Here is a 62,254-nt window from a genome sequence, read left to right as displayed (position 1 = left end):
CTCCTATCCCCCTCTTCCAATCACACCGAACCCAATCAATCCCCAAGTCTGGGATACTTCTAAGCCCATAATAGCAACACACCATTCCCCCGTCCTCATCCGCCTAAAGGACCTCTCCAAATTTCCAACAAGGCCCCAGTTTCCCATCTCTGAGAATCACCTTAGGGGCCTACAACCTATTATCACCAGACTCCTAAACCAGGGACTCCTTATCCCCACTGGCTCTCCCTGCAACACCCCCATCCTGCCTGTCCACAAGGCCTCTGGGGATTATCGCCTGGTCCAGGACCTCCGACTAATCAATGAGGCCATAATTCTTCTCCACCCAGTAGTACCAAACCCATACACCTAGCTCTCCCATATCCCCCCATCCACAGACCACTTTACGGTTCTGGATCTCAAAGATGCCTTTTTCACTATCCCCCTACATCCCGACTCCTATTTCCTCTTTGCCTTTACCTGGACGGATCCGGATACTCATACTTCCAGTCAGCTCACCTGGACAGTTCTTCCCCAGGGCTTCCGCGACAGTCCTCACCTCTTCGGTCAGGCGCTGGCACGGGACCTCACTTCCTGCTCCCTTACCCCCAGCACACTCCTTCAATATGTAGATGACCTCCTCCTTTGTAGCCCGTCTCTCATCCTCTCAAGACAACATACTGCAGATCTCCTCAATTACCTTGGCTCTTGTGGTTATCGGGTCTCCCCAGCCAAGGCTCAGTTATCTGTATCTTATGTAACCTACCTGGGGCTCCACCTTACCCCTACTACAAAAGGTCTAACAGCCGATCGCACCCGGATTATCCGTGAACTCCGGCCTCCGGAAACAGCGGAACAAATTCTCTCCTTTTTGGGCCTTATAGAATTTTTCCGACACTGTATCCCTAACTTTGCTCTCCTCGCTAAACCCTTACATCTAGCCGCTAAAGAAACCCCTCAAGGACCCCTCACCTCTCCTTCCGCCGTTCGACAGGCCTTTCTCACCCTCCATAATGCTCTGATATCTTCTTCCCTTTCTCTGCCCAACCCAAACCGACCTTTTCACCTTTTTGTGGATGAACGGGCCGGAACAGCCACTGGACTCCTTGCCCAGCCTGTAGGGCCTTCCTACCGCCCCGTGGCTTACCTCTTCAAACAGCTAGACCCAACCATTCGGGGATGGCAACCATGCCTTTGGGCCCTAGCAGCAGCAGCCGAACTGACCAAACAAACACTCAAACTGACTCTGGCCCACCCACTAAGCGTGTTTTCCTCCCACCGGCTGGTCGACCTCCTAGGCCACAAGTCTCTCTCCCTCCTGGGCCCCTCCCGCATCCAGGAGTTCCACCTCCTATTCATTGAAAACCCAGCTATCTCCCTTGTCCTCTCCCCCCTCTCTCCCTCCTGGGCCCCTCCCGCATCCAGGAGTTCCACCTCCTGTTCATTGAAAACCCAGCTATCTCCCTTGTCCTCTCCCCTGCAAACCCGGCCTCCCTCTTGCCTATCTCTGATACTGGGACCTCCCCTTCCCACTCCTGCCCCCAAGTCGTAGAGGCCCTCAGCCGGCCTAGGGAGGGACTCTTTGATACTCCACTGTTAAACCCGGACCACACCCTCTTCGTAGACGGCAGCTCAATACTCGGCCCCGACGGACGCCGCCGGGCGGCCTACGCGGTAGTAACCATCTCAACCATTATCGAGGCCAACTGCCTCCCAGAAGGGACAACCTCTCTCAAAGGGCTGAACTGATAGCACTCACACAGGCCCTCGACCTCTCTTAGGGCCAAAGGGCCATCTTTCTCCCTATGGTCGCAGGCATTTCCGTCTCCTCTCTGGTTGCTGCGGGCATCGGGGGAGGAGCTCTAACACACGGTGTCTAAACATCCCGTGACCTAGAATAGAAACTCCAGCTAGCCATCGAGGCTTCTGCCGCCTCCATCACCTCCCTCCAGCGCCAGATCACCTCAGTAGCCCGAGTTGCCCTCCAAAATCGACGCGCCCTGGACCTTCTGACAGCCAACAAAGGAGGTACCTGTCTCTTCCTACAGGAAGAATGCTGCTACTACATCAACGAGACAGGGGTCGTTGAGGACAATGTAGATGCTCTCTGGTTACTACATCAACGAGACAGGGGTCGTTGAGGACAATGTAGATGCTCTCCGGCGCTTAAAAGAACTCCAACGCAGGCAGCGACAATCCACCTCCCCCAATTCCCGATTGGTGGCGATCCACCCTCTATACCTAACACCAGTCTTAGGCCCCTTAATTCTCATCTGTATCTTGTTCATGCTTGCTCCCTGTTTTCTTAGGTTCCTTCGCAGGCGCATGGAGGAAGTCTCTCGGGTGGCCACAAACCAAATGCTCCTCGGCCCTTACACCTTGCTTCCTACAGAATCATCCACTGGTCTCCCCTAAGCCTCGGACCTCTTGTCGCCCGACTCCCCTTTCAACGCCTCCATTCAGCAATAAGTAGCCAGAGATCAGAACGCCGCCCCATTACACCAAAGATGTAGGGATGTAAGGCCAACCGGCCCGAGGCAGGGGAACGCAATCAGATTCACAGGTTCCATCAGACCAAAACTCTCCGGACCACCCAGTTCCAGGAACTGACCTGGGGACTTTCCACCTTGGCCCCTTTCTCTCGGACCAGTGAACCTCGCCCGGGAGCACTCCCTAATAAAGCTCACTTGAAGCTTTCCTCTGTTTCGCGGTGCCGTTTGTTAAGATCCGACCTTACAGGTGCCAGAAAGGAACATAGCCTTACCTTGATTTCAGCCTTGTGGGAACTGTAGCAGACTTCTAACCTACGGAAATACAAGATGATAAATTTGTGTTGTTTTAATGCCACTGAATTTTTGGTAATTTGTTACATCAACGAGAGAATACTAATACAAATATATACTGCAAATATTTCTGCAAGATGTTTCCAAGGGTCTGTGAAGCTATTTACATAGAATGACTGTGAGCTTGGAAGGAGTAGCAATCAGACTTTAGGGACACTGGCTCTGAATTAATGCAAATGTGGAGGAATAAAATAGTACTGTGGTCCATGTGGAAGTTAGGTCAATAATAAATGGACCTTCAGCCTGAGTCCATCTTGTGTTCGTCCTAGTTAATCAAGTAAAACATCCTGTGGTGTTCCCACATGTTAATTTTATATTTGCAGTTGAAACAGCTATACTCAGCAAATGGAAAAAAATCCATAAGCTGGTTTTCTGACTCATGGAATAAGGGCTAATATGGTAGAAAGACCAAGTGGACATCCCTAAATTTACTCCTCCTTACCAAAATACTACACCAAGTGCAATACCACATTTCTGAGTGAATTATAGAGATTACTTTAACCATCAACAACTTGAAAGATGCAGGGGTGATGATTCATAGCCTATCCTCGTTTAAATTGCCTGTTTGGCCAATGGAAAAGCTGGATGGATCTATGACTGGGGGTTATTGTTAATGTCATCACAGAGTGATTCTCATTGCAGCTGTCCTCCAGATGTGTATCTTTACTGGAGCAAATCAACACAGCCAGTAACATGTGGCATGCAGCTATTAATATGGCAAATAAACTTTTCTCCATTGGCAAGGCATATCTGAAGTAATTGGATTTTACCTGGCAGGGACATCAGTACACCTTTATTGTCTTACCTCAGGGCCTGTCCACAGGGACTTGAACTGTCTAATATCCCGGAGAATATCATGTTGGTCCACAACACTGATGACATTATGACTGCACCTGTGAAGAGGAAGTACCAGACACTAGCTGTCAAGATGTCTTACGTCAAGTATGTCAGAGGGTGGAAGATAAACTCCCTGAAAATTTAGTCTCTAGTATATCAGTGAAATTTCTCGAGATTCAGTGGTCCATGTTATCTATGGGTATCTAAAGAAAAAGCAGGTTGCCGCACCCTGTAATTTCTACCAGTTGTTGAAAAGTGCAACCTATGATGGACCTCTATACTTAGAGAGCAGCGTAAACCACATGTGGGTGTGGTGCTCTTACATTTTACCTAACACATAAATCAGCTAGTTGTGAGTGGGACCCAGAGCACGACACTCCTCTGCGGCAGATTCAGGCTGTGGTGCAATTATTTTTGCACTTAAGCCTTGTAACACAGTAGAAGCAACAGTAGTCAAAGTACCTCTGGCAAGTTAAGATGCTCTAACGGAGGCCCTAGTTGACCCCAAGAGGAGAATCAGTATAAACATCAAAATGTTCAGATAAAAACTACTTTCTTGTGTGGATAACTATTCTCGTTGGAGAAGCAACTACTTTATTTCTATCTACTAAACTCTGGTAGAGACTGAAAGCCTGACTAAAGGAAACAAAGTGACTATTATAAATTGGCTCTTTTGGGCTTCCCTGGTGACGCAGTGGTCAAGAGTCCGCCTGCCAATGCAAGGGACACGGGTTCGTCCCCCGGTCCAGGAAGATCCCACGTGCCGCAGAGTGGCTGGGCCCGTGAGCCATGGCCACTGAGCCTGCGCATCCGGAGCCTGTGCTCCGCAACGGGAGAGGCCACAACAGTGAGAGGCACACGTACCACAAACACACACACTATATATATATATATATATTTGCTTTTTTATAACAAAGTAGGTACAGTATTAGCTGACGCAACAAGCCATGAGTTTAAGAAGATGCAGTATCAGTATCTTTAAGTGGAAAGGACATATACAATATCATGTCTTAACAGATCAGAAAACACAAGTATGTTGCTTGAGCAGATAGATAAGTTTCTCCTGATCCCTACTTCTGTGTGTTGCCCACCCTTCCTCAGGCCCCAGTTATGGAATCATGTGAGGTTCCCTATAATCAGGTGACAGAGAAAGAAAAAATCAGCCTTGTTTACAGGTGGATTTGCATAATATGTGGGCAGTGGAACTAATGAGATATTACTGCATTACAGCCCATCTCAGGGGTGACTCTGAAGAAGAGTGAAGAAAAATCCTTTCGCTTTTTCATCTGCCTGTTGGTCATCTGTAAGTCTTCTTTGGAGAAGTGCCTATTTAGATCTTCTACCCATTTTCTGATCGGGTTGGGGTGTTTTTTGATACGGAGCAGTATGGACCGTTTGTATGTTCTGGAGATTAATCCCTTGTTGGTTGAGTCATTTGTAAATATTTTCTCCCATTCTGTACATTGTCTTTTCATTTTGTTTTTGGTTTCCTTTGCTGTGCAAAAGATTTTAAGTTTAATTAGGTCCCCTTTGTTTATCTTTGTTCTTATTTCCATTATTCTAGAAGACGGATCCAAAAAGATATTGCTGTAATTTATGTCAAAGGGTATTCTGCCTATGTTTTCCTCTAGGAGTTTTATAGTATCTGGTCTTACATTTAGGTCTTTAGTACATTTTGAGTTTGCTTTTGTGCATGGTGTTAGAGTTGTTCTAATTTCATTCTTTTACTTGTAGCTGTCCAGTTTTCCCAGCACCACTCATTGAAGAGACTGTCTTTCATCCATTGTATATTCTCTTACCTCCTTTGTTGTAGATTAATTGACCATAGATGTGTGGGTTTATTTCTGGGCTTTCTATCCTGTTCCATCGATCTATATTTCTGTTACAGTACCATACTGTTTTGATGACTGTAGCTTCATAGTATAGTCTGAAGTCCAGGATCCTGATTCCTCAGCTCTGCTTTTCTTTCTCAAGATTGCTTTGGCTATTTAGGGTCTTCCATTGTTCCATAAAATATTTTAAATTATGTGTTCTAGTTCTGTGGAAAATGCCATTCATAATTTGATAGGGATTGCACTGAATCTGTAGATTACCTTGGGCAGTATAGTCATTTTAGGGAAATGCAAATCAAAACTACAATGAGGTATCACTTCACACCAGTCAGAATGGCCATCATCAAAAAGTCTACAAATAATAAGTGCTGGAGAGGATGTGAAGAAAAAGGAAACCTCCTACACTGTTGGTGGGAATGTAAATTGATACAGCCACTATAGCAAACAGTATGGAGGTTCCTTGAAAACCTGAAAATAGAGCTACCATATGATCCTGCAATCTCACTCCTAGACATATATCTGGGGAAAACCATAATTCAAAAAGATACACGTAAGCCAATGTTCACTGAAATGCTATTTACAATAGCGAAGACATGGAAGCAACCTAAATGTCCATCAACAGATGAATGGATAAAGAAGATGTGAGATATATTTACAATGGAATATTATTCAGCCATAAAAAAGAATGAAATAATGCCATTTGCAGCAACATGGTTGGACCTGGAGATTATCATACTAAGTGAAGTAAGCCAAACATAGAAAGACAAACATCATATGATATCACTTATGTGTGGAACCTTAAAAAATGATACAAATGAACTTATTTACAAAAGAGAAAGCGATTCAGAGCTCTTTACTGAGCTCTGCCCACCAGAGCAACACCCAGCTCTACCCAACACCAGTCCCTCCCATCAGGAAACTTGCACAAGCCTCTAAGATAGCCTCATCCACCAGAGGGCAGACAGCAGAAGCAAGAAGAACAACAATCCTGCAGCCTGTGGAACAAAAACCACATTCACAGAAAGATAGACAAGATGAAAACGCAGAGGGCTATGTACCAGATTAAGGAACAAGATAAAACCCCAGAAAACCAACTGAATGAAGTGGAGATAGGCAACCTTCCAGAAAAAGAATTCAGAATAATGATAGTGAAGATGATCCAGGACCTTGGAAAAAGAATGGAGGCAAAGATTGAGAAGATGCAAGAAATGTTTAACAAAGACTTAGAAGAATTAAAGGACAAATAAACAGAGATGAACAATACAATAACTGAAATGAAAACTACACTAGAAGGAAGCAATAGCAGAAGAACTGAGGCAGAAGAACGGATAACTGAGCTGGAAGACAGAATGGTGGAATGCACTGCTGTGGAACAGAATAAAGAGAAAAGAATAAAAAGAAATGAAGACAGCCTAAGAGACCTCTGTGACAACATTAAACACAACACATTCTCATTATAGGGGTCCCAGAAGGAGAAGAGAGAGAGAAAGGACCAGAGAAAATATTTGAAGACATTATAATCGAAAATTTCCATAACATGGGAAAGGAAATAGCCACCGAAGTCCAGGAAGTGCAGAGAGTCCCATACAGAACAAACCCAAGGAGAAACACGCCGAGATACATAGTAATCAAACTGGCAAAAAATAAGACAAAGAAAACTTATTGAAAGCAGCAAGGGAAAAATGACAACATACAAGGGAACTTCCATAAGGTTAACAGCTGATTACTCAGCAGAAACTCTACAAGCCAGAAGGGAGTGGCATGATATACTTAAAGTGATGAAAGGGAAGAAACTACAACCAAGATTACTCTACCCAGCAAGGATCTCATTCACATTTGATGGAGAAATCAAAAGCTTTACAGACAAGCAAAAGCTAAGAGAATTCAGCACCACCTAAACTACAACAAATGCTAAAGGAAATTCTCTAAGTGAGAAACACAAGAGAAGAAAAGGACCTACAAAAACAAATCCAAAACAATTAAGAGAATGGTCATAGGACCATACATACCAATAATTACCTTAAACGTGAATGGATTAAATGCTCCAACCAAAAGACACAGGCTCGCAGAATGGACACAAAAACAAGACTCATATATACGATGTCTACAAGAGACCCACTTCAGACCTAGGGACACATAGAGACTGAAAGTGAGGGGATGAGAAATTTATTCCATGCAAATGGAAATCAAAAGAAAGCCACAGTAGCAATACTCATATCAGATAAAATAGACTTTAAAATAAAGAATGTTACAAGAGACAAGGAAGGACACTACATAATGATCAAGGGATCAATCCAAGAAGAAGATATAAAAATTATAAATATATATGCATCTAACATAGGAAAAAATACATAAGGCAACTGCTAACAGCTATAAAAGAGGAAACAGTAACACAGCAATAGTGGGGGACTTTAATCCTTACTTACACCAATTGACAGATTATCCAAACAGAAAATTGATTAGGAAACACAAGCTTTAAATGAAACAATAGACCAGATAGATTTAATTGATATTTATAGCACATTCCATCAAAAAACAGAAGATTAGACTTTCTTCTCAAGTGCACATGGAACATTCTCCAGAATAGATCACATCTTGGGTCACAAATCAAGCCTCAGTAAATTTAAGAAAATTGAAATCATATCAAGCATCCTTTCTGATCACAATGCTATGAGATTAGAAATGAATTACAGGGGAAAAAACGTAAAAAACACAAACACATATTTTACTAAATAACCAAGAGATCACTGAAGAAATTAAAGAGGAAATCAAAAAATACCTAGAGACAAATGACAATGAAAACATGACAGTCCAAAACCTATGGGATGCAGCAAAAGCAGTTCTAAGAGGGAAGTTTATAGCTATACAAGCCTACCTCAGGAAGCAAGAAAAACCTCAAATAAACAATCTAACCTTACACCTAAAGGAACTAGAGAAGAAAGAACAAACAAAACCCAAAGTTAGCTGAAGGAAAGAAATCATAAAGATCAGAGCAGAAATAAATACAAACAAAGAAAACAATAGCAAAGAATAATAAAACTAAAAGCTGGTTATTTGAGAAGACAAACAAATCTGATAACCCATTACCCAGACTCACCAAGAAAAAGAGGGAGAGGACTCAAATCAATAAATTTAGAAGTGAAAAAGAAGTTGCAACAGACACCGCAGAAATACAAAGCATACTAACAGATTTCTACAAGCAACTCTATGCCAATAAAATGGACAACCTGGAAGAAATGGACAAATTCTTAGAAAGGTATAATCTTCCAAGACTGACCCAGGAAGAAATAGAATATATGAACAGACCAATCACAAGTAATGTAATTGAAACTGTGATTGAAAATCTTCCAACAAACAAAAGTCCAGGACCAGATGGCTTCACAGATGAATTCCATCAAACATTTAGAGAAGAGCTAACACCCATCCTTCTCAAACTCTTCCAAAAAATTGCAGAGGAAGGAACACTCCAAAACCCATTCTATGAGGCCACCATCTCCCTGATACCAAAACCAGACAAAGATACTACAAAGAAGAAAATTACACACCAATATCACTGAGGAATATAGATGCAAAAATCCTCAACAAAATACTAGCAAACAGAATCCAACAACATATTAAAAGGATCATACACCACGATTAAGTGGGATTTATCCCAGAGATTCATGGATTCTTCAATAAATGCAAATCAATTAATGTGATACACCATATTAACAAATTGAAGAATAAAAATCATATGATCATCTCAATAGATACAGAAAAGGATTTTGACAAAATTCAACATTGATTTATGATAAAAACTCTCCAGAAAGTGGGCATAGAGGGAACCTACCTCACCATAATAAAGGCCGTATACGACAAACCCACAGCAAACATCATTCTCAATGGTGAAAAACTGAAAGCATTTCCTCTAAGATCAGGAACAAGACAAGGATGTCCGCTCTCAACTCTATTATTCAACATAGTTTTGGAAGTCCTAGCCACAGCAATCACAGAAGAAATACAAGGAATACAAATTGGAAAAGAAGATGTAAAACTGTCACTTTGCAGATGACATGATACTATACATAGAGAATCCTAAAGATGCTACTGGAAAACTACTAGAGTTAATCAATGAATTTGGTAAAGTTGCAAGATAAAAAATTAATGCACAGAATTCTCTTGCATTCCTATATACTAATGATAAAAAATCTGAAAGAGAAATTAAGGAAACACTTCCATTTACCATTGCAACAAAAAGAATAAAATACCTAGGAATAAACCTACCTAGGGAGACAAAAGACCTGTAAGCAGAAAACTATGACACTGATGAAACTAATTAAAGATGATACCAACAGACAGAGAGATATACAATGTTCTTAGGTTGGAAGAATCAATATTGTGAAAATGACTATACTACCCAAACAATCTACAGATTCAATACAATCCCTATCAAATTACCTATGGCATTTTTTACAGAACTAGAACAAAAAATCTTAAAATTTCTACGGAGACACAGAAGACCCTGAATAGTCAAAGAAGTCTTGAGGGAAAAGAGTGGAGCTGGAGGAATCAGACTCCCTGACTTCAGACTATACTACAAAGCTACAGTCATCAAGACAATATGGTACTGGCACAAAAACAGAAATATAGATCACTGGAACAAGATAGAAAGCCCAGAGACAAACCCATGCGCCTATAGTCAACTAATCTAAGACAAAGGAGGCAAGGATATACAATGGAGAAAAGACAGTCTCTTCAATAAGTGGTGCTGGGAAAACTGGACAGCTCCATGTAAAAGAATGAAATTAGAACACTCCCTAACACCATACACAAAAATAAACTCAAAATGGATTAGAGACCTAAATGTGAGACCAGACACTATAAAACTCCTAGAGGAAAACATAGGAAAAACACTCTTTGACATAAATCACAGCAAGATCTCTTTTGATCCACCTTCTAGAGTAATGGAAATAAAAACAAAAATAAACAAATGGGACCTAATGAAACTTAGAAGCTTTTGCACAGCAAAGGAAACCATAAAAAAAAAACAAAAGAGAACCCTCAGAATGGGAGAAAATATTTGCAAACAAATCAATGGACAAAGGATTGATCTTCAAAATATATTAACAGTTCATGCAGCTCAATATTAAAAAAACAAACAACCCAATCCAAAAATGGGCAGAGGACCTAAATAGACATTTCTCCAAAGAAGACATACAAATGGCCAAGAAGCACATGAAAAGCTGCTCAACATCACTAATTACTAGAGAAATGCAAGTCAAAACTACAATGAGGTATCACCTCATACCAGGTAGAATGGGCATCATCAGGAAATCTACAAACAACAAATGCTGGAGAGGGTGTGGAGAAAACGGAGCCTTCTTGCACTGTTGGTGGGAATGTAAGTTGATACAGCCACTATGGAGAACAGTGTGGAGGTTCCTTAAAAAACTAAAAATAGAACTACCATACGATTTAGCAATCCCACTACTGGGCATATACCCAGGGAAAACCATAATTCAAAAAGGCACATGCACCCCAGTGTTCATTGCAGCACTATTTACAATAGCCAGGTCATGGAAGCAACCTAAATGCCCATCGACAGACAACTCGATAAAGATGTGGTACATATATACAGTGGCATATTACTCAGCCATAAAAAGGAACGAAATTGGGTCATTTGTAGAGATGCGAATGGACCTAGAGACTGTCATACAGAGTGACGTAATTCAGAAAGAGATAAACAAATATCGTATATTAACGCATATATGTGAACCTAGAAAATTGGTACAGATGAACTGGTTTGCAGGGCAGAAATTGAGACACAGAGGCAGAGAACAAACGTATGGACACCAAGGGGGGAAAGCGGCAGGGGGATGGGGGTGGTGTGATCAATTGGGCAATTGTGATTGACATGTATACACTGATGTGTATAAAACTGCTGACTAATAAGAACCTGCTGTATGAAACGATAAATAAAATTCATAAATTTTAAAAATTAAAAAAAAAATACAAAGTCCTACCAGGAAAAAAACAAAAACACTTGTGATTCAATAATGACCACACTGGGGCATCAAGCCTTCCTGTTAAATTTTTTAGGAAAATCAAGTCATCTTAATTCGGGTTTCTCATGATGGTGTTCATTTTTACCTGATAGTTATTTTAAACACTTTTTCTAATAATTTATTAGAATAAGATGTTTAACATACATTGGTAGATTTGTGCTTTGCTTGAGGTTTTCTATTTCCAAATGTATTTTAAATATCAAATATTTTATTTCACTGATATGTTTTTAATTTTGTGAATTCTACTTTTTTAAAAACAAAATATACTCATATTGGTATTTCAGTATTAGGCAAAATAATGACCAAAAAACTGGCATTGGTCTTCCCTGGTGGCTCAGTGGTTAAGAATTTGCCTGCCAATGCAGGGGACACGGGTTTGAGCCCTGGTCTGGGAAGATCCCACATGCCGCGGAGCAACTAAGCCCGTGTGCCACAACTACTGAAGCCCTTGTGCCTAGAACCCATGATCCGCAACAAGAGAAGCCACCACAATGAGATGCCTGCGCCCAGCAACGAAGAGTAACCCCCGCTCACCGCAACTAGAGAAAGGCCACACACAGCAACATGGACCCAACACAGACAAAAATAAATAAATAAATGTTTTTTTAAAAAAAGCATTATAAAGAAATGAATATGATCATAAATTTTGAAAACCCAGGTTAACTATTTTAAAATCTGCATATTGTCTACATTTGTTTCTTGGAACTCTCACCAGAAGTATTGCAAATTCATTATTTATTTTCAAAGCAACATCAAACTAGACCACACATGTAATGGATGAGCTTGGATGGGAGAATTTATATATTGGCTATATGGACTTGAAAATCAAATCAGTGTGCGATGTCAGACACAATCAAAAGTGGGCAACTTGACATATATTCCATGTGGTATGAAACAGAGCAGCGATTTGAAGATGAAGGAGAACGATTCAACTAAGAAACAAACAGTGATGAAATGACCAGCTGAGCAACAAAGGGAAGTTCTTAAGTTCTAGCAACTATTCAAGATCTTAAAGCCTTGTGAAACCAGAAAAACAAGCTTCCTTATAAGACATACAATGTAATGCATTAATGACTACTACTACTTATTATTTCTTATTCTGAAAAGAATAATTTTAGTTTTGTGGGTGAAAAAATGATGAATAAGGATGAAATATAAGAAGAAGACAGGACTAGAACATAACTTTTTGCAATCTGCAGCCTAATGTGCTAATATAATTTGAAAAATACAAAGGGTTTCAAGTCAGAGTGAGAACATATCTAGCTTGGTGTCAGGAGAGGCTTCTTACTGAAAGTAGCATTATTGGTCAGCATATGTCTGGTTGATGTTATTAAACCAAAGTGTAACCTGACACCAATGAAAATTTGAATTCAGAATTATCAGTGAAATCAATAGACAATAAATAAGTGTTGCAATCCTCAATTTTTAAAGCTATGAGTTATTTTAAGAAAAATATAACTATCACGTACTCTCAGGTTAGTTGAAATTTCAAAATTAGTCGAATACTATGTCAACAAAAGAAACCAAAGCAAATATGCATTTGCAAATCCCCCTTCCAAGGATTCCAATACACCCCTTCCAATTTCTGTTTCCTAGTTTCATTCTTTCTCATTTAGAATCACAATATGGTATACGAGTTCACGATGAATAGTCTGTGACTATTATCTACCCACCAAGTATTTATTGAGCAGTTACTATTTGTAAGGCAATATGAAATTAAGGAAGGAGTCATACTCAATACATATATATACTCACATCTATGAAAAAGAGAGATATGTGTATAATGAGTAGAAGTTAGTATAGAATAGTGAATGAAGATAGTATATTCAAATGGAGTGTTACGAAGAACTTTGAGGATGTAGTGATATTTGAACTGAACCTTGAAGTGTGGATATGATTTGGTGTACAGAATTGGGGAGATGTAGCTGGAAAGACATCTCTGAAAACTTTCTGAGAAAGAACAGAAATGTCAATCACATCCACGTACCTCAATAGGGAACTCCATGGAGGCAGTTGCTGGAACATAAACTGTGGGAAGACTAAGGAGAATTATTTTTGGAAAATAATATTTGAGCTAAATGATAAGGCAAGGGAAGGAAGAGCACAGGATGACAGAGATTGCAAGACAAGGCATGAAGGAATGCCCTGTTCATCCCATTTCTTAGAGCCCAGTTGCAAAAAGGACCTTGTTTTCACCCCCAACTCTGCTTTTATCACCAAATGAAGGCCTCCAAACCTTGTGAGCCTCTAGGTTTTGATGGGAAATCATTGCTGTTTCCTTGCCATTTTCTAGTAGAACCGCTGAATTTCAGAGCTGAAAGATGTCTCATCTGTCAATTAGGTGAGTCTCCCATTTCTATATGCGAACACTGAGGCTCAGAGAAATTGAGTACCTCATCCAGAATTACACAGGTAACTACTGTCAACTCTCTAATGAAAATCCGGGTCTCTACCTTGCCAGTTGAGTGTGCTTATGAATCTACGTGTGCCTTGCCTGTAGCCTGCCCCATTCTGCATCCAGAGTTATCAAGGGACCTATGAAGAGGCAAACAGAAACAGTGTTTGGAAGGGTGACGCCAATGGAGAAAGTCATTTTAGATACAACACTAAGGATGCAGCTGACACAGATATTAATTTTAAGGCTGATAGCTTCTACCCACCTGATGGTGTTGATATAAACCTTGATAAACCATCTCCATTGATAAGCTCATATTTTTGGAAGAGGAGTTATGGAGGCATATACATTAAGCTTATGAGGCAGCTATGCTTCAACAATCCCTTTGCCTTCACCAATCGTTCCTTAACAAAACCAGGGACACAGCAGCCGTCCGTATCAAGCCTGCACCACTCAGAATCAGACACTCTCTCTGCAAAGGATCCACAGACTGGCCAGCTCTAATGACATGAGTTATAGGTAAGAAAAGAACACTATAAGCTTCACTTATATCCAATAAAGAAAAAGTCTATTTATAGAGACTCAAACAGTGGTTGGATCTAATGCAAACTTAATGGTCTCTGTATTTGCCAGGATTATTTGGCTTTTTGTATTCTGCCAGTTCCAGGCTAAACATAGTGTAGTACATGGGTAACTCCCTCTGTATCTGAACAGAGAGGCAGACAGGCTGCCAGAGCACCACATGTAAAAGACCTAATTGAGGGGGAGGGGATGGGTTGGTCATCTGCTCCTAGAGGCTTCTGTACTTAATGAGAGTGCAAACCTACTACATTACTACACAGCTGACTCAGTAAGACTTGTGGTCGACATCGTCTACAGAAGCTACTCAGAATTCACAAAGGTGGAGTGTTAACTGAAAGAGGACTCTATGTAGAGAACCCCGAATTAGCTACTACCAGCCAATGAATGACCTCTTTTGACTCTGTCTCCCTTATCCCAAACTGAGCGTACTTTTTGCCAGACTATGAAAGACCCAGGACATACCAAAGTACTTCAGAATCTGACTGCTTTAATTCTGGTTTTCTGCCATTTCTGAGCTTTTTTCTGTGTGATGCAGGGGAAATTACTCAGCTTAATTTGCTCTTCTGTAAAAAGGAGCTGCAAGGAAGCATCTTGGTATAAACATTACATGTAAAACATCTAGCAAAACGCCTCATACATGGTAGACACTCAGGAAATTGTAGTACATTGTAGCTCCTTTATCATTCGGGATTTTATTGCAGCATGGATCCTAGGCTCTTAAATATTATTTGGTCTTCCTTTCACATAATCTATATATATAATTAATTAGAATAAATCATAAATCCAGAAATGATGATAAAACATCATCTTAGTTTATTTCCTTCTCTCTAGGAGGTAGATATTATTCAATTACTGGAATTAGATCTACCTTCCCAGTTATTACAATTTGTTACTTTATAGTTCAAGAGAAAGTGAATGAGTCCAGATATTGAGAAAGAAAAATAAAGCCACATGTGGAACTGTGACACTAAATTATTCAAGTTCATAGATTCATTTAATCCACTCTTTTAAATTGAGAGAATTGGAATTAAGTAATTAAGAGGCCACAGCTCCTGTCTTTAGAAAGTTAAAATTTAGCAGGGGAGGCAGAAAGCTAAACAAACTCTGTGTGTGTGTGTGTGTGAGTGTGAGAGACAGAGAGAGAGAGAGAGAGAGAGAGAGAGAGAGAGAAAGAGTGAACAGAATGGTGTATACAGTTTTATGAAAACACTCAAGATGGAGCAAGTTCCTGTTCAGACACCACTTCTTCAAACCACCCTTGTTAGTATACTATTTTTTAAAGGACTTTCCCTGATAGAATGTTCCTATAGCACCTTCAAATAATCAACTGTTCTCACCCAAATTCAACTATTTCTGTTTTATAAAATCTCAAGTTATTCTTATCCGGGGAACAGTGAACAATGAAAGAACATAGTTGCGAGTACATCAAAAATATACTGGGTTAACTGCATACAGATTACTAAGCAATTAACATAGGAATATTAACAGTTTCGTAGCTTTGTCTTATACAACAAAGGCATTCTTTTAAGTCTTTTCAGGGTCCCTGATAGATTTCATGTCATTTCATCTAATTGAATTGATCAGTGCTTCTTCGATTCTCTGAGCCACTAGGAGGCCTCACAATGACTGAAAGATTTGGCTGGCTCACCTTTCTGGAATCACGTTGATGATTACAGAGGCTGCTGGTCAGAAGTGGCCACACCCTCCACCTCACTCCAAAGTTATTTAAGGGTTTCTAGGGCTCCTGTAAGCCCTCGAAGTGGTCTATTTGTCTATTCCCTGAAGGAAGGATTCTTTTTCCAGTAAAACCTAAGAAAGTCTTTTAGAAAACTGTCCTCCCAGGAAGCTCAGTTAACTGTTTGTCATTGGTCCTATTTACCACTTCAAAACTTCCTAAACTCTGCCCAGAAACTGGTAGCCTTAAATTGTGTTTCACAACCGTATACTGATGGTTGGAATTAGAAATCTTCAAATGTTTACTTGCCCACTAAGGATGGACTACAGACTCTGAAATACAGAAAGTCCTTATTACCTGAGGGTCATTTGCAGTGGGAAAAACTATATAAATTATTTAACACAGGGATAAATTAATAAATTTTTTAAAAAATCAAGTGACGTTATCTTAAAAATGAAACTAAATTAAGATGCTGTTTGATTTTTTATTCATTAACTTCAAAATGTAATTGAAATTCTACTTAATTCTTACAAATGGAGGAAAAAAAATTTTAAATCAATCACATGTCATATGAAAGCTCTGAATGACAGCTTTCTTCAGGTTATATTTCGTCTTTACAACAGATATTTTAGACCTTCATCAGCTTCCCTAAGGGCTTCTGTTAATCATTTGAAAATCACATCATGCTCTTCAGAAGCATCAATCTTATCATTACCCTTGTTATTTTTTCTTAATCAGTATGAAGCAGTCTAAACATGCTAATTCTAATGTCGGTGATTTGCCTGTGGTTTGATCAAGTCTCCAATACAGTATTGGAAAATCAGCATTTTCATCTTAACTGATGTTCATTCTATGTGCATTGTATTATTTAGTATTAACGATATCCAAAAATCAGTGAGATGAGAAGTCGAGCAGAGTGTTACTTAGTTATCAGTTGGGGACTTAATTTTATAAAGGGTTGATTCGTTTGTAAGTATGTTCTTATTATGATACCCTCTACCTCATTAATTGTAACTTTTCTAAATCAAAGGACACAGATCATGAATATTTAGATAATGTGGACCCTTATATTTTCTTTTCATTGTTCTTAGTAACTGTCAGCCCAACTTGTCAAACATGATTAATTTAGGGGATTGTCTACATGTCCCCATGCCAAAACAAAAGTTACTTGACTGCTCAAATTCTTTTTAAGGGAGTAGGCCAGCAGTGAGAAGCTGTCACGCCATGTAGTGAGCCTCCCAATTCCAATCCAAGACACGATAATGTTGCAATTGTTTCGGTAGTGGAGGCGTCCAGTTCAAATCTCATGACTCCGAGGGGAAACTCTGAAGAATTGTTACCAAATGCCTGGTTCATCCTGGTAGAAATGTAATCAGAGTGGAAGTGGAAGTGCCTGCTTGGCACAGTCCTAGTCCAAGGACCAGCAGTTGCATCAGAGAGAAGTCTGACGATCTAAGAATCCAGAGCTCTGGATCCTGACCCTAGCTCTTCCTCTAACTACGAGTAGAACTTCATAAAAGCCTCTGTGACCCCCATTACTTCAGTTTCTGTATCTGCCAAATCGGATAATAATTTGTTCCCTCCTAATCCTTGTAATAGGCTGAATAATGAGCCCCTGACGATGTCCATGTCCTAAATTTCCTAGAACCTGTGAATATGTCACCTTACATGTTCAAAGGGATGTTTCCGATGTGACTAAGGATTGGGGGATGGGAATATTATCCTAGATTATCTAACTGGGTCCAATGTAATCTCAAGGGTCCTTACAAGAAGGAGGCAGGGGGATCGGAGTGAGTAGCAGAAAAGGTCACCATGGAAGCAAGAGGTTGGAGTGATGTGAAGAAGGGGTCATGAGGCAAGGGGAGCAGGCAGCCTCTAGAAACTGAAAAAGGTAAGGGAATGGATTCTCCCCTGAAGCTTCCCAATGGAACACACCCCCACTGACATCTTGATTCTATACTTCTGACTCCCAGAACTGTGAAAAAATAGATTTATGTTGTTTTAAGCCCTCAACTTTTGGGGGATTTTCACAGCAGCAACAGGAAATTAATCCAATGTGTAAATGACTAGGAAAATCAACAGAGCAGTAAGTTTGAGATCCCTCAGGAAAGTCAAAAGAAGCATTTCAAAGCAAGATGACATGGTAGGTCATACTCTGTCCATAGATAATTAGTAAAAATTCCATGAATTATAAACGCGTATGAACCAGGATTGGGTTGTTCCTTGGTTTTTACATGCTTTAAAACAAGTGGGAAAAGTACAATTAGACGTGGCATGAAGGTCTCAGCTTTCTTGATTACATCACAATGGTCTCCAGGTGTAGTCTACCTTATCACTCCCATGACCTTCAGTCATCCACTATGCTGTCCATTTAACCTCATACCTTTCCCCCTTTTTGCTCTTCTCCTCCCACACCTCTTCTTGCTTTCTGAAAATGTGACCACTGCAGTTTGTCAGAAAACAAAACACTGAAAAGCACCTGAAACTGTAACATCTTCAGGGCAATTTTCTCAGCATTTAAGCAGCTAGTCCCTTGTTTAGGAAGAAAGAATGGGGTGAGAGCAAGGGATAGCTTGAAACACACCATAATATTCAGACTCCAACTTGGAAGTCCACAAAGGAAATGCATCTCTCACGTTATTAATAGTCTGGTCATCACTTTCTGGCTCCAAATAAACTTGTTCTAAAGCCAATCAGTCCAATGTTCGAAACTTCAAATGTGACATTGAAATATTTACAAGGACGGGAGTTATTACTTCGAGTATTATGTATAGTCCCTAGATTTATTAAGTGTGATATTGTGATTTATAATGAGAAATATATACTTGGTCTTCTTCCCCTTCCTGGCACAGACGTCCTAAAACCATTGGAATTTCCTAAGTGTTGAGAGCAACCAAGGTGTCTTTTGTTATGTTAATGAGGTGACTTTTGGAAAGCTTTCCAAGGTAACCTAAGGAGGGAGTTGTTTGCCAGTAAAGCCAACCTTGTGATTAGAGGATTGAAACTTTCAATCTCACTCCTCACCTTCGACCTCCAGGGAGTGGAGTGAGGATGAAGATTGAGTTCAATCATCAAAGACTAATGTCCCGTGTCCCCTGCATCGGCAGGCGGACTCTCAACCACTGCGCCACCAGGGAAGCCCAAAGACCAATGATTTAATCAATCATGCCTATGTAATGAAGCCTCCATAAAACCCCAAAAGGACAGGGATCAGAGAGCTTCCAGGTTCAAAAAAGCATGCCCAGAGAGGACATGGACTTCCCAAGTCCCTCCCCACATACCTCGCCCCATGTATCTCTTCATCTGGCTATTCATCTGTATACTTTATAATATCTTTAATAAAGTGGTAAATGTGTTTCCCTGAGTTCTGTGAGCAATTCCAGCAAATAATCAAATCCAAGAGGGAGGAGGTTATAGGAACCTCCAATTTGTAGTCAAGTTAGACAGAATTTGTGGGTAACCCGGCGACCAATTACTTGTGATTGGCATCTGTAGTATAGTCTCCTGGGACTGAGCACTTAACTGGAGGGATCCGATGCTATCTCCAAGTAGACAGTGTCAGAATTGAGTTAAATTGCAGGACACCCAGCTGGTGTCCCAGATTTGCTTGGTGTGGGGGAAAAAAAACACCCATCTGGTGTCACAAGTGTTGTTAGTTCTATTTCTCTAGAGAACACTGACAAATACAATGGCTAAGTTGGAGTCCTTTAACAGGAAAAGAAGCAAATCATAACATGATATTCTAATATTCCCAGGTTCTTCACCACTTTCAGAGCAATCTCAGATGTCTTTAAGATATCACCAATGATATTAGGAAAGAAAAGTTCACAAAACTAAAAAGTTCGATCTGCTGCTTCACCTCTGTACCCCATCCCAATGTGGTATTTTGAGATCCAATCTGTAAAATCCAACTCTGGAAGATTGCAAAACTTAGAATGATTCTAAATTATTTCCTGTAGTAGCATTCTTTGATATTACGAGTATCAACATAGGATGACCCTACAACAATATTCATATACCTCACCCCTCTCAATGGGCAGCACTAAACTGCTTGATTGTAGCAAGTAAATCGAGATAGTAAAAAGAATTTAAGACTCCAACAGCCTCATTTTTCTTAGAAAATCTTTGCCCATGGTTTCTAATATATATCATTAATATTTACTTTATGAACATCTAAAAAGCATGAAACTGAAAGTATCTTGATAGTCCCTAGACTTACTTAACTTTCTCATTAGTATAACAAGAAAAAGTAAACTATGTGTTTTCTCATTACAAAAATAACTACCATTTTCATACTGAAGTCTGTTCCCTCTTCTGGTTGTTACCTGGGTTAGGTTACCTGATATGTATGGGTTCCAAAGAAACCTTTCTGCTTTCTCCTGGAATATTGGCCCCTGTGCTACCTTTGGGATGTTTTGTTCTTTTGTTTTTCATTCCTGAGGCAAGGAATGATGTTTACTCCTTCATGTCTCAGTTTGATTCTTGCCATGTAAGTGCTCTAATCCAACATCAAGGCATTAGAAACTTCCAGCAGTTACTTAGCAAAACAAACCCTGCTTTTTCATTAAAATCCATTAACATCACAGCTATAAAAAGTGATTCAGGGCGACTCTGATATGCTTACCTCAAAACATGACTGTTTCAGTTAATATACTGACTAAAATTTGAATGTATGAACAATACAGTTTCCAGGAAATCATCTGTGAAATGTACATGCTGCTTATGTAGTTTATATAGTTTAAACAACCAAAAAGAATAAGGTAATTTTGTTCCAAATGTCAAAGGACTGTCCCAAAAGTTCTTATCTGTAAATATTGTTGTTTTCTTGCTTACCCATTTACTAAAATTTATGGGTATGAACAATAGAATTTTCTGGAGAACTTTATGATAAAGCAAAAGCTGCTGTGTAATTTAAACCAACAAACAGTACACAATGACTTTGCTCCAAATCCAAGTCAATATTCTTGAATAGGAAAAATTAAGAAAGTAAAAACAAAAGAGGTGTAAGAACTCGGGTCTTCCCTCCTTTCATCAAGTATGAAGATTGGGCATTAGGAAGTGGAAAATTTTGAGCATGTTAATAGGTAAAAATGTATGATAGTGTTTAAAAAGATGATTTAATTGTAAGGTTTTTTTCCTCACTTAATATAAGCATAACCAAAAGAATTATGTACAGTGATTACTCCCTTTTTATGGATGATGCAGCTGAGGTGGTGAAGGTCTCAAGGATACAGAGCTAGTGAGTATCAAGGCCAGGATCTGACTTAGTCGTTCTGGCTCAGAGCCTTGCTCTAGACAGGGTTTACACAGTTCAATAATGTACAAATATAGGAAAAGGTGAAAACAAGGTTTTTTTTTTACTCAAATTCAGATGCCTAATAGGTTTCTTATTTTCTTAAAACAAAATGAGACAAAAGAAATTAACTTCTAGGCTTCCAAGTCATAAACGTTACCATATCACCTATTAGACTACAAATACTTAACAACACCCCCTGGTCAATGGCTCAACAAATTGGACTATTCCTGCAATCCACCTGCTTAGCAGGTGGCATAACTTTCACTGTTAAGGGACCTTTGTGGTTCAAGGCAGGTACAGCAGGGTGGGAATAGCAACAAGGTGGATGTCATCTTTAAGTAAAATGGACAACTTCTTAAAAGAGATGCATGGGTAGTTAATGGCAGGAGTTTTCCAGAACCAGAACGTTCTCTAAAAGTATCATGTAATATTAACTTTTCTCAGCCGTCTGACCTCTCCACGGTCCCCTGTAAGACATGTGGATATTCCTATTGTTGAGCCCTCTCTCTTTATTGCTGATTAATTTATTTCCAGAATCTACAGCAGTCTTTATTTCATAATGAAATGATGTTTTGTTGTTACCTCAGTAAATAAACTACTCTGGCTAGAGTGGAAAATAAGAATCCCATGTTAAATGTAAAATATGGAATTCCATGCTAAAGTAAACCATGTTAGAATAAAAACTTCTGTTCATTGGAAAAGAATTCCATATGGAATAAATATGAATTAGCCTGAGTTATATTCTTCATATCTTAATTATTTTATTACACCCTTGCTTAACTATGCTGAAAACACTCATTGTATCTCATCCTTGCATAAGACTTAGAAATAATAAATTTTTTAGAAATACCATGGCAGCAACTGTCATTTCTTACAATTTTTAAAGTCTTTTCTCTTAAAAGGGCTGAACCCCAAACTCAATTCCTTAAGATGAGAAACACCTTCACTCCAAATAATGAAATATGGTGACAGTGATGAGAAAGAGATGACAAAGAATATTTAAAGTGGAAATGAGTTGTACACCTGAAACTAACACAACCATTGTTAATCCACTCTACTCCAATATAAAATAAAATTGTTTCTAAATAATAAAAATAAAGTCACTGAAAAAATAAATAAAGTGAAAATGAAATGCTTACCTCTTTATCTATGGCCTGCAATGTTTTGGGGTTTTTTGTAGTTTGAATGTTTAATAACAATCTAGATACTCACTAGAGAGTAATCCATCTGAGAGCCTGACCATTCATTCTTCTATGACTTCAGCACAGAGCACCAAGTCTGAAACACAAAAGTTTCTCGGTAAATATTTATTAAATTAAAAGAAAGACAACTGTTTTTCTCTCAAACATAGGGTATCACTCAAATTCACTGATAAAGTATGTAAATTGTACCCAAATGGAAAGTGAGATCATAGGATCATAGAATTTTAGAAATGCAAGGAAGTTCATGAGGTTTCTTTCTTGGTGCCTAAGAAAATTCTAGGCTGTAGGAGAAAAGTACACACTAAGAGAATAATCCAGTTCTCAAGCTGCTGTGTTTTTTCTCCTAGTTATGTGCATTTTTCTGATATTTTAAAATTCAGTTTCCTTTTCATTCACATTGGAATGACCATCCAGTCTGCTTACTAGATGCCTCTTAGGCGAGCTCTTATCAAAGCTCAGCACAGAAGTATCATCTATTGGGATCAGGCCCCTTTCTGTTCCTCCTTTACACTTAAATTAAAAATTCAGTGTGTCTCAATTATAAGAAAATTATAGCTCAATTGCAAAGAATAATGCCAATTTCAGAGAGAAATGTTTAATATCACAGTAGAAACAAATATTGTAGAGCTTTTAAAATAGAGAACTAGGACTTCCCTGGTGGCGCAGTGGTTAAGAATCCACCTGCCAATGCAGGGGACACGGGTTCGAGCCCTGGACCAGGAAGATCCCACATGCCACGGAGCAACTAAGCTCGTGCACCACAACTACTGAGCCTGCGCTCTAAAGCCGCAACTACTGAGCCCGCATGCAACAGCTACTGAAGCCCACACGCTTAGAGTCCGTGCTCCACAACAAGAAAAGCCACTGCAATGAGAAGCCTGCGCACTGCAAGTAAGAGTAGCCTCCGCTAGCCACAACTAGAGAAAGCCTACGAGCAGCAATGAAGACCCAACGCAGCCGAAAATTAAATAAATACATTTATTAAAAAAATAAAATAGAGAACTGTAGAACACATCCAGAGAGCTTACCTAAATCAAAGATATACCATGGTTATCTTTAAATGTAATGGTTTAACTGAAAGATGTTAAGAGGTCAGTCAAGGACCTACAGCAAATAAATCAATCCTTCTGCCTGTTATTATATCAATAGTTTCATTCCTGTGGATTTGTATAGCTTTAAAATGCAAACATACTTGAGACAGGTCATATCTGCAAAACACCCTATCATTTAAAACCTTATCAGGGGGACTTCCCTGGTGGTCCAATGGTAAAGAATCCGCCTTCCAATGCAGGGGATGCAGGTTTGATCCCTGATCAGGGAACTAAGATCCCACAGACCACGGGGCAACTAAGCCCGTACACCACAACTACTGAGGCCGCGTGCTAAACTAGAGAGCCTGGGTGCCGCAAACTATAGAGCCCATGCGCCCTGGAGCCTGCACACCACAATTAGAGAGAGAAAACCCACATGCTACAACTAGAAAGAAGCCTGCACGCTGCAACAAAAGATCCCGTGTGCCTCAACGAAGATCACATGTACCGCAACTAAGACCCAATGCAGCCAAAAATAATAAATTAACTAATTAAAACAAACAAACAAAAAACCTTATCAGGATTACTAATCACTTGACAGCAAGTCTGAGAATCAAAGCAGGTACCCCAGGATGTAAAGGAAAGATAGCTTCAGAAGTAATTTAAGTACATCCAAGATAAAATGTGTATCAACTGGATTTGAGCTCTTTCTCTTCCGAGTCCATAAACGTTTTGTACAATTTTATGGGACTTATGTATATTGCAGTTACATGACTGTTTTATTCTTCCCTTTAGCGTGTGTCCTCTGTGTGGGTAGGAAAAGCTTCTATTTGTTTCCTCAGTTCCTATTCAGTGCTTTGCATGAAGCCAATGCTCATTTTATGTTTGTATATTAAATTCTGCTTTGAGCCATCATTACATTTGGTAACTACACTCTTTGGTCATATTTAGAATAAAAAAAGAAGCAAGCGATAGTCCATAGACATGGGCTAATTAATTGCAGAAGCACTAATACTCTAAAACAAATCAGCTGTAATGTATAGCGGCATCCATTTTGTTGATTTTCTATCTCCAGATACAATTAAAAAGAAAAAGACAATTAAACCTGGCATATTTTTGTGTGCTGCAATGTTGACCTATGAAGCTCCATTCTTTCACCAGCAACCTTTGCAAACCACTAGTTACTGGTTTTATTTAATATGTCCAAATCTGATTTAACAGAACTCCGAGCCATTCTAGCACATCAGGCACAAAAAGTCCCTTTGATCTTCTTGCCACTTTTAAGAAACATCTGCATCTTTGTAAAGACCTGGTGGGAAGAGCCAAAAGTTTGAGAACAGATACAGCCACATGTAAGAAGATAGAAAGAATTGTTAGAGGAACCAACCCTTCTTGTTAGAGTCCCAGAGACCTGAATGGAAGGCTGGCAGCATCTAGGGCTATAAATGTAGAGCCGTTTCCAAGAGTTGGATTTCAGAGGTGACCCATTCCACCATTCTATTGAATAAAACAGCCTGATATCATTGTCAACGAAGGACAAAGTAGTAAGATTGGTTTTAAGGTTATCCAAACATTTGCTTCACAATAAGGAAATTACAAGCAAAAAAGTTCCTACTTGGACTTTGCCCTTTTCTAATTTTTTAAGATAAAATTTAAACCTTTTTTTGTCAAAATTTCTCTGTTGTGTTTTATTCCATCTGGGTTTCATTTCAGAGAAAAAAGAATAGCCTCCATAAATATCCAACATATATCTCTGTGCATAGGGTATAAAATGGTCAACTACTGCATCTGTATCCTCTACAAGATTCTGATCCCACCAAGTGCTTAGAAACCCTCTATATATTCCCCAGCTCCAGTCACATGTTTGAACTGAACTGAACTTTTTTGTGTTCCAGATAAATGCTGGAGTGTGCCATGTAAAAAAATGTTCAAACACTTCTGTTGCACTGAGTTTTGCAAATGACAAGATGAAGATTCTGGGACTAGCTCAGATGTGTTGGGTAAGAGAGATCCCTGAGGGCTAGTTCCAAGACCTGGGAAGGGTTAGCCCTTACCTCCCATTCTGCTGCGAGTCTGAGGTTTCCTTTCCCATGCAGGTGGAAATGGAGAACTGAATGAAAGAAAAAGCAAAGTAGCAGATGATAGCAGAAGTTTTCCATCATAGCCTCACCCAGTTCTCTAGCACATGTTGCAGATTGAGTGTTCTGTGAAGCCCAAGAAGCGTGAACTGAACAGGAGGTTGAGCCAAAACTCCTCATGGTTTATTGAAAACATTTCCGGGGCTTGGAAATGTATCCTAATAGGAATTCCTATCATTTCTGGCAAAGCCAGGCAAACTAGTATGTTCTGAGAACCCAGTGGCCTTCCCTCTCCCCTTTTAGCAAGAAAGACAAAGTAGTCCACAGGTACATATTTGAAAATAAGTTGCTTTCAGAATTTAAACAAGAAGATTCAAAGTCTTATGTCCTAGAGTATTCTGAATTTTCACTTATATAGGTATACATATACATATTTATGTAGTTAATACGGCACAGGCTGGGAAGCAAAAAAAATCTAGATTCTAAACTATGATCCTCTTCTCACGGAAGGCTACTAAATGAGCTCTGAGGTGTCTCCAAATTGTAAATTATTTCATTTTATTTTTATCAAATTTTTTGAAGTATGTTTTAGGAATGGTAAACTGCATACATATGAAGTGTACCATTAAATGAATGCTGACAGATGCACACGTCCATGAAACCACCAATACACTAAAAAAGCAGAATATTTCCATGACCCCCAAAAGACTCCTGGTGCCCCTTTGTAGTCAAGCCCTTTCTCTACCTTCAACTCAGCCAACCACTGCTCTGTTTTCTGTCCGTATGAAGGAGTTTGTATTTATGGAAATGGAATTACGTAGTAAGTACTCTTTTACGTCTGGCTTTGTTCACTCGGCATAATGATGTTGAGACTTAACCATGTGATTGAATGCACCAGTAATTTCTTCATTCTTATTGTTTTGTTTTATTTTTCTAACCACATATCTGCTGATGGACAGTTGGGTTATTTCTAGTTTGGAGCTATTTTAAATAAAACTGCTATGGACATGCATATACAAGTCTTTGTGTGTTTCTCCTGGGTAAGTACTTAAGAGTGGAATGGATGGGTCCTCTGTTAGTTGTATATTTAAAATTTTTAAAAAGTACAAATTTGTTTTCCAAGCTGGTTATGTAATTTTATATTTCCATCATGAGTAATTTTATATTCCACATTGTCACCAACACTTAGTATGGTTAGTCTTTTTAATTTCATCCGTTCTATTTGTGCATGTAGCTCTGTCTCTCTCTTTTTTTTTTTTTTTTTTTGTGGTACGCGGGCCTCTCACTGTCGTGGCCTCTCCCGTTGCGGAGCACAGGCTCCAGACGCGCAGGCTCAGCAGCCATGGCTCACGGGCCTAGCCGCTCCGCGGCATGTGGGATCTTCCTGGACCGGGGCACGAACCCATGTTCCCTGCATCGGCAGGCGGACTCTCAACCGCTGCGGCACCAGGGAAGCCCTCTGTCTCATTTTTATCTGGATTTTCCGGATGACTAATGTTAAGCATCTTATCATGCCCTTAGGACCATTACTTTATCTTCTTCTGTGAGGCGTCAATGAAGTTATTTTTATATTTAGAAGTTTGTTTCTGTTTTCACTGTTGAGTTGTAAAAGTTATTTATGTATTTTGGTTACAAGTCTTTTGGCAGATACACATATTGCAAATATTTTCCCCAATCTTTGGCGTGGTTTATTTTCTTAACCATGTCTTTTGAAGAGAAAAACAGGATGTAATAATAAAGCTAAATTTAATGTGTTTTTGTCTGGTTTATACTTTTTGCTCCCCCAAATTGCAAAGATTTTCTCTTTTCTTTAGAAGTTTATTATTTAACTTTTTATTTTGTGATAATATTAGACAGTCAGAAAAGTTTTCCAAGTAGTATTGAGGGTTCCCAAAGACCTTCACAGAGCCTCCCTTAATTTTAACATTTTTTATATTCATACAATTATCAAAACTAAGATGATAAGACTGGGAAAATGATGATAACTAACCTGGAGGCTTTATTTGCATTTAACCAGTTTTTACACTAATGTCATTTTTCTCTTTTTAATTGAAGAATAGTTAGCTTACAATAGTATATTTGTTTTACTTATACAACACAGTGATTCAAAATTTTTATATACTCCATTTAAAGCTATGATCCCTGTGCTGTACTATACATCCTTGTAGCTTATTTTATACATAGTATTTTATATACTCCATTTAAAGCTATGATCCCTGTGCTGTACTATACATCCTTGTAGCTTATTTTATACATAGTATTTTATATACTCCATTTAAAGCTATGATCCCTGTGCTGTACTATACATCCTTGTAGCTTATTTTATACATAGTATTTTGCACCTCTTAATCCCCTACCCCTATCTTGCCCCTCCCCCATTCACTCTCTTCACTGGTAACCACTAGCTTATTCTCTGTATCTGTGAGTCTGTTTCTGTTTTGCTATATTCATTTGTTTATTTTTTAGATTCTACATATAAGTAATAACAAGCTGTATTTATCTGTCTCTGACTTACTTCACTAAGCATAATAACCTCTAGTCCATCTCCATTAGTGCAATGGCAAAATTTTATTACTTTTTATGGCTGAATAGTATTCCATTGTGTGTGTGTATGCATGTGTGTGTATATATATATATATACACCAAGTCATCTTTATCCATTTGTCTGTTGATGGACACTTAGATTGTTTCTGTATCTTGGCTATTGTAAATAATGCTGCTTTGGACACTAGGGTGCATATATCTTTTTAAATTAGTGTTTTAATATTTTCTGGATATATGCCCAAAAGTGGAATTACTGGGTCATATGATAGGTCTATTTTTAGTTATTTGAGGAACCTCCATACTGTTTTTCATAGTAACTGCACCAATTTACATTTCCACCAACAGTGTACAAGGGTTCCCTTTTCTCCACATCCTCTCCAGCATCTGTTATATGTGGTCTTTTTGATGATAGCTCTTCTGACAGGTATGCAGTGATAGCTTATTGCGGTTTTGATTTGCATTCCCTTGATGATTAATGATGTTCAGTATCTTTTCATGTGCTTGTTGGTCATCTGTATGTCTTCTTTGGAAAAAGGTCATTTCAGGTCTTCTGCCCATCTTTTAGTCGGGTTGTTTGTTTTTTTGATATTGAATTTTATGAGCCATTTATATATTTTGTATATGAACCCCTTATTGGTCATATCATTTGCAAGTATTTTCTCCCAATCAATAGGTCATCTTTTCATTTTGTTGAAGGTTTTCTTTCTGTGCAAAAGTTTTAAATTTAATTTGGCCCCATTTGTTTGGTTTTGCTTTTATTTCCTTTGCTTTAGGAGACAAAAAACATATTGCTATGATTTATGTCCAAAAGTGTTCTGCCTATGTTTTCTTCTAAGAGTTTTGTGGTTTCATGTCCTACATTTAGGTCTAATCCATTTTCAGTTTGTTTCTGGATATGGTGATAATGTTCTAATTTTATTGTTTTACATGTAGTTATATAGATTTCCCAGCACCACTTATTGAAGAGACTGTCTTTTCTCCATTGTATATTCTTGCCTTCTTTGTTGTAGATTAATTGACCATTAGTGTGTGAGTTTATTTCTGGTATCACTTCCTTTCAGCTTGAAGAACTGCCTTTCTTGAAGTGCAGATCTGCTGACAATTTTTTGTTGCTATAATTTTTTGGTTTTGTTTGCTTTTTTTAACCCAAGATGCCTTTATTTCACCTTCTTTCTTAAAGCATATTTTTACTGTAGAATTTTGGCTTAACAATTTTTTTTCCTTTCCATACTTCAGAGAGTTGATCCATGGTCTTGTGATCTTCATTGTAGCTGGTGTGAAAACTACAATCTTTCAAATCATTTCTTTTCCTAACCGCTTCAGTGTTCTCTTTTTCTCTTTGATTTACAAGCAGATTCATTTAGATGTGGCTAGGCATTTCACTTCTACTTATTCTACTTGCGGTTCACTAAACTTCTTGAAGATGTAAAATTAAGCCTTTCACCAAATTTGGTGTGTTTTTGACCCTTATTCTTCAAATGTTCTTAGTAAACAGTTAAATTGATTAGACCCCAACTGCAAATTCTGTTTCACCTGCAGTGGGTGGTATTGCAGATCTCAGTTCTGTCCTTCTATCCTTAGGAGCAGCTAACCTTGATTTTGCTCCATGTATGCTTGGTCCCAGGGTCAATCAGAGATTTGGGTAGAGTGTAAATACAATTTAGAATTCCTCTTCTTTGGCTTTTTCCTCTTCGGGACTTCTTCCCCACACTCTAGAGGCCACGGTTGTCCTGTTCTCTGTCCTCTGCTTCTTTAGCTGCCCTTCACTACTTTGTACCTGACGCTCTGGCTAGCCTCAAGCTCAGGTCATCAAAATAGGAAGCTCAGGCCATGACAGCCCTTTCTTCCAAATTTCAACTCACCTCTAATATATGTCTGCTCTTATTCACTTTCCAAGAGTCATTAAGTAAGACTGCGTGTTGGTATGTCTGTGTGCATGTGTATGTATATGTGTTTTCTCTAGAGTATATGGTTGTTATCTGATGAAGCATCAATCTGTTGTGACCTTTTCTACCATACTAAAGACACAAATGCCCCGAATTCTATTATTTAATATAGCAATAAATGTGTGTGTGCTTTTGCCTAACTGAACTGTTGCAAATGCTACTTATTACTTCCCTTTATTCATTTTCCCATAATGTTAATATTTAATTTAAACCAGGTGTTGTTTTAATTGCTGGTATGTAGAGTATTCACAGCTTAGCACCATTTTTGCTGTTCTCAAATAACTCACAAAAAAGAGTAGGTAGAATTTTTAACAAGTTTGAGAAAAGGCAATTGGGATTCCAAAGATTAGAAGATCACGAAAGATCACACATGCTATGGATTCATGTGTGTGGAGAGAAAAAACTGTCCATTTCGAGAGCAGAAACAACCTAAAGAAACCTTAGGAAATGCAAGCATTTCCTATGAAAGACTGGAGTTAGATCACTTACGTGACTTTCAAAGATTGCATAAATAGTTAATGACTCAATCAGAATGTCTTCTCAGTCTCAAGGATCAAACTAGTAGGAAAGTGGGCATAAAAAACCCAATGTCTGTTCTATAGAAAGGAGGACTTCCAGCAAAGGTGCCACATAAAAATGACAGACTAAAGAATTGTACTTTTTCTATATTAATTTAGAGGCATTTAAGCAGAGACTGAACTTGTCAGGGAAGCTGTATATTAAGCATTTGATGGGTAATTGAACTAGATAACCATTAAGGTTCCTTCCAGACCACAGCATTCACAACTTGACAATTCAGTGACCATTATCATTGCACCTAAAAGTGCCATTTTAAAAATTCTGACTCTATTACCTTGACACATTTGTATTTGTATGTCCTAAAGAAATAATTTTTTGAATTGAGGGATTAATGTTCTTAGCATGTGGTGCTTGCAGAGCTATTGATGCTGCCTAAGAAAATATTTTAGAATTCCCGTCCATAGCAGACATAAATTTCACGTAATGAAATCATTTTCATAAAGTTGTCATTTACTCTTCTTTGCAAAGAAAGTAAAGTTATGTTCTTATTATGGTTAAAGTCAACTCTTATATTAAACAATCAGAATTTTCTTATAAATCAGACACACAGACATACTAATGTATATAGAAATAGAGATACGTGGATTAAAATTTTCCTTGGAAGAGTATTTCTTTGAATTTATTAATATAAATGTAATTTGAATTTTAAATTTTTAATCAAAGAGAAAATGTGAAAATTGTAACTTTTTTGTATTGTTCTATAATTCAGCTTAATGTACTCATGAGCCACTCCCTTTTTTCCAGTAAGACAATTGTTCTCAAAGTGTGGTTGAAGGACCCCTAGAAGTTCCCAAGACAATTTCAAGGGTTCTGCTAAGCCAAACTACTTCCATGCTATATAATATGGAGATATTTTTGCCCTTTTACTTTCACTCATGAATAAGTGTGCAGTACATCTTTCCAGAAACTACATGTTATGCAGGACATGTGTTTTTACTGCTAATGGAATATGTGCTTGTGTGGAATATTCCTATGTTTTCTGAAATCTATAGCATATAAATATTTTGAATTCTCATAAATTAACTTAATTTTTAATTAGTACTTACACTATTCTATTACTATCACTGATTATACTTCTTTTTATGGAAGTCATAACATGGATATAGTTTTGTTTCGTGCTGCACCACGAGGCATGCGGGATCTTAGTTCCCTGACCAGGGATGGAAACTGCGCCCCCTGCAGTGGAAGCGCAGAATCTTAACCACTGGACTGCCAGGGAAGTCTTGATTATACTTCTTTTAATCTTTGTAAACTCATTATCATCCAATAAATCTTACTCTGAAATTCTGAAATTCTCCTTTTAGCTACATGGAAACACAAAAAGAAGTAGAAGTTGTCTAGATTTGTTTAAATTTTTAAAAAGTTCTAATTTTTTAATTATCTAAAGATAATATTTTTAGTAATAATATTACTATTTTAGAATATAATCATTTATTTTCAAATAGAGGAAATATATATTTGAGGAATGATTATTGGCTTAACAAAAGAAGACTCATTTTCTCAACCCACAGATGCACCATCTACAACTAAAACTGCTGAGAAAAATTAAACTCTCATATTAGAGGGTTATTTGACTAGTGGAAGAGAGAAATCTTCTCTAAGGAACCCGGTGAAACTGTAACCAAGAAACAAAACTTTGACAAAATGCTACTTTCCTCACCTTCTAAATGCTAATAATTTTTTATTGTGTCTTTCGAAACAGAATATTTTAAAACAGTTTTGTAGTGCCAGTTAAGTTGCAATGTTATTTTGAGACCAAGCATTCAAAAGTTTAAAAAATAAATACTTAAAACATAGTTGGGCTGAAGTCTTTAGCAGACAAAACTATTTCTTACAGTTTTTCAAACTAGACTTGCAGAAGCCACTGAAATATCTTACAGGGAATGTTATCATATTCCATTGGCTAGAGAAGAACACACAATAGCTAGGGTTTAATAAAACTTTGGACCACTGACGTTGCTCAATGCTTGCTGATGAAAAATAAAGGCATTCACATCAGTGCCAATCTGCGGTATTAGAGTATCTTGTCAAATTAAGATTTTCCTTGAAAACATGGAGATGAGAGAATATCTCATCTGCACAACTGTACTTTTTCCTTACAAATGGATGAATCTACAGACATGGCTGGACTTGCTCATTTGCTTGTATTCATCTGTTATGGATACTAAATAAGCAACCGGGAAGAGCTTGTTTTACGTGAATTTTTGGCAACAAGCACAACTGGCACTGAAATATTCAAAATATTGAGGAATATTTTTTAATTACGTCACTTTTTGGGCCCCATGGAAGAAATGTGTTGACTTTTGCAATGATGGTACAGAAGTGACTATGGGTAAAACTGCTGGTACCTTAGCACAAATCAAGGTAGTGGTACCGAACTGTACTACTGGCCACTGTATTCTTCACTGATGGGTGTTTGTAAGTAAAAAAAATAACAATAAGGTCAATGTTAATTAGGAATATTTGGTTTCTTGGCTCTCCCTGAGCACCTAGGATAATGGACTCTGGTGCTTGCTTTCTCCCTTGGAACATTCAGGGGACACTTGGGGGATTTCATTTGAGAGTGGTTTTAAGTTGGAAAGGAGGAGGATTCAGGAATGAGGGAGCATGCTGCTATCTTTCCAGAATTCCTCTTCGTAGTTAATTGGTAAAAATATGAATGACTAAATCCATTAACCTTTTCCTGGATGGCTAATTTATTAAAAAATTTAACACAGAAATTCTTTGTTTTTCTTCACTAGTTCTAGGTTTGCAGATTTCCTTTCTGCTCTTACTCGTTTGTTATTTTATTGATTCTTAAATTTATTTACAGTCAAAATATTTCATTTATCGTTGTCTCTCTCTCACTACTATAAGGCCCATAAGGATGGAGTTGATGTTTATGTTCTATTTGTTACTCCAGTGCCTAGAATAATGACAGGTACATAGTGGTTACTCAACAGATAATTGCAAAGTGAATTATTTTTATATTCAATTTAAATTGTCTGAATTTTGTGAGATTCTTTTGTGAACTATGCTTCCAGTAAATCATCCTTACGAACAGCAAAAACAAAAAAGTCTATCCAATTATATTTACCATTATTTACAAAACAAACTAACAAAATTTCCTTTCTGTGCATAGCAGGAATCTTTCAAAGCTTTTGTTTTATTATTCTCTTTTCTGACTTGAGATTTATTGCATTTAATTTGTGCTATCTCATTGTTTTTTCTCTCCAAATTGCTCTTTGATATTTTTGCTCATTTACATCTTCCAGATTTATTTAATAATAAATACATGTTCTTAAATATGGCTCTACCTAATGGGTTAAAATCATGTAAATCCCTGTTTATAGGATACATGAATAAACCAAAGACATTAAAAATCAGAAATGTGACCATACTTGTCATTCACTGACATTTTCCGGTGGCCAATGCTGTGTTCCTTTCTGCTCAGGATGTTAAAACTAGATCCAGCCTCACCCTGATTAGTCCTACACAACAGCGAGTCACCATGGACCTAATTAAAAGCCCTTTCCCTTTCAGTTAAAGACTTTGAAGAGTCTCTTTCCCAGTTCGAGGTTAATTGTACTTGTCTTCACATTCATATCTTTCTCACCCTAGTACATCCACAGGAACATCAGACAACAGTTAATCTGCTCCCTATTGCGTCTGACTATCCACCTTACTCACCTTCTGGCTGTCTTCCTGATTCTTAGTTCTTAACAGAATCTCCTGATGGGTTTGAAGACCGGTTTAGAATCGCTTTGTTGATGAAAATAGTTCCTCTCCTTGTCTTATGTCAACCGACTCTTCCTGCTTTGTTTTATATACAACCCCTTGATCCACAGTTTGGAGAACTACTAATATGCTAACATACACCTGTGCTTACACAATCATACAAATACTGAATGATAGGGCACGCAATCACCAAGATCAAATGTGAGCACTCAGGTCGGTGTTCTTGTATAGTGATGCCAGTTCAGATCACACTGGAGAGGGCTAATTTGGCTGGCGGTGCTCTTAAAGGGCACAGGTGATTTTGCCCTTCCACATTCACAACATAGCACATCATGCTACATCAATATGGCTACACTGGCTGATGTAACTTCCTACGTAGTTGTTTATTTTTTATTACTATCATCACCAACACCATCATCATCACTATTTACAACTACACCTATTTGCTATTCCTTGGCATTATAAACACAGTATGAATTTCATTGTCTCATTAAGTCAAAGGTGTTCTAGAATATTGAATGTACGTATATTTGCCAAATCCAACATTATTTTCCAAGCCACCAAATTCGTTTCCATTTTAAAGAAGAGAATTCTAATGTTCAGAAAAGTAATTGTTCCCTAATGGCACACTGTATGGCATTGATGGAGCTGGTAACAAAACCCTAGTTGTCTGAATCTCCAACTCTGTGCTCAACTGAAATTGCATTCTTCACTCAAAGCTAAAGGAGAAAATAAAAGTTACACGCCGATTCCACAGGATATGTTGTGCTAAACTAATGTCACCCATTTCATTCCTTGCAACCCAAGCATACTTCAAGTACTATTTACTAAATGACCTGTGAAGGTCATTTCATGCCACAGTGCAATGTTTGAAGCTTCTGAATTATCCATATTCTGAAATATTAACAAAATATGTTTTGTGAGCCTTCTACCCCCTCATAAAGTTAATAGACCACCTACCTACACTAGTCTCCTAATAAGGTTATGGTTGTACTAAATAGTGAAGAAGGTTTTTTAAAAAGCTCCCTACCATTTGCCAAGCAAACAACACCATTAGAATTTAACATCTACTATCTCATTGAAACGCCTTAAAAACCAGTAAGATTGGTATTCTTATTATTACTTTACTAGACATAAAGATAAAGCTTTGAGCATTCAATTCATGTAATTAATTAACAGAACCAAGTTTCAAATTCCATTCTTCAGATCAACATCTCCTACACTGAAAATAAGGCATGATTTTAAAACCTCTCAATTTCAAATCTAATAATAAATATGAAACTGAATTTAAGATGAAGCTGAATTAAGGCAGCCTCTCCCTGCCAGCCCCGCCATCACTGCTGCAGTCACGACTGCCGATGGGGCGGACGAACGTTTGCCTCTGCTCTCCGCATCCCATTCAAGAAATGTCACTCCCATGTCCCCACCATACTTACAAGAAAGCAGCCCCAGAGCAGAACTCCCACCTCCATACACAGCCATCGCCAGCCCAGACACCAGTGGTATTCCAGTAATAAAGTGCCATGTGTGCCAATCTCTCATCAATTTGGATGGCAAGCTTCACCAGCATGTGGTTAGGTGCATGGTTTGCAATGATTCTAGGCCAGTCAAAAGTCCCCCAACAAGGAAGAAGTATGTTAGATGCCCTCGTAATTGTCTCCTCGTTTATAAGGACACATCCCAGCAATAGGATGTCCAAGACCCACCTGTAGACACATAATTAACCTTGGCCTAGTAATGCTTATTTCTGAAGAACAGCCAGCTCAACCTGCATTGCCAGTCCAACCAGAAGGTACAAGGATCATGAGTGGGCACTGTGGAAACATGTTCTTATGGATGGAACTGAGGTTCAACACTCTGGCAAGATGCCCACACTGCAAGAAAATCTCCTCAGTGGGTAGTGCGCTTCCTCAAAGGTGCTGCTGTGCGTGTATTACCATTGGAATGATACGTATTTTCACTGGAGTTGGATTAACTGTTGGCACCCAAGATTTTGCAAGGCAATTTCATGCAACCTATGTTTCTTAGGCAGTTGCTTATCTCTTAGCTTTGATCTGCCTTATCTGAGCTTGTTATTGGGGAGCCATAAGAGTGAGTTATCCAGAACTTGGTTTTGCATAAGCTTGTTTATGATTTGGTCATGCAGGTGAGAGTATCTAGCAGTTCTCAATAAGCTACTCTGGACATCTTTAAATCATTTACCTAATGGATTTTTTTTTTTTTGGGGGGGGGTGTTGGGTCTTCATTTCTGTGCGAGGGCTTTCTCTAGTTGCGGCCAGTGGGGGCCACTCTTCCTCGCTGTGCGTGGGCCTCTCACTATCATGGCCTCTCTTGTTGCGGAGCACATGCTCCAGACGCGCAGGCTCAGTAGTCGTGGCTCATGGGCCTAGTTGCTCCGAGGCATGTGAGATCCTCCCAGACTAGGGCGCGAACCCGTGTACCCTGCATTAGCAGGCAGATTCTCAACTGCTGTGCCACCAGGGAAGCCCAACCTAGTGGATTTCACTCTGGTTTATGTATGAAGTTTTAAGACTTTGGGAGTCTTTTATGAACAAATGCTCATTGTACTACATTACATGCAAATAGTTTGTTTTGCTGTTAAGTTTTCAAGCTCCAAATAATAAAGTTTGGTCTTCATATTCTTTCACATCTCTTAAAAAAAAAAAAAGAAAGAAAAACTACTTATCATCATCAATATCTTCTATTTGATCCAGAATACTAGAGACACAATAAAGCATGTTTAACTTGCAGTCCACATGCAAAACAGGTATGCTCTTTATTATCACACTAAAAAGGAACATATATTTTATTATCTAAGAGTATCCTGGACTTCCCTGTGGCACATTGGTTAAGAATCCGCCTGCCAATGCAGGGGATGCGGGTTTGAGCTCTGGTCCGTGAAGATCCCACATGCCGTGGAGCAGCTAAGCCTGTGCGCCACAGCTACTGAGCCTGTGGGCCTAGAGCCCGTGCTCCACAACAAGAGAAGCCACCGCAATGAGAAGTCCATGCACCGCAACGAAGAGTAGCCCCCACTCGCCGCAACCGGAGAAAGCCCCCATGCATCAACAAAGACCCAATGCAGCCAAAAATTAATTAACTAATTAATTTTTAAAAAAGAGAATCCTAACCACTTTGAAATGAATGTTCTTTAAAATTTTTACCTTATTTTAATAGACTAAATATTTAACTACCATAAAATAAAAGATGCCATATGAATCACCATATAAAATAGATGTTAAACTAGGCAGAGAATTACCTCAGCTTATTACATTTCTTTGGTTAAATATTCATGAAAACAGTCATTATCTATAGAAACCATCATAAAAAAGGTTAAGAGTAACACAACTATTGAAATATTTAAAAGTACTTCAAAAAGCTTTTATGCTAAGGAATCAGAAATCTTTAAAGAATAGAGAGGAAACATTAAACAAAACTCAAAACTAGATAAACCCATAGTGATTATGGTTATTCCATACAGGGCTTGGTCTTTCATTCTTTCTTATAAAAGATTTTTTATAATAACATGGAAGATGTGCATATATATATATATATATATCTGAAATGTATGTAGATATATATAAAATATATATGTATCTGAAATGAATGGTTAAAATATTAAATGACAAAATTGAGATTCAGGAGTACTCTAACACATGATGGTTTCAAACAGTATAACAAAATAAGAATAAAGGTAAAGTCCTGATTTGGGAGCAAAAGAAACGGATAACATGGGGTAGACCTGGCTCGACAGCAATTTAAGTGAAAAGATTCAGATTTGTCCTAATTGGTATTGACATAAACACACTACAATATATAAAACAGATAACTAATGAGCTTTCACATATGGAGTGGGGCACAATAGCTAGCTGGCATCCCCTAGAATTACAGAAGTAGACAAAAGTCTCATATTCTCCCCGAATAGACTTTTCTGGGTCCTAATCTAATCTAAAAAGAATAAAATTAATAGAATCATCTTTCTGACCTTATATTTCATCATGTCATCTAAGTCACTTTTTAGTTAACCACGAACTCAGAAAACATAATCATCCACAGTAGTATAGGGTTAAAAGTAAAAACCTGGATTCTGAAGCCAAACTGCCCGGGTTCACAACCCAACTCCGCCACCTGTTAGTTACGTCCCTTGGGCAAGTTGCTTAGCTACTCTGTGACATAGTTCTATTTAAAATGTAGGTAATAATATTACATATCTCATAGAGCTATTGTGAGAATCAAAAAAATTATTGAATGTTTGAACATTGCCTGATACACAGTAGATGCTGTATGTGTGTTTGCTATTATTACTATCATCCTACCCTTTAAGTTATCTGAAGATAGAAAAATTGAGTAGATTAGCAAGAATTTATAACTAACTCATAGCCTTCTCTTCTCTTTGCATCTCTTCTCAGCAAAGATACACTTTAGTAATATTATAACAGAATATAAATGTTAAACTAAAATTAATTTTACCTTTTTCTTTTGGCATTTTAAAGAATCATTCTGCTCATTTTGATGAAAAGAGAATATTTTTCCAGCAGTGGGTAAAAATAAATTTCCTCTTTTCCAAGAAGAAAAGATTAGACAATCGTGGTTTACAAAAACTAGTTTCTATCTCTTCAAGGAAAGGAAAAAGAGTTTTCTTTAGTTAATGGCATAGAGTCCAGTTATCACGTGTCACTGAGGTTCTACCTGATAGACCACCAAATGCTTCTGTGTGGGTAAATAAAAGAATAGGGATTTGATGTGCATCTTAAAATTGGTAGAGGCTGGGAGGTTGGAGAGCCTTGTGTGGAAAAGAGAAGTAGAAGATTGGAGAGAAGGAGTATGGAAAACTCAGGAAGATAATCCAAGAGTCCTTTCTGGGAAGGATGAATCAAGTGGGAAGGAGAAAGGACACTACAAGGATATTACTTCACTGTCCATGAGACATGTTGGAAGAGGTTATTTGACAGCTAATCTGTCTTTGTATAAATTATATGGGAACTTTTAGTAGTGGCCTTTAGAATGTGAAACACCTATTTCCTCCTTCTTCAATCAAAAGTAGCCTGATTTACCCTTGGAGAAGTTTACTTCTCCCAACAGTATAGTGGCAATGCTGTTGAAGTGGTCCTGAACAGGCTTAATCCAATCAACTCATCTCATCGCCATGGCCTTGATATTCAATTTAAGGGTGAACCTATAACACAGTTCAAGTAAGGGAGACCACAGGGAAGTAGCCATTTTCTTCCTCTGCATGAATTGCTGAGATAATATGAGATACAGAACTGCACTGTACATAAAAGAAAATCCTGGGGCCACCATGTAGAACTGAAAATGAATACTAGTGCCATGGAAGATGGAGCAAAAAGACAAGGAAAAAAATTAGATGACTAGTGGCTTATTCACTGTGCCAAGTCCCATTAGCACCCTTTATCTGGATTGCTGAGTTATAAAGTCAATACATTCATTTGTGGTTGTTGATTATACCAGTTGATGTTGAGGTTTGTTATTTGCAATTAAAATAGTCCTAACCAATACAAATTTCACATCTATATAATAGGTTTGCACCACTTGACTAACAAGTGTTTAGGCACGTAAGAATTTTGTTTTTTTGTGAACCATGAATCCAGTTAGCTGACACCTCTGCTAAAGTATATCACTAGTGTCCAACCTACTCCTCTCTAGCAACCCCACAAGAATCGTAGTGAAGTTGAATGAAGCATGCTTGATTAACCAACACTGGGCTAGGAGAAATGAAAAACATTACTAGAAAACATTTTTTCAGTCATTTGTAAGCATTGTAATTTCTACCCTAATAGTCATAGCAAAGACATAACTGCTCTGACTGTATATACTCATTTAAAAATAGCACTTCACAAGTCAAACACACACACACACACACACACACAAGCACAAGCACATTAAACTATTCTACTGTGTTAAAAGAAAGTCATAGAAGTGACATATACTCCAATGACCATCCACAAATCTTAGTCAGACACGGCCATATCAGTCTTTCTCCTGTATTACTTGGAATAGGAATCACTTTTTGTTTCCCAGCATGATAGGAAAAATTGATGTCAGCAGCAAAATTCCATCTGTTTGGCCATGTGGGGGCTATTAGCTTGCTCACAAGATAACCTCTCCCAAAGGACTCAATTTCATGTTCTAAAATACGAATTTGAAATTCATTATTTAATATTTAAAATAATTCAGGATACCAAAAATGGTCTCCTAAAATGCTAAATTGTTATAGTAGTTAGTATACGAGCCTCGGTAGATACATATATTCTTTCCCTCTTAACAGTTTAGTATATTGAAAGAATATATTAAACCACCTCATGACATTCAGGACAATATTTGCATAGCCATAACAAAAAAACCAAATCTCCAGTCTTTAAAGAGTTTTAGGACTTTTAAAAGATTATAAGGTCACCACTCTGAAGACATATGGGAGCATATGTATATGTATAGCTGATTCACTTTGTTATAAAGCAGAAACTAACACACCATTGTAAAGCAATTATACCCCAATTAGAAAAAAAAAAAAGATTATAAGAGTGAAAATAGAAGATTACAGTCAATACCTAATTTACATTTTTTCATATCACACAGGACTTTCCACAGTCTAAATTGCGTGTGTTGTTGTTGTCATTGCTTTTGTTGTTTTCTTATTCATTGTTATTTCTTCTTCTAGTCTATAAACTACTAAAGGGCAGGGAAAAATCTGTTAGGTTGACAAATAGGAGGTTCTCAATATCTTTTTGTTGAATGTATAGATGAATAAATTAATGAATCACTAAATGAATGGACAGGTGAAAAAGGGTCATCCTATATTCTGTATTGATCTAACAATAAAGGCAAATGCTTCAATGACATTAGTGTGTTCATATCCTTGTTGAGTTATCTCCATTTATTTACTGGATAAATATTTATTGAGCACCTACTCTGTCCAACAGAATAATGATGTGCAGACCGCCACACACAGCAGCATGGTCGTTGGCAACTCATGCTCTTCTGAGAGAAAATCAGGCTTCAGAACTACCTATAAATGAGTTTAAGGGTTGTGTTAAAAACAAACAAGCCTGACTCTTCTGGTTTGCCTGGGTCTGAGATGGTTCCTGTGACTTGGGTTTTTAATACTAACTCTGGGAAAGTCCTGTCAAAAGAAAAATGCATCAAATGGAGTTAAACAATCAAAGAACCCTCCTTCAACACTATTGCAACAGGAGAGAGAAATTGAACTCAACTCCGCTGAAACAAAGGTGAGAGGGTTTTTAAGCTGTAGGGAGAGTTAGTGGAAAAGTACTGGGGAATATTAGGGAGGCATTGATTAATAGGGTTAGGCCATTTGTGTTTGTTAATTGTTGTTTATTGAAGTTAGGCTCCTACCTCACACAAAAACAGGGAGATAGCATGATATCTTTCATGATGGTTATATATCAAATAGATGATTCCAAGATCCCCCGGAAAGACATTCCTGGGTTGTGAAACTGTCAAGGGGCTGTGAGAAGATTTACATCTCAAAGGGACAGAAAACAATTTACAACTCTAAGTTTCCTAAAGTAAATGCTCTAAGGAAAGGGAGGTCAGGGGCCAAGAATTAGGAAAAAGGCATCCTGAAGTTCAGTCCAGCTGAGGAGAATGCTAAGACCCCCATGATCAGTCTCAAGCAAACTGAGAGAGGTGATCACTTACTGGGTGTTAGGTGTTGCACAGAACTTCACTAAAACTTTCCTATAGCTGAAATTTGGAATAATCACATTTAGCAAATTCTCATGTAAATCTGTGAGTTCATCAGCTTTCACAGGCTTACCAAGAAAGTGATTTTTTTTCTCTTGGAAGATAGCTATCTCAAAATGCAATGATGATTTTTGTTTTCGTGAACTAGTTTTTAGAAACACATATTTTTGGAGCTTTTGTTGGATTGTACAAAAATGAAGACTTCATGTTCAGTGAAAAGCTTTAAACAAATCACCAAAAAAGCATTCAAAGAATGAATCTCTATTCCATGGTGCTTCTGCTGTACCAGAACCCTCAGAATATCCCATAAAAGGCTTTAATTTATTGTCACAAACTCCAGTAACTCATCTTAAGCCTCATGGTTATTTTAGATACTGAGTAAAATCAATGACTTGAGATTTGCTTTTTTTGAAAGCTTGAATTATAAGAATTCTGCCACATTGTCAACTCTGATCATTTAAATCCTGATGATAAGTTCATGATAATTTGTATGTGGCTTGAAATAGAAGATCTGTTGAAAGGAGTATTTTTGCTGTAATGAAAAATAAAACTTACAAGTGTCTAAGTTAAGGTTTTATGTAATAAAACACTGTATTTTTGAACTTTATTGTTCATTTCCTATATTTTTAGTTTTTAGGAAAGTTCTGAGCCCATATGATGAAGGTGTTAGGTTCTAGAAATGCACTGAACCAAACACAGTACTAGAGACAAAAAGGAAACCCTTTTCCAATGTCTGGGGCCAATTCATTGTTGGCTTGGGCCAAAAGAGTGAAATGAGAAAGGGCCTAGATATTTTTGTAAAGAACTAAATAATAAATTATTGACGTCAAAATGAGGTCAACGACCTTCAATGTTTATCTTATTAAAAGAAAGACCATTACTTCATCTGTAGCCTAACATTAATTTTCTTCAGACAGTAAAAGAATGAATTGGTAATTCCAGGAGGGTTTCTATTTTCCTGCTAATTCCAGGAATTCTGCTCCTCTGTGGGGTGTGTGTGTGTGTGTGTGTGTGTGTGTGTGTGTGTGTGAGAGACAGGAACACTTCTGAGAAACTATTGAGACTAAATAAAATTAGGAAAAGGTCATAACTTAGGTGTGTTATATTGGGATTTGAGAGAAAATTAGAAACCTGAGTATACATAATAAATAAAAAAATATATTGGGGTAAGAATACATCTAAACTGTGAATCAACTTTGGTAAATCTTTCCAAAAGGAAATGTCATGTTGCAGGTCAAGACTCAAATGAGCAGTTTGGTTTTTTTTTTTTTTTTCGGTACGCGGGCCTCTCACTGTTGCGGCCTCTCCCGTTGCGGAGCACAGGCTCTGGACGCGCAGGCTCAGCGGCCATGGCTCACGGGCCCAGCCGCTCTGCGGCACGTGGGATCTTCCCGGACCGGGGCACGAACCCGTGTCCCCTGCATCGGCAGGCGGACTCTCAACCACTGCGCCACCAGAGAAGCCCGAACAGCTTGTTTTTAAAAATTATGCATTATTTAACTCATTCAAAAAATATTTACTGACCATCTTCTAAATGACCAAGCATTAAGATAGGTATTATATGGATAGGAATGGTCTCTGAGGAAGTAATCGTTAATAAAAGACTCACACGTGTATAATTACTCCAATACAATAGAAGCTTAGTTTTTGATCTTGTAACATGGGACCAAGTGGGTTTGTCAGCAGAACAGCCCCTTCCATGCCATCTTTCTGAACTAAATTAAAAGAGGCTCTGCGGGGCTTCCCTGGCGGCGCAGTGGTTGAGAGTCCGCCTGCCGATGCAGGGGACACGGGTTCGTGCCCCGGTCCGGGAAGATCCCACATGCCGCAGAGCGGCTGGGCCCGTGAGCCATGGCCGCTGAGCCTGTGCGTCCGGAGCCTGTGCTCCGCAACGGGGGAGGCCACAACAGTGAGAGGTCCGCGTACCACAAAACAAAAAAACAAACAAACAAAAAAAGAGGCTCTGCAATCTTCAATATATGGCTTCTAGCTGGCTGAAATGGGGAAAAAATAGCTGTAGCAAGGTGAGGGTGAAGTCCAGGGACATTTAACAGGCCTGGCTTGGAAGTGAGCCAAATCTCATTTATTCACCTTGCATTGAATAGACCTGGTCATAGGATCCCAGCTAGATGCAAGAAAACCTGGGAAATTCTATCTTGTGCTTCCCATATACACTTCATAACATAAAAAAGGAAACGTGTTTTTGGTGGACAGTGAGACATTTCTTCACAATCTACCTCTCCCACCATCAGATATTACTGTATACCCCATCCCTAAGAAGACAACTCAAAATCCAACCCACTTGCTGCATACAGTACAAAGTCCAGGATATATAGGTGCTGCAGTGTCTTCTTCATCATTTCCAGAGGTGGATTCTCATAATTTAATGATCCACGTACCAAAAGCCCAATTATGTGCATTTGCCAACTTCACATGCCTATTTTATAAAGTGGAGCAAGGACAGCAATAAAAGCTACCATTCAAAATGTTGAAGGACACAAGATATACAGCAGTCACTCATCTATAACAATCATAGCATCCAAATTGCCAATTATCATGGAAGTCCCTACCCTGGCACGAGGGAAAGTCCTTCATTGACCTAAATACTATGGCTCCGGACGCGCAGGCTCAGCGGCCATGGCTCACGGGCCCAGCCGCTCCGCGGCATGTGGGATCTTCCCGGACCGGGGCACGAACCCGCGTCCCCTGCATCGGCAGGCGGACTCTGAACCACTGCGCCACCAGGGAAGCCCGACCTAAATACTATTATCTGAAAGAAACTGTAGTTATCCTCCAAAACCACATATAAGGGGGTTTTCGGAGAGTATGTCCTCCTTGAGAGCAATATAGATTTCACAACTCCCTACTTGTTACATATATAAATTAGATAGTTAAGAAGTTGCTCTAAGGCTTGACTATTCAAAGACTCCTTTAGTGAAGGCTCACATTTCTTTGGAAACACCAGCTTTCAAAAACAGTAAGCTTCAGTCAGCACCAGGTGCCAGTAACTACAACTTAAATTTTCTCCTAGACATAATTTTCAAGCTTGATTTATTCCCTTGCCTCCATGCCCCTAGGTCTCTCTCCATAGCAGCTACCTTGAGGCCATATGAAGTGACAAACTTGAGGGGAAGGGAAGAATTTTTAATTTAAACCTTTCAAAGCTGAGTTTCTCTGTTTACTGAGAACGCTGATGAACCTTTGTCATTAATGTTCTTTTTAAGTCTCGTTTCCTATGGTGTAAGTTTCAAAACTCTTCACCCTATTGTTTCTGCTTTTTGTTTCTGCCCCTGAATCAGTGAATTCTTGACCAAGATCATTGTTTTTATGTAATATCTTCCTAAATACAGTAAATAACAAGCTACCCAAACTAGTAACATTCTGCTCTCCAGCCTCTTCTAGGGCCACAAACATTGAAGGCAATACTTCTCCTTATTAGTAAGGTTAGACTAACTGCCATAAAAATTAGAAAGTAAAATGTAAACTGTATAAATACAATAATAGAAGGTTACTTTTATTCATGTAAAAGTATTGGGTAGGTGAACAGGTTAAAGGGATTGTGCTTGTCCACACAATTGTTCAAGAACCCTTTGTGATGGAGCTGCTGACATTGTCAACATGTTGCTTTCAAGGGCAACTGAGAGTCACTCTAATTCAAACCATACAAAAGTTCAGAGAAAATAGAGGAGCACAGGAAAGGATTTTAGTGCTAAACCTTGCCATACCACATGGCATGTCCACTCATATTCCCTTGGCCAGAACTAGTCACATGGCTCTACCTAGCTGCAAGGGAGATGGGATATGCACTGCTTTCCTTTCAAAATCCTGTTTTGGAAGGGGGAACACATTTTTTGGTTGGTGGATAATTAGTCAAATCTGCTACAATTTGTGATTTGACAGGTGAGAAGCAGAAGACATTTTGGGGTGGGTGGGTTGGCCTGATTCTCATTTGAAGGGACATTTCAGGCAAAACAAATTGATAGAAGACGCCTTAAAGTGGACAGATCTTGTTCTGAGGTTGTTTTCAATATCTCAGAGTAGGCCACTATGATGAAAGGACGATGAGGAAAGTAGAAAAGATGGTGCTAAAGAGGTAGACTGGAGACAAATCAAGCAAGGAGAGTTGACAAATTTGAATTGTGTTCTAAATGCGATAATTTAGAATGTATTTTAAGTAAAAGAAGAAATTATTTAATATTTTAAAGACCACATCAGCATTAAAAAAAAAAACTCTGCTTGCGGTATGGAGAATGGGGGTAGGAGTAATGGTGGAAGGTAGTAATCTTGATAAGACACTAAGGGATGTGAAGAAGAATTAGAGAAGGGTCTGGCACCATATGTATCATTAAGGCATTAACTAGGCCCAGTACGGGTCACTTGGACAGTCATACCTCTGGGAGACGTGAGAAACTGCTATCTAAAAACACAGGATGCTTACTGACCTAAATGAAAATCCTGGAAGCAAGGATCTCATTTGGACAAAGACAATAACTTGTATGTTCTCTTATTCTTTCCACATATACCAAAGTATTTCTTCCCTTTGATTATCCTCTATTTCTTCGTGTTAAAGATCTGCTCCCTAATTATTGAAACATTTTATGATGAAAATGTATACGTATATTTTTCTTAATGGAACTTCCCTTACACAGGGATTAGAGATCTCATGGAGAGTGGAGGGAAACAAATATTTTCATGTTTCTGTATGATTAGGGCATCCAGAAAAAAGAAAACTGCAAGCTGGATTGAAGGATAAGTCTTGAAAGGTAAAAGATGACTGAAAAGTGAGAGATCTCAGGGAGATTTAAAGGGTTTATCTCCTTGGTGTTTGTTTACATTTCAAAGGATGAAACCCAGAGATGTCCTTTTACTTTCTGAAGGATTTTAAACCATTAGGGAACAAAGATTTCTCTCCCTCTTTCAGGAACAGAGGAGTACTCTGTAACCTATATAAACTCCCACATACATAGTTTTGGGCTTCCTCTCCTATAGTACAAAAATATCCTTGGCATGTATGTTGTGATTTTGCCCCTGATTGTATTATTCTGAAGAGGGAATAACAGAACATGGAGAGCTAATACAGTTATTGCTATAAGTGATAATACTCTGGCTCAGACCCAGAACCTTGGCATTGGCTTTCAGGTTCATGTAAATAAATATACATATTAAAAATGTATCAGATTAATCAAAGGCAATCCTTTCAAAGAATCTGTACCACAGATGGATGGAAAAATCACTGAAGGAGAAATAAACATGGGAGAGTGGCATGCACCTCTATGAATAGCATCCATGGCAATAAAGCTCAGAACAAACTGAGACTTGTAAAAAATAATACGGACGATACAAAAGGATTCGTAGATAGTCCTTAAGCAAGATCAGCAGTGAAGGGGAAAAGGCTGTAATATTAAGAAAAGACAGAAAGTAGTCTACTAGTAAGAAAAATAACTTTTTTTCACTAAAACAAATTATAGTAAACCAAATTCATTCACTGCTTGATTAGGGCAATAAAACAGAAATAATGGAATTTATTTAGGCAAGGCATTTTGACTGCTAGTTACAGTACCTTTATAGAATGTTTTAAATAGGCTAGAATTAATAGAGTTATTGGACGGATGTGTGCCAGATTCTGAAACTTTGCATTGCATTAATGATTAATAGCGTCTTGTAGATCAGGAGAATGTTAGCCACTGCTCTGTCACAAGATGTAATCCTGTTTTGCATTTTAATCAGACTTGGCTAAAAGGTATATGCACTTTTTTGAACAAAAGAACTATAATTCAAAATTATCTTAGCTAGGTAAGCCAAAAAGTAGAAAATTAAATGTAACTGGTAAGTTCTCACTTGGTTTCAGAAAGCTAGCTACAAACTGGGGAACCCAGAATTAACAGAAGTTTAATTTGAACCTATCTTTGGAATTAGCACCCAACATTTGTCATGAAATCTAGATTCTGAGCTAAATTACTGTGCCAGGAGTTTCGGTTCCAACATCATCGCTTAGTAGCCAACAAGAGTGTAACCTGAGAATAGCAGCCAGGCTGTGGCCAAACCCCAAAGCTAAGTAATGGGACCCACTTGAGAACTAAGGGCTTTTAGTTCAGAAGGCAGAACACTGGGTAGGGGGTCTCATCTACATAAAGCAACATTATATTGACATTATATATTGACAAAATATTATACTGACATATAAAATATATTATATTGACATTGGCATGTGTGTGGGGGAAACATAAAAACGAAACACAAAAATCGAATAGTTATTAATTATATTAATTGAATATTTACAAAAATAGCATAAATGAGAAAAAATCATAGTGACAAACATTTCAAATCCATTATTTTAATTGTTTGAATTAATTTAAAAAATTAGAAGTACAGTAAGTCCCCTACATATGAACCTTCAAGTTGAGAATTTTCAAAGATGCGGATGTGTGTTCGCGTATCCAATCACTTAAGTTAGTTCATGTGTCTGGCGTACGTTGTCATGTGTGTGCACCCTCTACAAAATTAGAAATGTCCTCTTTATTTTCTGTGTTTGTTTTTTATGTATTATGTGTGTGAAATGTGTTATAAACCTATTACAGTACGGTACTATATAGCTGATTGTGTTAGCTGGGTACCTAGGCTAACTTTGTTAGACTTACAAACAAACTGGACTTACGAATGTGCTCTCAGAACTGAACTAGCTCTTATGTACGGGACTTACTTATTGCCTTATAGACAACCAGCTTTTGCTATGGGAGAAAATTCTAGACGTTAAAACATCTAGATGTTAGTAACACAGAGGCAATTTGGGAGTAATAAGAGAAAAACATTTTTAACTCTGAAAAGAATTTCCTTATATAATGGAGAGTGCCAAGTCCCTGAAAATTGTTCAAGCTAAGGCTGGAAAGTCATGTAACTAGAGATGGGATTGCTCTGAGATAACCTCGAAGACCTTGTCCAAATAAAATTCATTATTCTATTAAATCAGGCAAGTCTATGTGGAGAAGAGGTCAGGAAGATAGAAACATCCAAATATTATGAAAATATCTAGCAAAATTTGGGAAGGATAATGTTAGAGTAGAATCTGGAAATCATGTCTCTGGGAAGATTTTCAGGAATGCAGAAAACAATGGATCCTAAATAAATCTTGTAAGAAAAGCACTGGAGCTTGAAAAATAAAAAGTATTTGAAAAGAAAGTAAAATTCCAACTTTAGTGCTTTCCCAGCATTACTGTAGTTTCATGGGTTGAAATTTTCAAATTATTAATATACTTAAAACACTGTATATTAATATATCACTGTGAGTATCACAAAATACATGCAAATGAAACAGACTGTGCACATATGTATGTGTGAATATATATATATATGGAATATTAAATATATGGAATATAATATTATATATATATATATAAAATATATATATGGAATATCCCTCTGCCATGAGAAAGTAAGAAATTCTGCCATGTGTGACAACATGAATGGACCTTGGGGCATTATGCTAAGTGAAATAAGCCAGGTATAGGAAGACAAATATTGCATGGTATCACTTATATATGGTGTTTTTTAAAAACCCAAACTTATAGAAACAGAGAGTAGAAAAGTGGCCGCCAGGGGGTAGGGCGTGGGGAAATAGGGAGAGGTTGGAAAAAGGGTACAAACTTTCAGCTATAAGGTGAATAAGGTCTGAGGATCTAATGTATAACGTGGTGAGTGTAGTTGATAACACTGTATTGTACAACTGAAGTGTGCTAAGAAAGTAGACCTTAAAGGTTTTCATCAAAAAACCAGAAAGAGGGCTTCCCTGGTGGCACAGTGGTTGAGAGTCTGCCTGCCGATGTAGGGGACACGGGTTCGTTCCCCAGTCCGGGAGGATCCCACGTGCCGCGGAGCGGCTGGGCCCGTGAGCCATGGCCGCTGAGCCTGTGCGTCCGGAGCCTGTGCGTCCGGAGCCTGTGCTCCGCAACGGGAGAGGCCACAGCAGTGAGAGGCCCACGTACCGCAAAAAAAAAAAAGATGGAAGGAATCCTTTTACAATGTATACATATATCAAATTACCACACTTTAAATATCTTAATCTTTAAATATCTTATAATTTTATTAATTTTATATGTCAATTATCCCTCAATAAAGCTGAAGTTAAAAAGGAGGCAACAAAAAAAAGGAAAACGGTGGGCCAGAAACCTGGGTATAGCGATCTATCAGCAAATGGGTGGTTACTGAAGCCATAGGACTGGGCAAGATTGTCCAGAACAATATAAAGACTGAGAAGCGAAGATCTGGAGCAGATCCCTGCCTCACTCCAACAATTTAAGACACAGGCAGAGGAAATACTGCCTGGAAAAGAGGTCAAGAATAAATGACAAGATATTGTCAGAGAATATGAGGATAGAGGTGTTTGTGGTTGAAAATTTTAAGTGATTTGCTTAAAGGCCCTGTATTAGTTTTCTAGGGCTACCATAACAAAATGCCACAGGCTACGTGGCTTCAACAATAGAAGTGTATTTTCTCACAGTTCTGGAGGCTGGTTGTTCAAGTTCAAGGTGTGGCAGGTTGGTTTCTCCTGATATCTCCCTCTCCTTTTCTCACAGTTGGCTGCCTTGTCGCTGTATCTTCACAAGGTCTTTCTTTTATGCATGATCAATCCTGGTCTCTCTGCTTCTTCCTATCAGGACACAAGTCATATTACGTTAGAGCCCCATCTTTATGTCTTTTTTTAACCTTAATTAACTCTTTAAAGACCCCACCTCCAAACACAGTTACATTGGGGGTTAGGGCTTCAACATATGAATTTGTGAGGGGCCCAGTCTAGTATACCACAGGTCCACAGGTGGGAAATAATGACCTTGGGGTTCACCTGACTATTCACCCCATCCTGTTATTCTTTCTGTTATAGCACACTATTTCCCTGTGTGATATTTGAATTGGAATTTATTACTAACTCCATCTAGAAAACTGTAAGCTCTCTGTGTAACTTATTCTATTTATGCTTATACCTAAGAGTAATTACCATAGCATCCAATAAATTGATGTATTAAAGGATATATATGAAGAAAAATCTCTGTCCATTCAACGTAAGTTAGCCTTTCAATTAGTTATGAATGGCCCTTGCTAATTATCTTCACTGCAGTGCACACCTTTTATAAACTGTAAATGGATATAACCTAGGGGTCTCTTAGGAGGAATAAGGTCAAAGTGTTTAAGAGGAGAAAAGTCAAATACTAAAAACACAGCTGGCAAAAAAAGAGGAGAAAAGATATATCTGCAGATATCATCTCTACTTTATCCATTCTCTTCTCCTTTATTCAGTTTCTCAGTCCCTCTATTTCACAGAAAAGCAATGCTGGAGATTATAGGAGAAATGGTAAGCTAACCTATAAAGGATTGATGGCAGGAAAGGGAGGAGTGGTCCCACTGTGACATGCTACAGACTGTAAACAGAAAGCATCTACAATTGACACCTTGGAGCACAGAGACTGATAGCAAAATTAAAGTAGTAAAGATGTCTTTCAGTTTCCTTAGTGCAAATTTCCTTTTTGATTAGCTCTCCCATTTCTTACATCCTCTATTCCCTTTCAACAATCACTTTGATCAAAAATGGGAAGAAAGGAGCTGAATTCCTTGATGGAGGAAAGAGGTTAGGAGAAGATTTCTAATGCAGATGGAGATGGAGGCCAAGGATATCAAGGATGCAGTCAGTGTTTCAGATAATAATAGAAAGCCACGTGTAAAGCACAGCCAGGAAATGACTTGATGGGTTACAGTGTTAAACAGTCATTTTCTTATTAAGAAACATGGTCTTTACTAGCCACCAGAAAAGCTCCTTGCAATTTTTGCCTGCTGGAATGTAAGATACACATTTCATTTGTCTCTGTTCCTGAAATCCGTGGCTTGAAACTTGGAGAGCAGAAAGGTCATTAGATTTAGCTGGCCTAAAATAACACTCCATGAACCAATTTCGATTGTCAAGTAGAAGGATTGGCTTGGGATCTAAAAACCTGTAATTCTTTGGAATGAGTTAATTGACATCTTTTAAAATGTTAAATTTATTTGCACCGTTTAGGAAAATGTGTAGTCTCCATGAGCTCAGGATTGTGTTTTAAGAGAAAGATTTTATTTTAAGCCTGACGTTGAATGTTAAAAGACGTTTTGTATTATTTGATAATTTTGATAGATTTATCAGAAATTATCCCTCATCCATTACTTCTGTCAAGGCATGAGATTTTAATATTTGATTCACCAAGCAAAATTTTCACAAAAGGAATTGTTGAAACTTTAAAATTTACGAACCCCAATGCTGAGACATTCCTACCTTCTTCCTTACTTCCAACATTTTCCTGGATATGTACGGCTATAACTCCTCCATTTTACCTGTCAACTGATGAGATCAGAATTTGTTTCAAAATTCTAAATTAAGAGAACTGTTGGAAGGAAGGAAAATATTATCTTATCTATGGATCGTTAATGATGTTCAGGACAGTTCTTTTTCATACATGATCTCTTATATATATTTGTAATATGTGTCTCTGAGGTGTGTACAAGGGATGGCCCTGGCGAGGAGCTCTGTGTTTATTTAAAGGATGCTCAGTTGATCTTAGGTCTTCCAGACTCCCCACATTTCAAATGCAGTGGCCATGCTTTCTACTTAATAAAAAGTATTTTCAATAATTTGTAGATAATCCATGGAGTCTTGATGTAAATATTTCTGTCAGACAGACTTGGGGCAAGGAAGACAGAGAATTTTTGACTTCTTAGAGCACTTGGCTGAAGGTCATGATTTGTTTAAATGCTGTGGATTTTGCCTATTGTAGGACAATTCACTGCAGCAGGGAGTTTGATATTTCTCAGGCAGGATGTACTCATAGATGTACATATGAATTCTGAGCATAACCAGAAAATCATATGTATTATGTAATATATATGTATGTGTTGTTATTGTTTGTTTGCTTGTTTTAAAATTTCTATTTATTTATTTATTTTTTTACATCTTTATTGGAGTATAATTGCTTTACAATGGTGTGTTAGTTTCTGCCTCATAACAAAGTGAATCAGTTGTACATATACATACGTTTGCTTGTTTTTAAGATATTTGTTTTACTCCTCTGCTCAGGGAAAGACCTAAAGACATCTGTTCTCAAGCTTGACTGGCTGTTAGGATTACCTGGAGAGTCCTTAGAAATTCTGATGCCTGAGATCCACTCCCAGAGATTCTGATAAAATTGGATTAAAATAATGGTATTTTAAAGCTCCCCAGGTATTTCTAACGTGCACCTGAGGTTAAGAGCCATTGCCTTTGGCCACTGTGCAAAGTCAGACTCTAAGGGCCCATGGCAATGTCTATTTCTTGAATTTTGATTTTAGACTCAGAGTTGCCTGAGTTTAAGTTCATACTCAGCTGCCTACTATCTAGGAAGAGCCTTATTAGTTTGTAAGGCTCAGATTACTTTATGTTAAATATGGAAAATAATAGTAGCTACCTCATGGGACTGTTGGAAAGATTAAATGAGATGCTGCAATTTACAACTGTTAACTAAGGGCTTGGCATAGAGTAAGACCTGAATATATACTAGCATTACTCCTGCTACTACTGCCGCTGTTATACTTTTCTGAACACTAACCACAGTATTCAGACATTTCCAGTGGAGAGACGGCCATGGGGGGTGGATTTTTGCACACTCCTTCTCACAGAGGGAGGCCAGGCTTCCACCCAAATCCTCAACCTGTCCTCTCCTCTTGCTAGCACATTTGATGAAAACCTCTTTCACATAGAACACAAATATTTTTGAATTGTTCTCTTAGGTTAATGTTGCTTAGTAAAATGTAAGCCAGGTAAAAATGGAGCTATGTATTTTCAGTATGTTTGTCTATATTAGACTGAAATCTTGAAGTCAGGGTCCAAGTCCAATTCTTCTTCATGTTTACATAACATCTAGCCCAATTTTTTACACCAAGTATTCACTCAAGACAAATAAGTGGTTAAATGAATCAACAAGTTATCAACCTAACAACCCAGGCAGATCACATCTTGCTTCACTGACTTTTAGTCTCTGGAAAAGCATCACAGAATGAAAAGTTTTGGTAGCTACTATCATGCTATCTTGTGATTCTTCATTCCTTGTCAGCTGAAAGCTTGGTGATAGTATGAGCTCTGTCTGTTACTCTCTTCCCTAGGAGAATTTCTCTTACTCAATAAATACTTGTAACAGGATTGCATGAATTTATGAATAAATACTTGAGATATAAGCCCTTCCTCCTCTGTGTGGATAGTTTTTGCGCTCCTGACAATTCCTTTCTGCATTGCATAAATCAGTGTATCTGTACATGGTGTCACTGTTTCAGAAGTATGTGTGTGCTTATGTTTGCATGTGTGTATGCTTTCTTTCCTAAATTAGGTTATATCTTCCTCAAGGGAGGGGGCTTAAGTCTGACCCCCTTCACATCCTCCGGGCTACTTAGCCAAGGTCTGGACATGCACTGAATGACGATTAATAAAAATGTTTATTGATTGCTCTCTTCCCAAGCAGCAAAGGCAAGAATGTTGTTATTGTTATCTTTTCCATTTTCCACTTCAGTTTTGTTTTATAGGGAAGCCTAAGAAGTCCCCTTCCACGGGGAAATCTTGTAGCAAATTAAATCCTCATTTCTGTGGGCCCATGTGTGTGATGAGAGCTGCCTGGAGGAGAAGGAAAACCCAGCCTGCCTCCAGGCTCTGTCCCGCTCTATGGCTCAGAGACCTCAGCAAGGAAGTAAACAGGGTCTAAATGAATTCTGCAGATGATACTAAAATGGGAAATGTTGGAATAATAACATGGGCCCTAGCAAGGAAAATAAAATAAGGTTCATCTTGGAAAAAAGAACTAACACATCGAGGGGAAAAGTAATTCGAAACACAGATTCAGCAGGAGGGACAAACTTGGAAAGCAACGCATATGGCAGGCTCTCCTTACACGGTCCAAAGTCAGGGTTGACATTTCAGTGCACTCACCCACCTTCCTCCCCTTCATCACCGAAAGGGTGACACTTTTCTGTGCTTCCAATAAAATTTGGGGCTGAAATTTTCATATCCCAAGTTGAACCCTTTTGACGTAGGCAGGCAAATGTAACTAGAAAATTTCAGACATAAGTAATGAAATGGACAAAGGAAAAATTCAAGTATTTATTCATAATGATAGTTTCTCAGAGCAGAACAAGAAGAGATCATCAGAACAGAAACCATGGGGCAAAACACACTCTACAAAGTAAAATATTTACATTCATATCCCATCACAGCTTCCACCACATTTATTTTATGGCCACAGCATAGGGGCTCTTGCTTTAGAAAGCGATGAACTGAGGATGCTGTTCAGTGGTTCAGATGGGTTACCATTTTGATTTCTCCCTCAGTCTCCACAGTGTTATCTTATTTGTAGCGTCATTACTGGCCCTGTTATGGCCTTCTGCTCTCAACTGTCAGCTATACCACTTTTACTTCTACCAAGGCACAGTGAGAGAACTGATATTTCTATAGTGCTGGGATATATTGGTCTTACTGATATTTAAAACATTCTGTAGTATAAAGTGGCTTTAGTGCAATCTCACATATAATCCTCAAAATATTGATTACAGCTTCAAACAGTCTGTTTGACCCCTACCATTTTTTATCATTTCAGCTCTCTTTACTTTACTAGATCTCTCTACATTAGATTCCATCCATACTAACAGTTAAAAGGAGCAAAAGGATCTCACCCAAACAGATTTGGAATCTTGCACAAATTCAGATTAGCATGAAAACCAGATAAAAAAAGAGACAGACTAAACATATTGACTTTCATCATTAGCCTGTTGCCTGATGTTCATTTGCTCCACCCTGATTTCTTTTAGGCCAAGAGTATGAGACTGCAATTATTTTTAAGGTTTCTAAGAAAAAACTGTTTACCATCATTATTTCAATAAGCAAGAACCCTGGTGTTTTCTAGGAGTGAGTAAATTTCAGACAGAATGAAAACAATGTATATTTTCATTCTCTTAAATCATATTTAGACTGGAACTCATCTGCCAATTAAAAAACTATCCGGACTTGTACTTCTCACCAAGATAAGGTAAAAGAGACTAAATTTACCCTATTGCCTGAAACAACCAAAAATAGACAGTCAAAATATGTGAGAAAAAGTTTACAAGATATTACACATCAGACAATGAAGAACACTGGTCTCTGAGAGATGGGGGAAAAATGAGACCTAAAATTGCCCCCAAGCTATTCATTTGGGAGACTTTTCAGGTCGCAATGCAGGGAGAAGGAACCCATACAGAGACTGGTAAACTACTTAAGATGAAAAGACAGCTGAAATTCTGGGGAGATTCTGAAATACACAGGAAACTGTATCATAGATGAAAGAGAGTCAGGAAAGACAGATTTCTAGTTTTGGAGAGGGTCTCTCTTGAGTATCCAATTGAGTACCGATCAGCAAATTTGTGTGAGAAAACTACCCTAACCAGGGGAGACTACTACCTAAAAAGATAGACCTAAAAGCATTGCTCAGCACCTATACAGATGCAGGAATTTTATCAGTTCCCACTAAGCGTATTGGGAAACCTTATATCCATAGCTCGTTAGGTAGAGTACACAAACTGGTCTTGTCTTAACAGTGGGAAATAATTAGCCATAGGCTGATAACTGCTCTAGCTCCACCTAACCAATCTTAAAAGCAAAACAAAAAAATCATTTCTTCATGTAATTTAACTTCATTCTAGAGCAAAGCTCAACATTTGTGGCAATGTGAAAATATTCAGCACCCAACAGAGTAATATTTACAATGTTTAGCATTTAATAAAAAAAAAATTACCAGGTAACAACAAACCAGTAAAATATGACTCATAATGAGGGATGATTAATCAAAAGCAACCCAGAACTGACACAGATGTTAAATAGCGGATAAGAATATTAAGCAGGTATTATAAATGTACTGCATATATTCAAAAAGTTAGAGAGATGCAAGATTTTAAAAAGTTTAAACTTCCTGAGATGAAAGCTACAATGTATAAGATAAAAAACAAAAATACACTGGCTGGGATTAATGGCAGATTAGACAGTAGATACTGTGCCAGAAAAGATAAGTGTACTTTGATATCATAAGTAATAGAACTATCTAAGATGAAACACAGAGAGATGAAGAAAGCATCAGTGAACTGTGGGAAAAATTCAAATGGATTAATATGTATGTCATTTGCATTCTGGAAGGAGAGAGAAGAAGGAGGGAAGTAAAATAAAATTGAAAACGAATGGACACAGGTTGTTGTTTTTTTTAATTAAAAAAAATCTGTAAGTATGAAAATCCAAGAAGCTCAGTAAACCCCAAGCACAAGAAATATGCAGAAAACTGTACCAAAGCACATCATGGTTAAATTACTTAAAACCAGTGAGAAGTAGAAAATCTTAAATTCGGTGAGGGAGTATTATGTACAAAAGAATAAAGATAAGGATGAAAGCATATGTCCTGTTGTAAACAACAGAAATGAGAAGTCAGTGAGACACCATTTTAAAAATACTGAACAACAACACCTCCACTCAGAACCAGAGGGAAATCAGTGAAAAATTTTATAAAAAGAATAACAGAGAAACTACATAAAACCTATATTTAGTTCTTTGAGAAAATCAATGAAACTAAGAAACCTCTAGCCTAAGATCTCAGGAAGAAAGAAGATACAAATTAACAATACCAGGAATGAGAAAGGTGACATCAGTATAGTTCCCACAGATATTAAAGGATAGTAAGAGACTATAAACAACTTTATGTCAATAACTACAACCAATTAAATGAAATGGACAAATTCCTTTAAGGACACAAACTACTTTATTCAGCTCACTTAAGCTAACTCAAGAAGAAAGAGATAACCTGAAGAAATAGATAATCTATTTGAAAAACTGGAAGTTAAAAAAAACTTTACACAAAGAAATTGCAGGAGTACGCGGCTTCACTGGTACATTCTACAAAACAGCTAAGAAAAATCTAATACCGATTCTACAAAAACTCCTCCGGAAAACTGAAGAGAAGGTAATAATTTTTAACTGATTTTATGAGGCCAGAATTACCCTGATACCCAAACCAGAAAACTACAGAGAAATGTTCCTCATAAATACAGATGCAAAATTTCTAAACACAATTTTAGCAGATCAAATACAACAATATACAAAAAGCATGACCAGGTGGGATTTATCCTAGGAACACAAAGTTGATTTAAGATTTGGAAAATCAATCAATGTAACTTACCATATTAACAAACTAAAATGAGCAAACCAACGCTGCCACAAAAATTCAGGATGTAATCATTGAACACGTGCAAAAAAACTATTTGACAAAATCTAAACTCTATTTCAGATAAAAACTCGCAGCAAAGTAGAAATAGATAAGAACTTTTTAACCTAACAAAGGACACCTATGAGGAAGCTTTAAAGCTAACATTATACTTAATGGTGAAAGACTGAATATTTTCTAAGTTTACAAATAAGACAGGATGCTCACCCTCTCTCCTATTTAATGTTGTACTGAAGGGTCTGGAAAGTAAAATAAAGTAAGATAAATAAATAAAATGTATCCATATTGGAAAGGAAGAAGTACAACTGTCCCTATCCCTAGATGACATGAATACCTATTTAGAATACCCAAAGCAATCTGTACAATTGACTTAGAACTAGTAAGTGAGCTTATCAAGTTTTATCAACTGAACACAAGATCAATAAATAAAAAATCAATTGTATTTTTTATACTAGCAGCAAACAATAATAAATTGAAATTAATAACTAATAACATTTACAATAGCATCAAAAATATGAAAGTAGAAACAAAAGAGACTTCAGGCTGAATGTTGTTAAATCAGTTATTAGAAAAATTATTTAGATGGTAGTATGGTTTGGAAGGTTTAATAATGATAGATATTGAGACCTGAAGGACTTTTGCAAGAATGGTAACCAAAATTGCCACTGCTGCTTAGAAAATGGCTTCATATCTATTGCATTACTGTGTAAATTATATTGTAATTATGTAATTTTATTTTGTTATTTAGCTAGTGCATTATATGCCAAAACTGTTTTTAGAGTTTAATAAGTTTAAATTGTTTGAGGAAATTTCTTCATCTCTTCATGAATATAAATGCCTCTTGATGTTATTTTTGTTAGAATTAAGTATGATGGGTGAGGCACCCTCAAGATGGCAGAGGAGTAAGACGTGGAGATCACCTTCCTCCCAATAAACACATCAAAAATACATGTACACATGGAACAACTCCTACAGAACACCTACTGAACGCAGGCAGAAGACCTTAGACTTCCCAAAAGGCAAGAATATCCCCACGTACCTGGGTAGGGCAAAAGAAAAATGAAAAAACAGAGACAAAAGAATAGGGACAGGACCAGCACCTCTGTTAGGGAGCTGTGAAGGAGGAAATGTTTCCATACATTAGGAAGCCCCTTCACTGGCAGAGACAGGGAGTAGGCAGGGTGGAAGCTTCGGAGCCTTGGAGGAAAGCACAGCAATAGGGGTGCCGAGGGCAAAGCGGGAAGATTCCCGCATAGAGGATCGGTGCCGACCTGCACTCACCAGCCCGAGAGGCTTGTCTGCTCACCCGCTGGGGCAGGCGGGGCTGAGAGCTGAGGCTCGGGCTTCGGAGGTCAGATCACAGGGAGAGGACTGGGGTTGGCGGCGTGAACATAGCCTGAAGGGGGCTAGTGCACCACAGCCAGCTGGGAGGGAGTCTGGGAAAAAGTCTGGACCTGCCTAAGAGACAAGAGACCATTGTTTCAGCGTGCACGAGGAGAGGGGATTCCTTCCCTGTCTGCCCACAGAAGGCAGAGCAGCACCTAAACGAGGTCCAGAGACGGGTGTGAGGGGCAGCTATCAGCCTGACAGGCATGAAATGCTCGACTGCTACTGCAGCCACCAAGGAGCCTGTGTGCAAGCACAAGTCACTATCCACACCCTCCCGGGAGCCTGTGCAACATGCCACTGCCAGGGTCCTATGATCCAGGGACAAGTTCCCAGGAGAACACACAGCATGCCTCAGGCTGTTGCAATGTCACGCCAGCCTCTGCCACTACAGGCTCGCCCCACATTCCAATTATAACTACCGTACCCCTCTCTCCCCAGGCATGAGTGAGCCAGAGCCCCTTAATCAGCCGCTCCTTTAACCTCGTCCTGTCTGGGCAGGAACAGATGCCTGACAGGGGTGACCTACACACGGAGGTGGGGCCAAATCCAAGGCTGAACCCCGGGAGCTGTTCGAACAAAGAAGAGAAAGGAAAATCTCTCCCAGCAGCCTCAGGAGCAGCAGATTAAATCCCCAAAATCAACTTGACGTACCCTGCATCTGTGGAATACCTGAATAAACAACAGATGTTCCCAAAATTGAGGTGGTAGAATTTGGGAGCAACTGCAGACTTGGGGTCTGCTATCTGTGACTGATTTGTTTCTGATTTTTATGTTTATCTTAGTATAGTTTTAGCACTTGTTATCACTGGTAGATTTGTTCATTGGTTTGGTTGCTGTCTTCTTTTTTTATTATTATTTCTTTATTTTAATAACTTTTTTTCTTTCTTTTTTTCTCCCTTTTCTTCTGAGTCATGTGGCTGACAGGGTGTTGGGGCTCCGGCCTGGTGTCAGGCCTGAGCCTCTGAGGTGGGAGAGCCAAGTTCAGGACACTGGACCAGCAGAGACCTTCCGGCCCCAGGTAATATCAGTCAGCAAGAGCTCTCGCAAAGATCTCCATCTCAGCACTAAGACCCAGCTCCATCCAATGGCCAGCAAGCTCCAGTGCTGGACACCCCATGCCAATCAACTATCAAGACAGGAACACAAACCCACCCATTAGAAGAGAGGCTGCCTAAAATCACACTAAGTTCACAAACACCCCAAAACACACCACTGGATGTGGACCTACCCACCAGAACACAGGCACCAGTCCCCTACACCAGGAGGCCTACACAGCTCACTAAACCAATCTCGCGCTTTGGGGGCAGACACCAAAACCAAAGAAACTACGAAACTGCCACCTGCAAAAAGGAGACCCTCAAAACAGTAAGTTAAACAAAATGAGAAGACAGAGAAAGATGCATCACATGAAAGAGCAAGGTAAAAACCCACCAGACCAAACAAATGAAGAGGGAATAGGCAGTCTGCCTGAAAAATAATTCAGAATAATGATAGTAAAGATGATCCAAAATCTTGGAAATAGAATGGAGAAAATACAGGAAATGTGTAACAAGGAATTAGAAGAACTAAAGAGCAAACAAACAATGATGAACACCACATTAAATGAGATTAAAAATTCTGTAGAAGGAATAAATAGCAGAATAACTGAGGCAGAAGAACGGATAAGTGACCTGGAAGACAAAATAGTGGAATAACTACTGCAGCGCAGAATAAAGAAAAAAGAATGAAAAGAATTGAGGACAGTCTTAGAGACCTCTGGGAAAACATTAAACGCACCAACACTCAAATTATAGGGGTCCCAGAAGAAGAAAGGAAAAAGAAAGGGTCTGAAAAATATTTGAAGAGATAATAGTTGAAAATTTCCCTAACAAGGGAAAGGAAATAATCAAGTCCAGGAAGGGCAGAAGAGTCCCATACAGGATAAATCCAAGGAGAAACATGCCAAGACACATATTAATCAAACTATCAAAAATTAAATACATAGTAAGGTAGATAGCTAGGGGGAAGCAGCCGCAAGGCACAGGGATATTAGCTCGGTGCTTTGTGACAGCCTGGAGGGGTGGGATAGGGAGAGTGGGAGGGAGGGAGACGCAAGAGGGAAGACATATGGGAACATATGTATATGTATAACTGATTCACTTTGTTATAAAGCAGAAACTAACACACCATTGTAAAGCATTTATACCCCAATAAAGATGTTTAAAAAAAAATTAAATACAAAGAAAAAATATTAAAAGCAGCAAAGGAAAAGCAACAAGTAACATACAAGGGAATCCCCATAAGGTTAAGAGC

At 38.3% G+C, this 62,254-nt stretch overlaps 1 pseudogene; it reads left to right on the top strand.

Annotated features, from left to right (window-relative positions):
• Positions 1–2,079: 2,079 nt before the first annotated feature.
• On the top strand, positions 2,080–36,701 carry LOC112407959 (type 2 phosphatidylinositol 4,5-bisphosphate 4-phosphatase-like; annotated as a pseudogene).
• Positions 36,702–62,254: the final 25,553 nt, after the last annotated feature.

The sequence above is a fragment of the Neophocaena asiaeorientalis genome, unplaced genomic scaffold (assembly GCF_003031525.2).
Source record: "Neophocaena asiaeorientalis asiaeorientalis breed wild unplaced genomic scaffold, Neophocaena_asiaeorientalis_V1.1 scaffold253, whole genome shotgun sequence".
Taxonomy (NCBI): domain Eukaryota; kingdom Metazoa; phylum Chordata; class Mammalia; order Artiodactyla; family Phocoenidae; genus Neophocaena; species Neophocaena asiaeorientalis.
Note: the sequence above shows the minus strand (reverse complement) of the source record. Positions and strands in the feature narration are given on the sequence as shown.